Source organism: Telopea speciosissima, chromosome 8 (genome assembly GCF_018873765.1).
Source record: "Telopea speciosissima isolate NSW1024214 ecotype Mountain lineage chromosome 8, Tspe_v1, whole genome shotgun sequence".
Lineage (NCBI taxonomy): Eukaryota > Viridiplantae > Streptophyta > Magnoliopsida > Proteales > Proteaceae > Telopea > Telopea speciosissima.
In genome coordinates, this window is record NC_057923.1 from 15,034,059 (window position 1) to 15,104,636 (window position 70,578).

At 39.2% G+C, this 70,578-nt stretch overlaps 6 protein-coding genes and 1 non-coding gene across 7 annotated transcripts; 5 read left to right on the forward strand and 2 right to left on the reverse strand.

Moving 5' to 3' along the window:
- The first annotated feature begins 330 nt into the window (after window positions 1–330).
- On the forward strand, window positions 331–15,882 carry LOC122671285 (protein ABCI7, chloroplastic). Its single transcript, XM_043868413.1, has 3 exons — window positions 331–1,338; window positions 12,894–13,153; window positions 15,473–15,882. The coding sequence occupies exons 1-3, from the start codon at window positions 442–444 to the stop codon at window positions 15,792–15,794; spliced, it is 1,479 nt and encodes a 492-aa protein (XP_043724348.1). The 5' UTR covers window positions 331–441; the 3' UTR covers window positions 15,795–15,882.
- Window positions 15,883–21,749: 5,867 nt separating this feature from the next.
- On the forward strand, window positions 21,750–28,371 carry LOC122670364 (protein trichome birefringence-like 12). The gene is made up of 5 exons (XM_043867209.1): window positions 21,750–22,392; window positions 22,576–22,716; window positions 24,545–24,794; window positions 27,037–27,362; window positions 27,807–28,371. The coding sequence occupies exons 1-4, from the start codon at window positions 21,827–21,829 to the stop codon at window positions 27,316–27,318; spliced, it is 1,239 nt and encodes a 412-aa protein (XP_043723144.1). The 5' UTR covers window positions 21,750–21,826; the 3' UTR covers window positions 27,319–27,362; window positions 27,807–28,371.
- Window positions 28,372–31,116: 2,745 nt separating this feature from the next.
- Window positions 31,117–31,647, forward strand: LOC122672666 (pentatricopeptide repeat-containing protein At5g15340, mitochondrial-like). Its single transcript, XM_043870137.1, has one exon. The coding sequence runs from the start codon at window positions 31,135–31,137 to the stop codon at window positions 31,636–31,638; it is 504 nt and encodes a 167-aa protein (XP_043726072.1). The 5' UTR covers window positions 31,117–31,134; the 3' UTR covers window positions 31,639–31,647.
- Window positions 31,648–34,863: 3,216 nt separating this feature from the next.
- On the forward strand, window positions 34,864–43,825 carry LOC122671319. The gene is made up of 5 exons (XM_043868467.1): window positions 34,864–35,300; window positions 40,105–40,204; window positions 40,273–40,408; window positions 43,260–43,355; window positions 43,471–43,825. Exons 1-5 carry the CDS (start codon window positions 34,919–34,921, stop codon window positions 43,600–43,602), a joined length of 846 nt encoding a protein of 281 aa, XP_043724402.1. The 5' UTR covers window positions 34,864–34,918; the 3' UTR covers window positions 43,603–43,825.
- A 2,189-nt stretch (window positions 43,826–46,014) lies between these two features.
- TRNAA-UGC lies at window positions 46,015–46,087 on the forward strand. The gene has a single exon. It is a non-coding gene; the product is annotated as a tRNA-Ala (tRNA).
- A 1,321-nt stretch (window positions 46,088–47,408) lies between these two features.
- On the reverse strand, window positions 47,409–48,984 carry LOC122672066. The gene is made up of 5 exons (XM_043869571.1): window positions 48,655–48,984; window positions 48,466–48,552; window positions 47,925–48,074; window positions 47,620–47,817; window positions 47,409–47,518 (listed from the first exon to the last, which is right to left on the reverse strand). The coding sequence occupies exons 1-5, from the start codon at window positions 48,982–48,984 to the stop codon at window positions 47,414–47,416; spliced, it is 870 nt and encodes a 289-aa protein (XP_043725506.1). The 3' UTR covers window positions 47,409–47,413.
- Window positions 48,985–52,535: 3,551 nt separating this feature from the next.
- On the reverse strand, window positions 52,536–61,272 carry LOC122671318 (protein NEN1-like). The gene is made up of 6 exons (XM_043868466.1): window positions 60,954–61,272; window positions 60,702–60,859; window positions 60,161–60,207; window positions 54,834–54,897; window positions 53,005–53,708; window positions 52,536–52,867 (listed from the first exon to the last, which is right to left on the reverse strand). The coding sequence occupies exons 1-6, from the start codon at window positions 61,231–61,233 to the stop codon at window positions 52,633–52,635; spliced, it is 1,488 nt and encodes a 495-aa protein (XP_043724401.1). The 5' UTR covers window positions 61,234–61,272; the 3' UTR covers window positions 52,536–52,632.
- Window positions 61,273–70,578: the final 9,306 nt, after the last annotated feature.

The following is a 70,578-nucleotide window of genomic DNA, read 5'->3' on the forward strand; positions in this document are numbered from 1 at the left end:
GTTAAGAACCTGAGAGGAATAAGAACGATTGCTGCTTCTACTCTTTCTAACCCCTCCTGCCCAACCCGGATAGCAGCAAAATTTCGTTCGATTACCCTCTCCCCCGTCCCTCCAGGACCTCCCCTCCTCCCTTCTGTTTTTTTTTTTAAATTTATAACGGTTTCACTCTCTTACCGTTAATCTTAACTGTGAATCTGTGTACAGAACTTTCATACTGGAGCGAATTTCATCCGTAAAGCTGACCAACCATATTTCTTGATTTAATATATATATATTTTTTTGGTGGAACTTATTGATTTAATATTACTGAACGTTGAGTTGAGAGTTGAGACTCGGAGACGGAGACTGCGATGTGAATTCCTTAGCCGAAGTCCTCAATTTTGCTTTGCTTCTTCAGAGGCAAGCAAAGCAAGATAGGCAAAGGAATTGTTAAAGAGAATCATGGCGACTTCAATCTTCCCTCGTCCCTATTGTCTGAAGCTAACGTCACCGTCTCCCTGCAAAGCCAAAACTCGTGGTGGCTTTCAACCTCGACGGCCCTTTTCAATCCCTTGTGCCGCGACCTCGGACCCCTTTGTCCTTCAAATTGCAGAAACCCTGGAAGATTCTATCTCAAACCTCTCTTCTTCTTCTTCTTCTTCTTCCTCACTACCTCCAGCCCTCCAGAAGCTCCGAGATAGCTCTGCTGAGTCCGTCCTCTCCATTTCTTGGCCTTCTCGCAAAGACGAACCTTTTCGCTTCATTGATACTTCTTTAATCAGATATTCCCAAATTCATCCTGTTTCTGTCCCTCCCCTTTCCGATGACCTAATTGGCATCTCCTCAGATTCCCAATTCCCCAATCTTGTCATCGTCGATGGTCATATTATCCCCTCCGCCTCCGAACTCTATGGATTGCCGGACGGCGTTTATGTCGGCAGCATTTTAAACATCTCCTCGGAGACTATCATGAAGAGGGTGCTCGAGTTTGTCTCTGGTTTCCACGAAGGAGACCTCTTTTGGTCTCTGAATGGGATTGGAGCTCCGGATGTTACTGTTGTGTTTGTTCCTGCAGGGTGTCGGGTTGAGAATCCCCTACATTTGAGGTTTTATTCTCGTGAAGGAGGGGACACTGGGTCGAACCAGCTACCTTTGTCGAATCCCAGGGTACTGGTGTTGGTGGAGAAGGGAGGGGAAATTGGGATAATTGAGGAGTATTCGGGTGTGGATGGAGATAAGCAGTATTGGGCTAATTCTGTTACCGAGTTGGTCGTTGGAGAAGGGGCAAAAGTTCATCATTCTTACATTCAGGAACAGTCTGCGATTGCTGCCCATATCAAATGGACCATCGTTCGACAGGTGAGCTTCAATTTAAACTTTCTTTTTAACTTTTTTTTTTTGACGGGGAGAAAGAACCATGCTGGGTATTATTAGTTTGTTATAATTGGTGAAATAGAACCACAATCATCCCATTAGTCATCAGGAAGGCATTTTGGCAATCAGCATTCCATAATATGCTTAGAATACACTAAATGGTAATGTAGGTTTTACTTTGTTTATATAACAATTATACCCATAAGGTTGATCCATTTCCATGTGTGGTAGTTTCTTTGTAGTTTTTAGAATGGAGGCATTTCGTTTTAGTACAAAGTAGCATGAAAAAGTGATAGGTTTAGCTCGAAGATGCAACATTTCTGCCTCCAAGTTGAAAGCAATGATTCTGGTAACTCAAGGTGTCCGTAGTCCGTGCTGTGAATGCATCCTTATTATAGGAAGTAGGTCCTTGTCTAACTTGGGCATTTTTTAGCTTTTTTATTAAATCTCAGTTTGGATCCTGATTCCTGAGGGTTCAAACTGACAATAATTTTTCTATTTTTAGTGTTAATTAGTTAACGTAGAAAAGCATCATGGGAACTTCAGATATTTTCTCCATATCCAATTCAAATTTTCACAAAATAGTGAAATACATAGAAATTTCTAGTCCCATGACATATGAGACTCACCTATCAATGATGGAATCCAAACTGCCAATTAAAACTATATCTAATACTGATCTGTTCTGCATATGACCCCATACTCATCGGAATTCAAACCCCAATTATTCCAAAAGACATTTGTGTTTTTTCATTCAACTCAGCATTCATCTGTAAAAGGGAAATATGAGTTGTTAGACAATATAAGAGTGGAGATTCATGATTGATGTTTTTGCTGGCGAAGTTGGTAAACTGTGAATTACCTCCTGCATTAAAATTCTTGTGGAACCTGTGAAGTAAATCTTTTGATTCTATGTTGTTATTCTTCTGGTCCCCCTGCTCCCCCCCCCCCCCCCCCCAACCCCAAAAAAAAAAAACAAAAAACTCATATGGGTTATGCAATTGAAAACTTTTAGGAAGCTTGATTGATCTAATAAGAAGGTAGAATGAAAGTTATTGTGGCACATCACTCTTCTGTATTGGACGAGTTCACTAATGGAATAGTGATACAGTAACGCTTGTGTCAGCTAGCTTGAACCTGTTGCGAAGCCCAACCCAAGATGAACCGGTCCAAATTAGAATTTTGGTAGAGTAGAATATTTAGGGTTTTGTTGAATTGTGAAATTATATGCCACAGGGACTTACTTGTAATTCTTATATGCCACAGAGCATACTTGTAATTTTCTTTTTTTACTTTGTTATAAATAGAAGGCTTGGCTGGTCACTTAACCATCCAAGCTTTCAGTCCTACTCTTTCTTTTAACATGGTATCAGAGCTAACAGTTCTGACCTAAGTTTCCAGCACTAGATTTTCCCCCCCCCCTTCCTTCACTTTCTCCCAAGCTTTCTCTATTTTGACCTAAAACAGCCTACACCACCTACCGCCACCTTCTCCACATTCCCTACAGCCCTTCTTCCCTCTCTCGGTTCTTCGTCATCTAGAAGGGCAGCACTAATGAGGTGATCTATTATGGATCTAGTTGCTGCCCTCCTTCTTACCTTTTTTCAAGAATGATTTGGTGATTCAAAGAACGACAGTTGCTGCCCAGCTTTTGCACTTGATTCTTCCTCTTCTTTGGAGATCGATTTCGTCCCTTATATTGCAGAATCGTGTCTCCCCTTATTGAAGATCAAGTACTGCAGTTATTGGAGACCATCTGTCACAGTTTGAAGATCAGAATCCTTCTTTTCTTGCCCTTCCTGCGATTTCACACTTAAGGTTTTCTTCCGAATCCTGCAGGATTTGTCTCAGTCATCTCTCTTCAGACTCGGCTGATTTTTGGAGGTACTATGACTACCCCAAAGCAGAACTTGCCGATTCTAGATATGATGAAGAAACAAGCTAACAAAGTAGGGTGAACACCCAAATTCGATGGGTAGTATAGTCTCAACCTAAATAGACTCAAAAAAGCCTTTCAAACACTGGTAAGCACAGTCCAGCAATCAAACAAGGCAAATATCTGAGAGAAAATCAACTTGACCAAATCCTTCAAAGCGTGGCTTCATTATACAACCACTAGGAAGCTGAAACAAACATAAGGTACCAGCCTTAAGCAAACCAAAGTATCATAGAACCATTTCTCAGGCAAAACAGAGAAAAAAGGAGCTGGGGGTAACTTGAAGACAAGGGCAAAACTGAGTTGTGTAGCACCAACTTGTAGAAGCATGGAGCAAGACCATAGGAGGGTTGAAGAACATCCTAGGGCGATCCAAAAGAGCCTAACTTCAGCTGCAACACTGGTCGAATGAAGGAGAGAGGGAAAAATTATCAGAATAGGCTGACAGTAACATGGCCATGGCTGGATTGGCTTGAGATGGGCTTCGAATGCCTATTTCTTCAAAAGAGGTGCTCTTTTGGTGTCTCCATTTTCTCCATTCATGCTCCTTGCAAGATTACTTCAATCACTTCACCTTAAGAATCCCTTCCTTGGAGCCCCTTTGTAACCTAGGGTTCCAAAGAGAGAGAGATGAAGGAACAAGAAGATAACTCGATTCTCAAACCAACAAAGTTCGCTTTGATACCAATTTGGTAGTTAACAAATGTAAAGAACAAGTAGAAAGATGGAGGAGAAGAAGAGAAGATGGTGGAATATTGTGTGTTAAGGTATTGTCTCGACCACACCTATTTTACTTCACTAATAATATAAGAGGAATTACATACACCTCCATAAGGAGGTAAAAGATAAAAAAGGAAAATTACAATATAAGGTAACTAGACAATAAACTAATTCCTAAAGTACCCTTATTACATGAACTTTAATACTTAGATGGTCTTTTCACAAGAGGGCAGGCCTTGGTGCAACGATAAGGTTTTTCCATTGTGACCAAGTGGTCACGAGTTCGAGTTTGAAAACAGCCTCTTTGCAAAAGCAAGGGGTAAGGCTGCATACATTATGACCCCCCCAGTGGCGGGAGCCTCGTGCACTGGGTACGCCCTTTTTAGATGGTCTTTTCACATTTGAAACATTATTATCATTCGAGAGCTTGTCGAGGACTCGAGGGATGATTTCAACTCATCCACTTTCTTGCTCTAGGTCTCATTTGCCTCACTTAGAGAATCCTCTCGGAGTTCAAAACAATTTTTTCTTTTACCCTGAATATTATTTGGGACCCGGGGTAGCCCTTAAAATTTTATTAATGATGAAAAGAAAATGAAAGTACAATGGGGAGGGGACATAACCCGCCTTACCCCAGCCCAAGGAGCATAACACTCTCAAATTAACTGAAACAAAAGTCAAAACCCGCCCTACAAGGAAAGAAAGAATTACAATCTGACCAGGAGTTCAAAACATCAAATCTCTGTTCAATTCCATATCTAAAGCACATTTTTTGAAACTCCAAGTTCAGTTTATCATAAATATTTGACAATTCCTCATAAGAGGGATTGTCATCCACCTTTTGCTCATCCTTACTAGGATCATCCATAATACCAATGAAGAAAGATTGGACACCTCATTTGGAGATTCCTCTATGGAATCACTACTCTTATATTCATCCCACATGATTGCGGGCATTGCCTTTTTCCTCTTGAAATTTTCCCTTGGTTGTTTCTTGGAGGGGCACTCATTGGCCATGTGACCTTGCCCATGACAATTGTAACATGTTATGCTATTAATCTTGGGAGGTCTACTTTTATTGGTCATGGAGGTCCATTTCTAATTTCCTCCCATTGAAATTCCGGAATTTCCTAGAAAGGTAAGGAACTTCTTTATCATCAAACTTATAATCTTCATCTTGAGATGGTGAGGCTTGGAGGGCAATGCTCTTTTTCTTTTGGGGCTCATCCTCCCTAGGATCATCTCATGGGTAATCAGTGATCCAATGAGCTCCTCAATGGCGAGCTTCTTTAAGTCTTTTGCCTCCATAATAGCATTACCTTGGGTATCCAACTCTTAGGTAAAACCTAAGAATTTTTTGTTTACAAGTTCCACTGATGTGTTAAACAAAACAGAATTAATGGGACTGCTTGAATGATCGAATTGATCAACCAAGCCTTATATTTATAATGTGAAGGATTACATCCTAATGATAATAATACCCCTAGCTTAGCTGATTTAACTAGGCAGTACTTAAACATAAACATAACACTGTAAAAAGACCAGAATACCCCCACAGTATTCTGGTGTACATTATTCAATGGTATAGACTTTTCCAAGTGCATCTAAACTGTTAATGATATCCATGAATCTTGCATACATGGCCGAAATCAAGTAATCAACTCATCCTTCATGGCCTCATCTTAAAAGACTCAAAATGACCAACTAAGAGGTCGATTTTAGAATCCTTTACCTGGTTGGTACCTTCATGGGTGACCTCTAATGTTCCCCATATGTCATGCGCCATCTTGCAATTTGAAATGCAGTGTTACTCCTCAGCCATAAGCACACAACACAAGTCATTCATTCCCTTAGGGTTGAGGGTGACACTTTTCTTATCCGTCTCGGTCCATGATGACTTGGTCTTCAAAACCTTCTCGCTTTGTTCGTTTGTGGTTGATGGAAATTCGAAACCATCTTCCACAGTTCCACTACATTCCAAATGTTGTACTCCAGTTTTTGAACGAATATCATCATCTGGTTCTTCCAATAGTTGTAGTTGCCCCCTGTTAAAGACCGGTGGATGTGAGGTTGAGTTTCTGATGTAGTTCAAAAGAACAAGAAGGACAGCAGCAAACCAGGGCAAGAAATTGGACCAAGAATGGACTAATATGTGTAATTTTAATTGTCCAATGGGTTGTACAGGCCATGGGCTTTAAATTTTTGGGTTTACTTTTGTAATGAGCATATTCTATAGGCTCAAATATTAGGGATTTAAGTCCCATACGGGATTAAATAGCTAGTTTCTATTTTTTGTTTCATAGTCATTACGAATATTAGGTTTATATATTTTGAGTTTCTATTTCCTTGTAAGCTTTATTTAGTTGCTAGTTTTAAGATCTCAGCCAAGGAGAGTTTCTATTTTTGTAACAAGGCAATTTATAAAATCTTTCCTAGTGTCCTATGATTTTGACAGCCATTGGATGAGTGTGCTGTCCATGTGTGTGGAATGTGAGAGACAGTCCCAGGTGAGATGCCTTTGAGAAGATAGATGGGAGGCCTTCTTCAAGTTGGTGGGAGACCAACATATCCTTCTTCTACTCTTCTCTTTTTTATTTTTTCCTTTCATTACTTTTTTTTTTTATCTTACCTTGTTTCTATCGAAGTACATCTGACCCTTCTGTTCTGTTATTTGAATCACAAACTTCCATTCCATTGACCTGTGCATGGTGCTACTTGAGGTACTTAGTTTCTATTTTCCAGCCTTTCGCCAAATTGTAAACTTCAATTTCCTAGTTTTCTAATCTATTTTGCAGGTTTCCTGTTAGGTGTTCCAGTGCCAATGTGCCATCATAGATTAGGTGATCGATCACTGTTAGTATTCTGTTTTCCCTGACTTTCTAATTCTGGATTGGATACCTTCTATTTCTGTGACACCTATACTTCCACATCCAGCCATTGGATGTTGATCAAACTTTGAGGCATTGTCGCTTATGTTAATAGGTACCTTCGACCTAAATTTTGTTCCAATCAGGTGGCCCTGCTTTGAGTTTCAGAACATGCTTTATTTCTGTTTTATGTTTCTCCCTGCGACCCTGGTTATTCTTGGTTTTCCTTATCACTCGCAATCGGTGATTAGAATTCTATTAGTTTCCCTCAGCAAGACCGGTGCTTGTGGTTTCCATTCCTTCAAACCGTTGGGTTCACTTGAGAAGGAACTCGTTCTAATACCACTTGTTGGATTGTGGCAACCCTAGGGGGTTGAATTGAGTTAAAATAAAAACTTGCAAAATAAAAGCTCAACCTACCCAATGCACAATGTGACCCAAAAAGGAGAGGTGGCATAAAAGTGTGTAAATAAAGTTGTAAGGAAACAAAAAGAGACAATGGGGCACAAGGATTTTTATAGTTGTTTGACAACTTGCCTACATGCACTCCCAAGTGATACTACACTTGGCTTTTCACTAAACTCAATCTCACATACAATGCTTTTCTCAGGCTCAACACTAACCCAAGTGTTTTGAAGACAACACTCCAGCCTAGTGGTTTTACCAGGCTCACTACTTACGACCCAACAACACTCTCAAGCATATGAAGAAAAAAAAAACAAAGGCTCAAAAGCTAAGATACAACACTTAAAAGCTCAACTATAAAAACCTCTAAATAGGTGAGTATACAAATGAATAGCACGATGATGATTCTCACAAGACGAGCACTAAAGACACTTTTAGATGTTAAATTGATGGCACTGAATGTCTGGACTAGTGGCCCCTACTTGTTCTTTAAATATTGCTCCAATGGGGTTCAAAATTACTAGCCAAAACAGAGTCAAACGGGCAATTAACTGTCCAACCAGTTGATCGCTTTGGCCAGTTGGTCGACCACTTGCACGTGATGAATGTTTATATTTTAAAATAATAGCCACCATTGGACCACTGTTAGCAACCTGTCGGTCACTGGTGCACAGGCCAATGATCGATCGGTGGATGTCCACTGATCGTTTGCACAGGCTGGCTGTGCAAGCACCCTCTCGGGAGTCGGGACCCACCCACCAGATGGAACCGGTTGGCTAGTTGCATCAGCCTGTTGGTCCTAAGGCTTTGGGGAAGCATTGACCGGCAGCCCCCAAGGAGCTGTGCAGGGATTTTTTACTTTAATAATTTTGCCTTGCCAAAACTTCAGTTCAAGTCAAAACCACCTAAACAATTTTAAGGTCATTTCCCAAGACATGTAACCAAATAATGCCTGTCAATGTATGCCAATAGGGTCTAGTTTAGGTCATTTGGGTTTGGTGTCCAGTGTGAGAATCTCCTTACAATGAGTCCTTGGGATTCATAAGATATACAATTTACAAAAGAGAAACTCCTAAAGTCTAGAGATGTCATCCAAGGAAGTTCATGATGATTAATCCATTAAAGCTCTTGACCCACTGTATGTATGATCATCTCCATCTGGGTTGGACTTATGCAAGGCTCTTGATTGCTCTTGGAGTTTGTCACTGGCAGCTGTAGATGGAAGGTCAAGGATTTGACCATCCATGAAACCGCTGCTTACACACACCATCCTGCAAACTTACAAACCTACCAACTGAGGTTAGATACACCAAGATAAGTAAACATTTTCCCTTGGGACACACAGTTATCACCAAACCAATAAACAATGCCACAACATTTGTGTGGCCATCTTGAACCCGTTTGGAAGCCCAACTCAATCCACAACATTTGTGTGGCCAGCTTAAACCCGTTTGGAAGCCCAACTCAATCCACAACATTTGTGTGGCCAGCTTAAACCCGTTTGGAAGCCCAACTCAAGAAGAACTAGGTCCAAATTATATTTTTGGTTTAGTAGGATATTTAGGGAGTTCTTTTATTTGGGTGAATATATCGTAATCTTTTATTTTGGTAGATTACATACGAGATAGCTTCCATATTTCAGTTTCCTTGTATAAGTTTATTTTAGTTTCCTAGGTTAATAGTTTTTATATATATTAGCATGTTACCTACGATGGATTTTAGAAATGAATATGAAGTATCGAGTTTTGTGTGATTGTAGCTTGCATGGCCTTTGTGGCAGTCGATTGGCTGTAGAGTGTTCTTCTTCCCTCCGCTCCCTCTCTCCCTCTCTCCCATCTCCTTTGCTCTCAGGTATGAATTGCTTCAATGCTTCTCCTCTCTCTCTGATTCTTTTTCCCCCCCTTTGTCTATTTCCCTATCCCAGTTAGGACTCCTTATTTTTCCCTTTCTTTCTTCTGAGTTCTGAGGGTGGGCCTCAGCTCAATGGTAAGATTGCTCCATTGCAACTTAGCGGTCGTGGGATCAAGTTGGGAAAAAGCCTCCCGCGAAGTGGGGGTAAGGTTGCGTACATTATGACCTTCCACAGACCCCACAGTGGCGGGAGCCTCGTGCACTTGTTATGACCCTTTTTTTCCGGAGTTCTCTCGTTCCTCCTCGCTTACCAAGCTTACCATGGCCATGATTGGTTTCTGAACCGGCAGGTTCCATGCTTGAGTTTGTTGGAACTCCATTAAAACAACCCAGGAGGATTTGATATTCCAGGGGGTTGGGTCACATCTTTACCGGCAGTTTCCAGAGTTGGTTGAATTTGTTGGAAAACCCCTCCTATTGTGAGGTCAAGTGCTGCAAAGTGCAAATGACATCGCCTCTACCTTTTACGCCAGGGGCAATTTTCAGGATGTTGTTCTGTTAATTGAATCATTGTTTGGCTTTGTTCATACCTGGTATTCAGAGGACCCTTAGTAGAGTATCAAGCCCCAAAAATTCCATCTTGATTGGGTCTCTTTTGTGGGAGATTCCTCCTTCATAGTGAAACCTCCTGCCGCTGGCTTTGGTGTCGTGAGGTTGTAGACAACCTCTCCTCTCCCCCTCTCTTCTATTTATTTGATCCCTTATTCCTTAATTCACAATAGTACCCCTCCCTTTTGTTTTTATCCCATCTAACCCCTTAATTTGTGTTCATTCCAAGTTTGTATCCGTTCAATAAATATAAAACCTTTGTGGATCATTTTCCTGTTTAATTATTAAATACTCTTTAACATTTCTGTTTAATTAAATTGCCATTACCTCCTTAGAATTGGGTTATATTGCTTTGAGTGGGCTGGGCCCATAGCGATACCAATGCGGGGTTTTACGGCCCGGGATTCCATCAAATAATTTGTTTTTAATTGGGATCCATTCTTATTGAGGATTCTGATTTGTTGTATTTTGATTTTGTGTCTTGATCCACCCAATTGGCCACAATTGTATAATGTGTACCTTCTTGTGTATCCGGAACCTATTGTGTTACTGAAGAAGACATGAAGATTTTGGTTAAAGGCAAAATCTCAGTTTACGTAGTCACATATCATACTCCACATAATTGACTTTTACAACAGAGAGGGAAAAAAACCTTAGATTCTCAAACATCAGGATGTAGTTACAAATCTGATCTATTTAATCATTCTCTTTCATACATTATGTGTGTATTAAGATTGGGGTGCCAGCAGTGAAGGTAATGGAGAAAAAAAAGCCTAAAATGGAAAACGATCTGAAACAAAAAGCTGCTAATTGGTTGTTGCATTATATTTATTTATATAAAGAGTAACTTACTCCCCCCTCCCCTTGATTGTACTCTAATGACAAACCCCTCCCCTGGGTTTTGAGTAATGACTATCCCCTCCCCTGCATTCCCAAGATTCTATCAACCGTACCCATTCCGTTAAAAAGGGCTGTTAAGTGATGACATCATCTATTCGTTTAAATCCCAAACTGCCTTATATTTGTAATATTCCAATAATACCCCCTAACCATATCAAAACCCTAAAAATTTAGCCACCACTTCCGTAGCCACGGTCACCACCATGGCTGTATCCACCACCGCTGTCCTCACGAGGTCCAAAATGAGACTGACACCATTGATGGTGATGATGAGAAAGCTATGGGGATGCACAAAGGAAAGACACTAGAAGATCCACATTACACAGTTCAATATAGATGCAAGGAACGGATCAGGTTCGAAACCCTCCACTGCCTTCATCTTCCATATCTTGTATATGGTTAAAACAGGGAGAGATAGAGAGAGAGAGAGAGAGAGAGAGAGAGAGAGAGAGAGAGAGAGAGAGAGATGTGAAGAAGAGAGAAAATTCCAATTGAATGTAATAGTGGAAATCGAAGCTTAAAATGGAACCCTAGAGTGACGGTAATGGCGATGGTCAAGAGGCAAACAGGACAATCAAGTTACAATTTTAGAAGTAGAAGCTGCTTTTGCTGAGACAGCCAGAGAGTGAGATAGGGTTTCAAAAATTCTGTCTTTTTTGAGGTTTTGTTTGACGAAGAGGGAACAGATAGAACCTTTGTCTATATCTTCTTCAGATTAGGTGCAACTTCAGCATTAGAAACAAAATTGTCTTCCTATGTTGAGGGGTAAGCGATAACACATCGTCGATTTCAGAGGAGATCTGTAACCTTTACTCAACATGGGATTCATCCAAAACCATACCGCTCTAGACAGCGAAGAAGCTGAAGCGTAGAGGCTAACATTCGGGTCGCTCAATGAAGAAGGCTCTCCCAATATTTCATCTGGTTCCAACTCAGAAATTCGTTTCTCCTGTCGTCGTAATCCCTGTTGATCCTCTAATGGCGACGAGGAGCAGAAAAACAGATACAGGGATATTAACAATAATCAAACTTCTGAATATTTCCTGTGTGTCTCCGTTATTCAATGAATAGAATATATATATATATAGGTTACAAGGTTCAATCCTATTAATGTTGGGATGAGAATAAAGAAAGCTCCACTTACATGAAGGAGTGGAAAGAAACATAAAATAACAGATCCATTTACATAAGAAAGTGGAAAGAAAGAATAAAAACAGATCCACTTACATAAAGAATAGAAAGGAATATATGTGAGACGGGTGCTCTTTGTGTACCATGCATTGAGAACGGTAATAAACAATGAAGAACACATCGTCCGTTCTTAACTCTGGTTCCTGTTTCCATTGAACAGAGCTCAGGCGAATGATAGCTGAAACAGAGAACAAGCAAACAATGGCGAAATTCGTGACCCAGTAAACTCGAAGCATCATTGGATGAGAAGCGGCCTGGAATCTCTTCTTGTGAAGGATTAAAATCGCAATAACTCGATGCGTTGCAGTTTGTACTAGCGGTATTGAATTCAATTCTATACGATTTGGAGTTGCAGGAGGAGGAGGATGAAGAAGAAGTGGGTCAGAGGGCAATATAGTCTTTTTCAACACTTAACAGCCCTTTTTAACGGAATGGGTACGGTTGATAGAATCTTGGGAATGCAGGGGAGGGGAGAGTCATTATTCAAAACCTAGGGGAGGGGTTTGTCATTAGAGCATAATCGAGGGGAGGGGGGAGTAATTTACTCTTATATAAATGTATCATTTGTTTAGTTCCACATGAGTTCATACCAAAATGATGAACTGTGATATGGTGCAAGACTAATTACTCACTGCAATGAAAATAATGTACTAGTAACTGCTGTTATTATGTTGAATTGTATCGATGCTATGTTTATAGTGTAATCTATTTTCTCCTTGATATTTATTAATAACACAAGGATACGATTTTGTTTGGTACGCCTAACACATGTCCAGTCCAGATAGTTGTGTAAACCATGGGAGCTATTGAGCTTGGTTGATGTTAGGTGTGGTTGATTTGATCTGAATGAATGATCTAGCATTTTTTTGGGGGTGGGGGGGGGGGGGAAGTAGTTAAATATATAATCAAGGTTGGTCCCTGGAGGATGCTTATTGTGGAAAATTAGCTGCTATGCCAGTTGTTAACCCTTTGTCATGACTCTGAATCAAAGTTGCAGAGCTACTCTGCAATTAGTGATTTCACAAGTTCTAGCTAATTATGGTATCCACGATCTTTTGTAGGAAACAAATAGTACCTATGAGCTTGTAGAGATAAGCACCGGTGCAAAATTGAGCAGACATAACCTCCATGTTCAGCAAGGGGGGCCAGACACTGTAACAGAGTTGTCAACACTCCACTTATCTGTAACTGATCAAACACAAGATCTGCATAGCAGATTAGTCTTGGATCATCCTAGAGGCTACTCACGACAACTTCACAAGTGTATCGTGGCTCATTCATCTGGGCAAGCTGTGTTCGATGGGACCATAAAGGTCAACAGGTACTTTCATTCTTTTGTTCTGTTTGTTTTTCCATGCCAGAAGTAATCAGCATTGTCTCTTTAGGACAAACTAAATTTCATACTCCATGACTAACAAAGTGATGATTATTGTTCTGGTCCAAATATACGGCCTAATGCTAAGTTTCAATGGTCATTATGTGTGTCAATTGGTCACTTGATTGCTCAATTTACCCTACCTCATGTCATAATATTTTTTATTTTTGGATAAATACTCGAAATGGTAAGGTTTTTGTCCAGTTTCTTCTTGTCAATTGATACGAGGTCAGGATACATTTATAGCTAATCACGATTTTTGAGTACCTGGCATATTTATCAGGGCAAAGTATATCTGGTGGGTGCAACTACATAACCTTATCTGATCGGTCCGAAAATCTGCCACTTGGCATGTCAGATGGGGCCCAAATTTTGTGGACAGGTAGCCCCCGATGACCTCTCTCACATGCCAAGTTTCATCCCAATTAGAGTTTGTCAAGTGAAAAAATTTAGCTTTGAAACTCCAGGACCTATGGGGGATTGCACAGTAGCAGTCAGATTATCGTAGGCATGCATAGACATACAAGGGTATGCATGATGCCAATACATGGGGGAGTATATCTGTATATGGTTGAATATGAACCTTAAATTTGACAACTGGCCTATCCAGGTCTTCCATTATCCAACGGTTGGAAGTGGCACATCATTCTGCCTAGTGGCAAAATTCGGTAGACCATCAAGAGAAGCTTATCTTGACAGGGCTTTGAATTAGCTTTTTCCCTATTTATAAATATTTGAACTTTATCATCTACAACAAAGTACTTAAAATTGAAATTCTACTTTTTCGTCTGTACTTGATGTTTTATCTATAAGAGATACTAGCTTTCCAGACCTATTAGGATACCAACTACCATGTATCTGACATTTCAGTTATGTAACCAATTTTGTTTTTTAATATGAATGTACTTATTCTATCCCAATTTATACAATAAAATGAATTCCAGCTATGTTGACAGATGACAGACAGAATAACGGGAAGTAGCTCTAGGAAGATAATCGTACTGTTTGCAGCCTCCCATTCACTCCACTTTCAGATGGTTCTTTTTGTAGTAAACTGAATGCCACCTAGGACACAACAGTACCTGATCTCTTGGCAATGCCAACTAAATGAGAAAAATAGAAGAGGAATATAAAAAAAGGTTGGGGGGGGGGGGGGAGGGGGAGCACCCATTAGCAGCAGTTAAAATTGGTAATGTGAATGTTGTGTCCATCACCTGTTTGTTATAAAAGCTACATTAATATGAGTGAAGCTTCTAATTCATTTTTTACAGTAGGGAGATAAATACAAATGTCTAATGCTGGACAGTCAAGACCTTGACTTGTATATAAGTATTCATTGCTTCCATAAAAAGTTCTTAATTAGTTCTTTCTAACAGGATGCCTTCGTGAAGTATTTGTTCTTGTTAAGTGTCAGTGTCAATCCGCACCGTGTATCACTGGCTACCTTTTATGGAGGAAACAGGGTGCAAAATACTGGTTTTCTCTGACAGTTGGAGTGGATTATCAGTCCATTTTGGATCCATCTACCGCCAGAGCTGAACACCATACCAACCATCCAAACTGCTTTTCCCCTATAGCCTGTTGACAAGTAAATTAGATCTTCTAGTTCAAACAGATCTAACTGCTTGAACTGCTATTGATTGTAAGATTCAAATATCTAGTTGATTTAAACTTTAGGACTCCAACCCATGACTTTAAAAAGCAATACAAGGAAGATCTTACCACAGCACCAACACAAGCCCCTGTCCTATAAATCAATTCCTGTAGCCAATGTCCTTGGTATCTTCATTGTGTATGACTAAAAGCATCTGGACTGTCGAGCAGCTCTTTGTCTGGACCAGCAGTTGGTCCATCAGATCATCAACCACTGGGGCTCAATAGTTCAGTTTTAAGATGACTGACAAAAGTAGTACTTTTTGGATTTCATAACCATCCTGTTTTTGGGTTTTGAACATCCATCTATGTCATGGACAATGATTGATGAACATTTTCAGTTTACTAGATGTTAAAATTGCGTCCTAACAATATTAAATGAAAGATTGGACATTGCACCATCTTTGGCATATGTAATCGTCATGAGAGTCTCAAAAAGAATATGCTTCATCTTATATCGATTTGATGAGGAATGGATGGCAATAATAATGACTAATGGCTAAAGCTTTTCCTATGGTTGTTCCTAATTCCTATGTTACTGGTTTGTGGCCTATTTCTGTATTAATTTGTGATTTGGCAGTTGTGCAATTTCCTTATTTTCCCATTCTTCAGATATGCACAAGAAACAGACGCTGGACAACTAACAAGGAGTCTTCTTCTAGAGCCTCGTGCAACTGTGAATTTAAAACCTAACCTTCAGATCATTGCTGATGATGTCAAGTGCTCCCATGGTGCTGCAATAAGTGACCTCGAAAAAGGCCAGCTGTTCTACTTCCTTGCTCGCGGTATTGATTTACAGACAGCAAGAAAGGCTCTTGTCTTCTCCTTCGGAGCTGAGGTGATAGAGCATTTGCCTTACAGCTCCCTTAAAAAGAAAGTGGGGAGCCATGTCCAATGGTTGCTGGAACCTGCACGTGAAGGAGTCCCACAGTGAGATTGTTGTCAAAGTTTCAAATCATAGTGAGCCATTTTGTTACAATTTTTTTGTCATAACAAAATATACCTCACGAAAATCAAGGTTTTACCTCAGTTGATTTCTGGTGTACATATACTATTTTTGCCCCCTCCCCTATGGACTAGCATGAAAGACTACTAAGCTCCAGTGATATCTGTACCTCCTGCTCCGGTGATATCCCTGTAGAGATTTCTCTGGCATGCCGAACAGTGGCAGCTTTGCTACGTCCCTATGACCTTCACCGACAACCCATCTCTCTCCTGCAGCACTCTCCCCCAACACAGTTCTCTGTCGCCCACAACATCCCCACCCCGCCACAGCAACCCCTTTCCTTCCTATCTTCGTCCTTTGTTGTCTCTGATACTAATCCCTATGCTCCTGCAACCCAATCCTGTCCCAACTCCCCGATGTCCCTCCTTGGCTCCCGAAAATCCCCAAGCTCCCCACCTGCTTACAACCCTTGGCAGAAATCCCCCACTCCCTCCATGGCCTCCTCAAACCCACCCTCTAGACCTACAACCCTCCCTCGTCCCATTTACAACCCCAAGCCATTGTTCAATCTGCAATCCTAATCCGTTGTCCCAGCTCATCCTTGATCTCCTCTCTAATCCTGTTTGATTCTTCCTCCATGCCTGATCTCCTTTGCCTCCCCCCCCCCCCCCCTCCAATCCTTTACCTGATCTTTCCCTCCCTACCTGATCTCTGCCTCTCCCAACCCCTTCTTTTCTCTATGCTCCCCCTCCACACAGTGTCTCTCTCTCTATCGCCCTCACCCTAACCATCTACTACCTGCCCCTCCCTTTGCAATTTGGATCTTCTATTGTCGAACTGCCCAGCAGGACCGTGCTGCCTAGACACGGTGTTGTGAACAATGTCCATCTTACTCCTGCCCAAATGCCTTGCCCGAGTGGGGGTAAGGCGGGCATTATGCGCAGCCCCGTGTCTGGGCAGCACGGTCCTGCTGGGCAGCTCGGCAATAGAGGATCTGGATCCGCCCCTCCCTTTGTCATCTTTGATACTAATCCCTAGGCTCCTGCAAGCCAACCTTGTCTCAACTCTCCGATGTCCCTCCTTGGCTCCCGTAAATTTCCAAGCTCTCCACCCGCTTACAACCATTAGCAGAAATCCTCCACTCCCTCCATGGCCTCCTCAAACACATCTTCTGGATTTGTAACCCCGCATCGTCCCATTTGCAGCCCCAAGCCATTGTTCCATCTGCAACCCTAATCCATTATCCCAGCCCGTCCTTTATCTCCTCTCTAATATTGTCTGATTCTTCCTCGGTACCTAATTTCCTCTGCCTCCCCCCCCCAATCCTTTGCCTGATCTTTCCTTCCGTACCGGATCTCTGCTCCTGCCCATCTCTCTCTCTCTCTGCACCGCGTGTGCATCGCCCTCACCCTAACCATCTGCAACTTGCGCTCCCCCTTCCCACTTACTCCCCACCCCTCTATATCTCCATCACACCCCTACCTACTGCTCAACCCTCCTCACACGCCTCTGTACCCCCCTATTTGTCCAAAAGCCAAGTCTGAAAGCTGCAAAGGTACAGGTCGCATACATAGCACACTTCCCCCAATCACACTCCTTTGTATTGCCCTTTCACCCCCCCCCCCAACTCCAACTCCCACTCCCACTCCCATCCCCACCCTGTATGGTACACCCCCTCATTAAGAAGAGAGTATGGAAAGAGTGGGTAACAGACATCACTATTTAGGAAGTGCATATCAAGTTTGACTGCCAAACAAACAAACTGTCATATGGCATTTTTATACTACTTGTTACGGTGTGGTAGGAGGAGCTGGGGAGCAGAGACGTGCACAAATGATAGTATTCTTGTGCTTTACTGGGATGAGAAAAGTCTGAAGCATAGTTAGCAAAAACGTATTTTAAATGTTTGTTTTAAATGTGTTTTGTTGTTTGTTTTCCAAACAAAAGGGAAAAAAAAATTCCCGTTTTAAAAATGTTTCCCCTTTTTGAGTGTTTTTTTTCTAAGACCTTAGACTCGTTGAACAATGGTTTACTTAACTGGCCATATCTCTCTATCAAACTCCGATCGACCAGATTCTTTCGCTAACGTAAAGTTACTCAAAGGACTACATTCTCATGCAATCAAGCTATCACCTTAACTCATGTTCAATGCACGGACCTCAAAAACTGAGCAACAAACTGATGCATTTGCTGAAAAGGGTTTCTAAAGCGATGACTCTCAATCCCAACTCCAACTGAACATGCATCATTCTAGGAGAGTGTTGATTGTGTTGACAATAATGAACAATTGACAACAATGAACAACATCATAGCCAAGCCACGTCATTCAATAGGACTTTGGATTTTTTTTTTAATGGTATATGAATTGGGAATTATATTTTGGATAATATTGGACGATATGTCTTGGAATTTATATGCATTAATGTTAGATGTTATAGTTGTTTTAGAACATTAGATACATGTATTCTAGTAATAATTCTTCAATTCATATGAGTATGCTGTCTTTTTTTTGGTTGAAATCTTCACATTTAAAACTATCATTTCCTTCTTTTTTTTGTGGCCGTTTTCTATTTTATTTTACAACTTTACTATACCGCTCGAAATTTGACACTGTTTAAAGTCCTTACCACCTATACTATCCGTTTTCAGTTCCCCTTTTTTGCTAACTATGGTGAGGAATGTATGATGGTTACTGTTGTGCTTACAATGACGAGTAAGGTTTGGAACATGTGAGCAGTGATCTACATGACAAGTCAAGCCACATTGGAGGCACGTCTCCTTTTCCGTGAATGTCATGTGGCATGCTATAGAAATGCACATATCCTGTGCTTACGAACCTTTTCCAAATAATTAAAAAGGGAGAGGAGAATCTTCTTTGATGCCACGTGGAAGCTGAGCTGGCATCGGACCTTGTAAACATTTTGTTCATCTTACCTGCTAATGATACATCAGCCTAACCCACCTCAGGTTATCGGGGGGGCTGGAAGTTGTAAGATCCGTCTTGTTATATTCTCTCCAGTTAGATGTCCGTGTAGTTGCTTTTCTCCAGTTTCGGCCTCTATTTACTAGGGATGTCAATTTCAGGCTCAACTGAGCCCGACCGGGAAAACCTGAGACTGGATTGGCCGTTTAGTAAACATGTTGGGCTTGCACCCGATCCGAATAATAGTCGGTCATTCCCGGTGCAAGTGTCCAACCCGACGGTTGCTCGACCCACATCGACATGTTTACAACCCGTTTATAGTCCATTTTGCTCAGCCCGATACGTTTAAAGCCCGTTTAGAGATAAATGTGTGATTAGACCGTTTAAGGCCCAACCGAAGGCCCATTTAGCCCGATTAAAGACCGGTACCCTACCGACCATCTATAAACGAGACCATGCCTAGCATATGAGGCCCTATTACTTAAACGAGTCGGTCACAGTGCGAGGTCCTAAAGTAGGGAGGCCCGATTAGGCTTGACCAGAACCAACCTTGCCCAACCGATTGACACCCCTATTTACTATTCCTTACTATTCCCTACTATTCCAAGTGACTTACGCTTGATCCTTAAGGACTCTTGCCCAACCCCACTTCACAACGCAACACATATACTTCCACAATCCAATGACTCCTACCAGTCTACTCCATCTTCTCCCCAAAATAACTCACTTTGCTCCAACCTGAGATGACCCAAACCCGACACCTGGGATCGCGAAAGCAAAGACCCCTTCGTCTCTTGTTTTTTAAATCCCTAACCATCACCTCCATTTTCCTTTTGCTACTCTCCAATCTCAGTGCCAAAATGGATTCGGCCCTCACAATCGTACATTTTCCTCTACTACTCCACATGATAAGGCTCTCAAATGCTATGGATCCTACCTAGAAAACATATATTCTAAAAGCCCAAAGAGAAGAGGGTTGCACATCTACCAGATCCAAATGCTCCCTCATGTTTTCGGCGTCTTCACCTGCTAAGGTCATCGGAAAAGAGCATCACCAGCAAATTCAGCTCTGGTAGAAAACTGTCCAGTGCAAGAATTTCCAACAGAAGTGAACCAGTGGATCAAAACAAACTGCTACCCAAAATCCTTTGCAAGGATAAAATTTGATTTATGTTCTTTTTTTTTTCTCTGGGGATTGAGAAATTTCACGTCAGCTTGCGAGAGAATTGGGACGAGATTACTTTTCTTCTACTTTAATCTCACCCAAAAATTAAACAAGTAGTTTTTCGTAACTAATGAACCAAAACTTCATCGACGACAAAGTAGAACGAATGATATATTAATTTTCTTGATCTGTTAATGCAAATCTTTTCTTCAATCACAAATAGAAGAAATTAGATGGAAACAAAATAGTTCTATAGGATAACGTGTGAGGTGCCGAATCCGTTTTGGTGCTAAGATTGGAGAGTAGCAGAGGAAAATGGAGGTGATGGTTGAGGATTTCAAAAACAAGAGACAAAGGGGTTTTTGTTTTCTCGATCCTAGGTGTTGGTTTGGGTTAGCGCTTGGAAACCACCCCAAATACAGGGGTTGACCTGGGCCCCCCTGTGAAATGACCACCCCACCCCTGTTTTTGCTATCGTTTAGCGGGGCTGGACACTCTAGCTCCCGCCATGGCTGGAGGAAATCCATTTCCGAGCAAAGTGGGCTATTTTGGGGAGAAGATGAATCTGAGTTGTAGGAGCCGTTGGATGGTGAAAGTCCACGTGTCTCACATCGCCCAACTCTTGCCCAACGCTATCTGGGGATCATAACGATCCAACGACTCACCCTCTCCGCCTTCACCCTCTCCCCCCGGCTCACCCCCACACTCACTGCAAACCCTTGCGCACCCTCTCCCCTGGCTCACCCTCTACTCACGCTCAATGTAAACCCTTGTTCACCCTCTCTGTTGTGCTCACTCTCTCTGGCGGGAGTTGCAGTGTTTATTTTGAGCTTACCCCCACCGCAGCCCCCCTGCTCATCCTCACCGCCTTCATCACCCCCTGTTCACCCTCACTGTCCTCAATGCACCCCTTGCCTACCTTTGTTCATCCTTATGCATCCGCTTGGTTCTGTTTTTCCTTTTTTTTTTTTTTTTTTTGTGGCTGTGCAATTTTTGCAGGTTCCGGCGTTAGTAGCGCCTTGGATTTGGCCGGAATCGAAGCCCTTCCCCCTTTCAATTGGGCGGTACCTATCGTCGTCGATGGTGAAGCTACTCGGAATGTGTGCCCTGGAATCGATGCAACGACCATCAAGAACTTCATTGGGCCGCGTGTATAATGTGACTTTCCCTGTCTCCCAGGGTCGTGTCTGGCATGCGGCATAAAAAATGATGTTTTCTTTTTGTCTATTGCTGATGTATTCCTTTTCTATGGTATGTTCATGCATGCGTTTTATTATATAATCTGTGTGTACAACGAGTTTTCTTGGGATGTGGTTGTTACCCAATCCCTCCCCCGACTGATCCCGCCTATGAAATGCACTTCAAGACCATGTCTTTTCTTGGTTTTTGAACCTTGTCAGTTTTGAAACCTTGTGTATCATATGTTAACTATCTGCGTTATGTTTTTTTTTTACTTTCTTTTGACATTGGATACGCATGAATGAATAGTTCTGTTTTCAACCCAAATTTTTTTTTTTTGATACACTTTGCGACAACCCGGAAAAAAGAAGAACCCAGTAGCAGCTGCTCCACTTTTTCGATGAGTGGCCACCGAAGAACAGGAATTACCGCACTACCCAGCTCCCGTTTTCAATTCCCATGCAATCTCCTGACCTCCCAGTGTTTATGATTTCGAAGTGCTTCTCGATTCCAGTTCTCTGATTTGGGTTTTCTTGGTTTCGGGTTGTAGCAAAGTGGGTCAAGTTGGGGAGAATAAAGCGAGGATTGTGTAGAGCCGTTGGATCGTTACGGTCCACGTGTCGCATCTTAAATAGAGCTGGACAGAGTTGGAAGAACTGAATTGAATCCCCTTGGTAATGTTCTGCACTGCGACGCCAAAACCGGTGCCCCACCCAATGGAACTCTGCTGATCTCCCTTTCCCATTCGAAACGATGGCTTCAAAACCCACCATTTTTTCAGGGCTCGTCCTTGTAACGTGTTTACTTCTGTTCCTATATTCCACCATTCTTCCTTTCTACTCGACCTCCCCACCACTACCAGAGCTTTCAAATCCATCTCTCAGAAAATCTCGAAAGAGCCCGTCAGAGAAAACTAACCTTTTTTCAACTTGCAATTTGTACAAGGGGCATTGGGTTCAAGATCTCAACTATAAACCCTTGTACGACGAAAACTGCTCATTTCATCGGAATGCTTGGAATTGCTTGAGAAACAAGAGAGAGAACATGGAGAAGATTAATTCATGGAGATGGGTGCCTGATAATTGCACTTTTCCACGGATTGATCCTTTTGCATTTCTGGGTTTGATGAGAAATAAGAAAATTGGGTTTGTCGGGGATTCTTTGAACGAAAATTTCTTGGTGTCATTTCTTTGTATTCTTCGTGTGGCGGACGAAAGTGCGAAGAAGTGGAAGAGGAAGGGTGCTTGGAGAGGAGCGTACTTTCCCAAGTTCAATGTTACGGTTGCATACCATCGGGCCGTTTTGCTTGCCAAATACGAGTAAGGAAATTAGCATTTATTCACGTCTTGATTCTTGTGTCTGAACTTTGTGCTTGTGATACGTTGCTGTCGGTCTAAAATTTGTTGATAGCAATTTTCTCTTACTGCGAAAACGCGAAAACTTGATCTCTTAATGGATTTTGATTTTCCAAAGCCTCACTCTTCTCAACTGATTATGTAAAGGTGGCAGCCTAGAAAACAGTTAAATTTGCCAGATCAAGATGGATTGAAGGGGATATATCGAGTTGATATTGATATTCCTGCAGACGATTGGATTGAGGCCTCCAAGTTCTATGATGTCCTAATTTTTAATACTGGACACTGGTAAGTAATGCTCTTTGTTTTTTTTTTTTGTTTTTTGAAATATTTATTTTGTATAATTTAGTGTAATGTGCTGGGCTGTGAAGAAGTGCCACATCAATAAACTTGGTGTGGCAGATATGAGGATGTTGAGATGGATGAGTGGGAAAACTTGGACGGATAATAGAAGGAATGATCATATTAGAGCTGGGTTTGGAGTAGCCCCAATCCGTGATAAACTTAGAAAGAATCATTTGAGATCGTATGGCCATGTCCAACGGAGGCCTTCTGGGGCTCTAGTCCGGAGGAGCGACATGATCTTGATTGAGGGAACCAAAAGAACTAGAGGCATGCCTAAGATAACCTTAGGAGAAGTGGTGAAGAAAGACATACTTAGCTTAGGCCTTGCCCCGAGTGTGACCTCAAATAGAGCTGATTGGAGATCAAAGATCTATCCGGTCGACCCCATTTAGTTGGTCTTTGTTCAGTGTTGCTGTTCTTTGTATTTACCCCTCTTCGAGACCTAGCGTAGAATGTTGGGCAGTTAAGAAGCGGTACGTAGTTAAGAAGGGTCGATGCCTTAGAGATTTGTATTGATGTTGTTTCCTCCCCTCTTTTTTTTTTTAACTTCTTTTCTCTTATAGGATCCATGTAACCGACCCCATTAAGTTGAGATAAGGCTTGGATGTTGTATATTTAAGAGTCTGAAGGTATCCATTTATTCATTATTAGCTAGTAAACAGGAAGTGGGCCATTTTTGTGACCTTACTAGTTTCTAACAAGAGACTAAGGAGTTAAGCTCGACTACCATGAATTTCAACTTGCATCTGGTTATCAGGAAACCCATTATTCTGGTTTTTCATCCTTGTATTATACCCTCAATATGCAAAATATTTATAGATTGGTATTGAACCCAGGATCATCCTGGACCACTCTGGTCCAGATTGGTTTGGTTTGGCCAATCCAAGTGGGCAGAAAGCTAATATTGCCAGTGGATCAACCAATCCTCTTCCTCTTTGTATTACAGATTGTAGTGAGAATGGCAGATCGCTGAAAACAGCCCAAATGCCCCCCCTCCCAACTTAAAAAAAAAAAAACACATACAATGGAGAGGGACCAAGGAGGAAGTGCCCTTGGACAGTCAACTGAGCCGTGCATGTTGTGCATTACATCTTTCAGTATATGAACTCATGAGATAATGATTTTAAATCACTCAGTTTGATGTGGTGACTAGATAGTATGGGACAATGTTGGTGCACTGAAGTGGGCTGGTGGTTTGTATTATGTCTTCCAGTTATTGCAGGGTCAACTTAGATTTGGTTTGATAATTAATATAGCAGATACAGCTAATATAGGGAATTTTTTCTTGTAGCAATTCGGTTTAGATGCCTCTGGGAATCTTTCATTGGGCAACCCACATTTTTTCCTGTTTAATTCATCACCATCTTCTCATGTGCAAATGTGCAATGTTCCAGTCTAGTAATCACACTTGCAACAATGGTGAAGAAATGGACACATTGCCAATCTAGAGGGGTGTGGTATGGTGGAGTTCATGTATTAGGGGAATCAGGCAACCTTTTATCTTATAATCCATTCCATCTCTCATAAAGTCTGCAAATACCTCATGAAGTTTATTTTGTTTAATAAATACCTCACGATTTTATGGCTGCATGGTTGTTCTCAGCCCTTCCCATTCCAGATCAGACTTGCATCCTTTCTGTTTGAATGTTTATTTGTCCTGTCTGTTTAAAGATATTAACTCAGTTTTCATTAAAAAAAAAAGATATTTACCCTTAACATATTATGATATGTAGACAAACTTGGAAAGCTTTCTAATGTTGAAATGTATCAGGTGGGGATTTGATAAATTTCCAAAAGAGACTCCTCTTGTCTTCTACAGGACAGGGCAACCGATAAGTCCTCCACTTGGGATGTTAGATGGACTTCAGGCTGTCCTTCAAAGTATGGTCTCTTATATTCAAAGGGAAGTTCCTGATGGGACCCTTAAATTCTGGCGTTTGCAGTCTCCAAGGCATTTTTACGGTGGCGACTGGAACCAAAATGGTAGTTGCTTGTTCAATGAGCCTCTTGAAGCAGACCAGGTATGAACTAATCATCAGCTTTTTATTCTCTTTATTATGGAGACATTTCTGTTGTTATGGAAAAACTTCTTATTTGAGTCAGGTAAGCTTCCTATGCATGTCTTCCAAAGCTGTACAAGCGGCAACTAGGTTGTCTGGTCAGCCCTTTTCTTAGCCCACAATTGGATTTTTCCACTTGCCAAATCTCATGTTATTTGGGATGGTTTTGCCCATCTAATATATGAAAATATTTTCTTACTGTAAAAGAGAAGCACTATAGATTCTATAAGTGTACTCATCAACAAATGTGGATTCTCTATCTGTAATTTTGTGTTCATTTTGGACTAATAATGATTTTTAGACCTCCCCTTTAATCGGCTGCAGCCTAAATCGTAAAATATGCTACTTGGGACATTTCCCATTATCCTCAAGAATCTCCTGTTTCTCCCTTTTCCTCACACTATCTAAGGTTTCTCCCACCATGATCTAATAGAATATTCTGGATGCTCATTATGTGGAGTACTAAATTTCTGGTTATGTTTAACTGGAAAGTTGGCCTAATATCTGGCTGGTCTAGATCACGGAAGCAATCAAAATTACAGCTCCATGTGTTCCTGGTTTCAGCACTTGGAATGAAAAGCTATTTTGCAGTTCTGAATGCTGCCTATGGTGCAAATTCTGGTTGTGACCTAGCCAAGTTGTATCCTGACATGAATGGTGATGCAGAGTCATCACTAAACTGGGCCTGTTTGTCTAGGAATAAGTCTAGGGTTGGATTGTATTCTTGTTGGGCCTTTGGGCCATGGGGTTTTCAATGTAATAGGCCATTTTTATAGGCCTAAAGTATGGGTAATAAGGTTGCATACAGGATTAGCTTATTTGTTTCTTTACTTAGTTTACTTTTAAGTTATTTTGGGTTAGCTCAATTGAACCAGTTCTATGTGGTTCAATTTAAGTTGCTGATTTAATTCTTTAGTTAGCTATTAAATTCAGTGGAGTCCGCATCAAACTTAAGTCCTAGGATCTTAGGACTTAAAGTTTGACTATGTCATTGAGTTTCTTTCCTCTATTATTTCAGTTTCATAGTCAGTTTAGGTTACCTTATTACTTCAGATTAGATTATGCCATTCCTTCTCAGTGTTTGAGTCTATTTTTGAGTCTTTTATTCGTGTACAAGCATTGTGCACGAATTTAGAAAGAATTTGCAGCTTTTGCTTGCCTCTTCATGTTCGAAGATTTCGTGTTTGATCAAGATCCCTTGTGTTTGATCAAGGAACCCCTTGTGTGCGATCAAGGTTTGTTGGTGTTTAATCCAATTGAACCAAATCATGGTGTGAAGCCCAGGTGTTATATATGCTTTTGTTCTTATTATTCCATCATCTTCTTCATCCGTTAACGAGTAAGTATTCTTTTATTTTCCTGCAACTAGGACCCTACTTTCTAGAAGATCATACGTAGCACATTTTTGAGATTAAGCAAACCAGCCATTGGATTTCGCTGAAATTTGGGTTGAATCTTAAGAACCCTAACTTAAGAACTCGATTTAAATCTCACTTAATTCTGACCAGCCAATTGGCTGCTGGAGTGAAATCTCTATTTTGCCATTTACCTTGTTAAACCCTGTTTTACACCTGAATTCTGATTCTGATTTCATGAACCTATTTAGCTACTGATTATAGTTCAATTTCATATCTGAAATCAGCAACCTATCTTCATCTTCAAACCCTAATTCCATTGGCCTTTTATTGTTTTACCCCTAGTCCTATTGCTAGAAGGCAGGTCTTAGCACAACAGTAAGGTTGCTCCATAGTGACCAAGTGGTCGCAAGTTCAAGTCTGGAAACAGCCTCTGCGCGAAAGTAGGGGTAAGGCTGTGTACATTATGACCCTCCCCAGACCCCACAGTGGCGGGAGCCTCGTGCACTTGGTACGGCCTTTTTACCCCTAACCCTATTGCTACTAGGACTTAGCCTATTTGCTGATCTGGCCATCCAATTAGGTTCATATTTTCAGCAAATCTTCCCTATGCTATTTGTTAACTTGATCTCAGTTTCAGCTTTGTTTGACCATCTGATTTTGTTTAATTTGATTTCTCTTAAATCTGGATTTTATTATTTGTGAAAAGATTTTGTTTGGCTACTGTTTTGATCATTAAAATTCAGTACTACATTAAACTGCCTGATCAACAACTACACAGTAAATGGGTTTGGAAGATGGCAGAGGAACCAGATCCTGTGCAGAACTCTGTACTAATTTCTTAACAGGTTGACATGTGGTTTGATCCCAGGTACAGAGGAGTGAATAGAGAAGCAAGACAAATAAATCATCTGATTGAAGAAGCATTACAGGGCACAGACATCCATTTGCTTGATCTAAGCCATTTGAGTGAATTCAGAGCAGATGCCCATCCAGCAATTTGGTTGGGAAAGAAGGACGCAGTCTCTATCTGGGGTCAGGACTGCATGCACTGGTGCCTACCTGGAGTCCCCGACACATGGGTTGATATCTTATCAGCGATGATCAGCTATGGATTGGAAACTATGTGATGAAAGGTCAAACAAAATTATTGTCAGCCCAAGTTAAAACCATTGTAAGCACTTCTAGAAACTAAGCCTCATAATGTTCTTCTCTGAAGAACATTCTTTTGATTTTAGAAACTAAGAACAATTATTTTTTAAGTGAAAATTATTAAATGGGCTTTTGTTTTACTTTATTTTCAAGTAAAACTTGGGGAAGGAAGGATTGGATATTTGGTTATTTAACATAAGCAACCTTGGACCATTTTACACTTTTGATTTACTGATGTTAATAATTTCACCAATTAAACCAACACCAATGAAAATGATCATAGTACATATTCTTTTCCCCTCCCTCTTGTTATGGCTTCTTTTGACTTTACGTGTCTAAGAAAAACCATTTAATCACAGCACATGAAAGTACTGCCAGTTTCCTTTTGGTTGTTTCTGGTCCTTTTGAAGAGCTAATACCATTACTAAGGCCAAGCTTTTCCTGTCTCATTGTTTTGCTATTTCAGGTTTTGCCAAAAGTGGATTCAATTTTCCATTTTGTGAGGATGTAGCTACTGAAGGCCGAATGTAGACTAAATTTCTTTCAAGCTTAAGATCTGGCACGGATGTGAGTGGCTGGCTTTGCAAGATGAGAGAGAGGCGCACACAAAAGGCAAGTCATCTTTGTGGATCTGAACACAAGTAGAAGGATGTTACATGGGAGTCCATATTTGTTCTTGTGGTTTCTTGGAGAAGGATGCACAGATCATTCGTTTGGGAAGATGAAAAGTCCAAAGCCACTTGGAAGCAAAGTTTCAGTCCTATATCTTCCACTTGAGTAGGTTCTCATTTAGGAAAAGCAAAGCCAGATTACTGAAATAAGTCTCCTTTTGATTTTGAAGAAATGCAGGTTATGATTTCTAGGTTTATATCATCATTTTTCTTCTTCTTTCATTTAAGATACGTTACTTCTTTTTTTTTCTCTTGTACGGGCATTTTAACTGTGCAACAGGTTACACACTACAAGTGAGCTAAATTCATTTAGTTTCAATTGATTTTTTGGGTGATAGCATGAAACACATTTGGAAATCAGTTTGGGGAAGGCTTTAGGTTTCATACATAGTAAAATCTTTACTATTGCAGATGATTGCTTGTATTTTCCACCTAAAATAGGAAAATAGTAATTGAAATAATGATAATGTCATTTCCATCTCTTGCAATGTGTTTACCACCGTATTCTCATCCATTTGGGTGTCTTTCCAAATCATTCTGGAGGTTTATCGATTGTTTGATTTGAATGAGAACTTATGCAGATTGGAATTCTCAAATGGAATTTTCTCTGCAGAGTTGACAGAAAAAAGATCCTCTCCGGTGCCCGCACCTGCCAGTGTGGTGCAGTGTGGGCGCCGGACCTGGAGCTTGACACCTAGCTGATGTTAAATCCAACAGAGCCGAGCTTGAGAAGAAAGAAAGAAAAAAAAACCTGAGTCAATCGATTTTGGCATCGTTGGATGTAGCATCATCTAGCTGTCGAGCTTCGGTGCCCACACTGCACCGTACTGGCAGATGCAGGCATCAGAGGATTTAATCCGAATTGACACCATTCTGCCCTTCCCCGACCCCCTGTAGCCCTCTTCAAAATTTCTTTGATTGCAGTGTTAGTCCAGTGACGTGTTTTTGTTGACAGTTACTCAATTGGTTGTCTTGGTGGATCCTTCTCATTATGTTTCATAATTTCCTTTTTGAACTGATTTCACTACAAGCTTCATTCATCATTCCCCAAAGAATGTAATAGTCCTCCTGAAGCTCATTTTGAGTGGAAAGTAGACTGTAACTTGTTGCGAAGGAAACCTAACTTGTATTCTACAACTGATGTGGTTCTTTAATTTAACTCAAGGGAGAAAGTGGATGAGTACAGTGTGTTGCCCCTGCAAATTTTGCCCCTCACTGTATCTAGGTTCAGGGTAGTGCACCACATGCGCCTAGGTAGCATTCTCTTTCCTTTAATTCAATTATGTAATATTCTGTGATATATAATATATTCCCCTTGGCTGTCTAAGGGGATCCTAAGGGGATCAAATTGATGTTCAACCTTACCTTTCTAATGTAGAACCACTTTTTTATTTTTGGTAGGCACTGTAGAACCACTTTTACAAGCTGGTTTTTAAGACCTCAGGCATTGACTGTATTAAGATTAACAAGCTCACCTCCGTCTGAACGCTGATACAATTTCAAGTTTCCTACCCTGCAGAAGACGCAGAGAGAGAGACCCATGGACCGGTTGGGGTCCATGTCTAAGTCTAACATACCCAGACTCCAGAATGGCCATCCAAAGGGACCCACTTAAAACTTAAAAGAGATTGCGTCAGCCAAACTGCCAATTACTCCTTGTAGGAGCTCGAGTAGCCATAACGGACACAGCAGATCAGGGTGATGCTTAACGGTATGCAAAAACTAAATGCGTAACTCTCAAGTGTCTCGTTGATCGGTTTCAGTGGCAGATGATGATATTGATGACAAGAACACAATGAGATGAGTCATGAGATGGCCGGCCGATCGTGTCTGCACTTCTCCCTCTCACCACTACCACTAACGTTATCACTACTGCTCCCATCTGAGAGCATGCGCTAGAGGCGCCTTCCTCGAGGAGGGCCAGTAGTTTCACGCTACTATCCTCAAGAAGAAAAATAATCATCTTCAATTCCTTAAAAGTGTGCAGTGCGACATCTCAATCTAGCACTGCGGCATTGCACACTTTTAGGAATTGGAGAGATTTAAAATCCCCTCAAGAATGGCCTTGCCCCTCCTCAACATGTTGGCCGCGTGCGGCTTCACCTCTTCTGCTGGCCAATTGTTCGATCAGATTCCCTGCACACAACGACACTCCGTCCACTGGAATACCTTGATGAGATGCTACGGTCGCCTCGGTCTTCCACGCCATGCCCTCCTTCTCTTCCGTGCGACGTGAGTCGAAGACGTCCGCCCGATGAGGTGACTCTGCTCTGCCTCTTCAGTGCCTGTTCTCGTCTCGGAAATGTTGTGGTTGGAGATCAAGGGCATCTCTGTATGATAAAAAAACAGGGCTGCGTTTCACATTCACTGTCAATAACGCAGCCATGGACATGTACATCATGTGCTGTCTGATGTGCGACGCAAGACATGTTTTTGAGGAGATGACTGAGTGGACCGTTGTTTCTTGGACTTAATTCTGTCCGGTGCATTAAAATGGGAGGGATTAGATAAGGGGAGTCGGATATTTGATGAAATGCCGGAATGGAATGAGTTTGCAGGCTACTTGGAGAGAGGATTCCTCAAGGAAGCCTTTATTTTAATTGGAACAATGTTCTCTTCTTCGTACTCGATGCTCAACCATGTCACTCTCTGCTCTTTCTTGTCCGCCTGCTCGCTTTTGGGGGATCTAACTGTCGGGGGATGGGTTCATGCGTAGTCGTGAAGACAATGGGGAATGATCTGCATCATGGTTGGAACGGGTTTGATTGATATGAATGCTAAATGTGGTAGGATAAATACCGCGAGCCAAATGTTTGATAGAATGGCTTACAGAAACGTTGTAACTTGGAATGCCATGCTAAGCGGTCATGCCATGCATGGAAGAGGCAAGGCTGTGTTAAGCCTCTTTCCTCGAATGGTCTCAGAGGCTCAGCCAGAAGATATCACCTTCGTGTCCATCTTAAGTGCGTGCAATCACTCGATCTTGGTGGATTAAAGTTGTCGCTACTTCCATGACCTTGGACCCGTCTACGGCGTAGAGCCTAAGGTGGAGTATTATGCTTGTATTGTGGATCTATTTGGTCGGCAGGTCGGTTAGAGGATGCTTTGGCCCTAGTGAGAGAGATGCCCATTCCGCTTAATGAAGTCGTTCTTGGATCTCTCCTAGCATCCTGTATTCTTCATGGCAAGCTCCAACTGGGAAAGCACCTTCTACAAGAGCTGATTCAGATTGATCCCTGCAATACTGATTATCATGTGTTGCAGTCGAACATGTATACATTAGCTGGAAGGCATGACAATGCTGATTTCCTTTGCCAGGTCCTCCAGAAATGGGGAATCAAAAAGGTGCCTGGCATAAGTTCTATCCATGTGAATGCCCAAGTTCATCAGTTTACTTTAAGGGACAAATCGCATCCTCAAACACAAGAGATCTATTCCATGTTAGATGTGATGATTCAACAATTGAGATTTGCAGGTTATGTTCCTAACACTGCTTCCCAGGCATTCTCTGTTTCGGAAAACCAGATCAACGATGCAGATGAGCAAGAGGAGAAGGAACATGTACTCTTCTCTCATAGTGAGAAGCTAGCCATCTCATTTGGACTTATAAGTACGAAACCGAAATGACCGTCCACATCTTTAAGAACTTGAGAATATGCCAGGATTGCCATACTGCAATTAAACTTATTTCTAGTAACTGGGAAATCATCATCAGAGATTGTTTTTGTTTCCACTCATTCAAACGAGGTTCATGTTCTTGTTCTGACAACTGGTGATCATTCTCGATTTAATCAGTCAGCACAGAAGTTACCTTAGTACTGAAATACTTGGCACATAATTTTAGAATGACACCCAAAGATTTGGGTGCAAGTGAATTATATCTACAAGGACAAATTTATCCTTTTTACGGTTTTTTATAGTGTATTTAGGTGATATTGGGATTATTTATGGGGAGGAGCAGTGGTGATGAAGTAAGGCTACTTATCATGCTTAAGAAAATCTTAATGCAGAAGCTAACTCCTCAGAATGCTTGATAATTAGGTTTTACCACTAATACTTCTTGTTGCATGTGATGCAGTAGCAAGCTTCTCTATGGTATTGACAATTTCCGAGAGAGTGATTCTTAGGAAGAGGTAGGGATGTCTCTAGCTATCGCTCATGAAGGCTTCTTTGGGTGTTGTTGACATGTTGGACATTGTAAATGTATCTTCGATCACAAGGCTGCAGTATTCTAGCAGACATTTTCTTGTTGGAAACTTTCTTGACAATGAGCTTGGACAAGGTTGGGTATTCCAAGTAAGTGGAAGTGGTTGGTGCAAGTGATGCAATAACAACTTTCACTATTTGTCTCTATACACCAGTTCTTTGTTGTCCCTTAGACATGTATCAAAGAATTCTAACCAGTTCATTGTTCATGCATCTATGTTACCCCTTTGTAGTGAATGGTGTCATATGTTGAGTTTTGTAACTTTTATCTAGATCGGATGATGGTTGGTTCAATGGTTTAGTTTGGGTTGTCCATTTGAATAAGATGTGAAGAGTGTTCAAGTGAAACAGTGGAGTCTTCAACATGGTTGGGTCTTCCAAGTAAATTGAAGTGATTAGTGATGGAAGACATTAAACAAGGTAGAGTCTGCTAAGAAACAGTTTGGAAGAAGTGTGTAGTGGGTTTTCTCTAAGGAGAGAGGAAATAACAAGGTAGAGTGTAGAGTGTAGAGAAAAGAAAAGAAAGAAGTGAGGAGCTAAGGGTATAGAGACACTGAGTGAGAAAGAGAGAAAGAGGAGGTGAGTGAGTAACCAAGTGAGAGAAGGAAGAGAAAAAGGGTGTACAAGGGACTTGCGTTTGAGAGACAAATTGCATGGTTGTACTACTATTTTCTTCTCTTGTTTTTAGTAGAAAATCAAATCACTTCATAGATGTAGGCGGTATTATTGAACCACATGAATCTCTTGTCTCTTGTATGATTTTTTTTTTGGTTATTTATTTATTTATTTTTGTTCCTGTTGATCATGCACATATTGAATTTGTAAGGTGTTCACATTGGAAGAGAGAGTTATTTATCAACACCATCACCATATTTGTCTATTTATCTATTTAAACACGTCTATAATCAACAGATGAAAACACTTGCCTCATCGTAGTTAGGACTTAGGAGTTGGGACAAAGTGAATATACACTGAAGCAAAATTAAATAAAATTTCATTGATAAAGACAAAGTAAGATTATACATAAAAAGGAAAACTTTCTCAATGGGGCATTTGGTAGGAAATTGGAATAGCTACTTTTTCTCCTTTTTCAGGAAGAGTTGCTTAATGTACATGTTCGGTTTTTTTTATTACTTTTTTTTATTTTTTATGTAATTCTTTTTTCTCTCCTCCTTAAGCATTGTAGCCCGTCTATTAGTAAATCATCTCAAAGGTTGCCATTGGTGTTGCATGGGAGATTTCTCCTACACCGGCAACATGGGGTGTAAGAACCTACTCTTTGGAAGGAAACACTGAACTATTAATAAGAAAGCATATAGGATTAAGTTTTTCTATACCATAGATGATGTGACCCTATAATTAGACTCTTGTGTTAACTTCAAATTTTTACAGTTTCGGATTGGGTATAGGTCATCTTCAAAATTGATACGATACTGATACAAATTGTCACAAATTGGCCCATATTAGACAAGTTTGCCCTTGATTTTCCTGAGAAATCGGATTTTTTTGACTGTTTTATCCTTAGTCCATACCATTTTATTGATATGGTATCAACACGGTATCAGAATCAGTGGTTATGATATTGATACGGATCACCCATATCGGGCAATCCAATACCATGTTGGGGGTAAGATGTCTTGTATTTTGTTATTTGAATTAGTGGATTGATTCTAAAGGGCCGGCTTATGACATGTGTCAAAGGTGCATGTCATATGGGTATTTTGATAAAATTCCTAGATAGAGTTTCATTATATAATTGTTATTGACTCCGTTTGGTTGCAAGGGGAATTAAAGGGAATGGAAATTTTCATACTTAAAAAGAGAATTTTTATAATCATTACCCCATGTGACACCATGTGACAATATCAATAAATCCAAATCATTTCATATTTGATTATTAAATTCCACTTTACTTTGCATTCAATTTCCTTTGATTTAAAATGTAAAGTAATATATGTAAAATGTACATTTACTATATATGGTAAGATATTTAAGTAATTTATACAATCACATGGGATAATAATTACAAAAATTTCTTTTCTAGATTTGAAAATTTTCCCTTCCCTTTACCTTAATTCCTCTTACAATCAAACGGAGCCAATAAGAGTTCTTTCTCTATAATCTAAATGTAGACAATCTCGACAAACCACGAAAGGATTAAAACCAAGCTTTTCACCTCCTAGATTCCACCAAAGACAGTTAAACATGCAGAAGATTTTCCCCCCTTTTTATTCAACCATAAAAAATGCAAATCACAATTGTTTTTTTCCTGGAGACTTTTCGGCGCCGAGAGCTCTGAGTGTTGCAGTGAGTTGGAACAATTGGAATCGTCCGTTTCGACCGATCCAAGGCCCCGAACGAGAAGACAAGTGACACATGAAGAGAGGAAGAGAGGAAGAGAGGAAGAGAGAGCGAGAGAGACAAGAGGGAGAGAGAAAAAAAATCAAGATTCAAGAGAGAAGGAACACGTCCACAAGCCATCATCCTTCCTAACTTCCGCCTAACCCCTACCTCCTACTTCCGTTTCATAGTTTCCCAACAGCGGCCTCTGAGACGTTTTTCCTTCTTTGGCTCTGCTTCTCTGCTCTCCCTTTTTGATTATCTGATTGATAATCAATCGAAGAAGAACAAGTCTCGCAGCATATACCTTCACGTCTTGACGCACTCAGTGAGAGAGAGAGGTTAAAGTTGAAGGGGTCATATGGAGTCGTTGTCGTCAGTGGCACCTTCGATCGTGCTCCCTCCGAATAATTCCCTCCGACGGCACAGCCGAAGGCGAATTGTTGTCTCCTCTTCTTCTCCCCAAAATAGTAGCCGTCTTCCATCTCTCTGTTCATTCTTGAGCCTTCCGTTGGCTCCGTATCCCTCCAGAAGGAGGATTAGGGAAACCACCTGCGGGTCGCACGGCAGCGGTGGGGAAGCAGCAGAGGCTGGAGATGGTGAGGACGACGAATTAGGTAGGGCTCTTCACCTGGACGGTTCAATCCCCGGGACTTCCGACGAGTTCGTGAAGCAGGTCTCTTCCCGCGCTTATGACATGCGTCGACAGCTTCAGCAGACTTTCGATAGTAGTAGCTACGACGGTATAGTACTTTCTATCTTCTTCTTCAATATCTTGATGTCCTTACTCTAAATTTTTCTTTTCGTTGGTGATTGTGGGTGTGGTGTTAGAGTTTATGAACTTTTGCTTAATATTGATCCACCATTTCACGCCCTGTTTTGCTATTGCAAATTTGTGTATTCGGATTGTTCATTTTTCTTTCAAAATTTGTGCTTCTTGAATGAATCAAAATTTGCCATAATCTAGTATCATGAAGGATTAGTCTAGAATGTCTGTGCCTTAGGAGAACTTGGAGGCTTGCGAATACTTCCTGCCATACGTGAATGTGCCAATAGATGACAACCCTCATTGAAATTTTGGCCGGAAGGACCTATAGTCATTAGTGGAAGGTATATCCTGAACTAATAATTCAGGAGGTTGGAAATCTTCTTGGATTCTCACCCCCCCCCCCCTCACCCCCACCAAAAATAAAAAATAAAAAAAATTCAAATTAGACATTTAGATTTTAGAAGCTCTTGGGCAATTGATTTGTTATACTACGGCATACTTGGGACAGCTTATTTGGATTCTGGCTTTCCAGAAGCAGAAGCCCAATAGCCATCCCAAACAAGCACTTCAAGTTAACAAAGATGATTCTTCAGAAATGCAGAGGGTTATTGTGCCTAGCTTTTTTAAATCAGTTAATCACACCCATGGTATGTGACTGTCAATGTAACAAGCTACAGCCTAATAATCAGCAACCCACATGAAATTTTGGTCCAAGGCAAATGGTACAACAGGTTGTCAACCACATAATGAAAGAAAATAGAAGCCAGAGAAACAAATGAATTTTAGAACCTATTTGTGAAGACTGTAGTTAGTTGATGGTCAATGGGGGTTGAAACAGAGATGTTGACAATTGGCTTATGATTTTCTCATATGTAATTTTTTAGTTCCAAAATTAAAGACCAGATTTTTAACTTTTCTATTTTGTCCTTGCCTGCACAATTTGAGTAAGGTTGCCCTTCAAACTCTTGGTTTGTGTAAAATATCTTTCTTTACCACCACTTCTTTTATTTACCCCCGGCTGTTCCCAAGTAGAAGTTCCAATACAGGAGTCCTTTGTGTGTGTGTGTGTGTGTGTGTGTGTGTTTAAACATGTGCACTTATATGCCCAAGGTTTAAAGTATTGGTATCAGGTATTGTATCAGAAGGGTGATTTTAAGAGACGTATCATATCGTACGCTACAGATACGCATGGAAATGGTCAAGATACACATGGAAATACAATTTTGGAGCAAAAATCAATATAAATAAGCAAAATATATAACATGTATAATGTATAAACACTAAAATGGAGAGCAACGTATAACGAGACTAAAGACTTTCATCGATTTCAGTACAAATCTTTGCAAATGACCAAGTTTGATGCATTAACATACTTAGTTTTATCTAAATCTATCGATTCATAGCAAAAAATAGGATTAAAAACCATGATTTAAAACACAAAGATCAAGTTTGTAGAAACCTACCTTTTTCTGTGAAATCTCCTTCAATCTCTGATCCCAAAAACAAAATCATAGTTTGACAGTCACATGGGCCTTTAATGGCTGTATCAACGTGTATCGGTTGGTATCGACCATATTGATATGTATCGAGCTGTATCAGTATGTATTGAGTTGTATTCGAGCCGTATTGGCCGATACATACCGATATGTATCGATACTCTCACAGAACCTTTAATGTATGTGTTGTCAGTATCGGTATGTATTGGTCTGTATCTGATGTAGATTACAAGTCCATATTTACCCGCAGGAACATGCCCCAAAACCAGCCCAGCAAGGTTGTGGTATTCAACTGCTGTGAGAGGCCGCTTGGTCTGAAGATGTGGCAAGTTTTTGTTGGTTCGATGGAGCATCACCTCAGGCAGCCCCAGCCCAGAAAGAAGCACGAAGAAGAAAAGAGGCCAAGACAGAAATTTAAAAAAAATAAAAAAGGAAGTTACTGTTCACATGAACAGTACCCAAGTTACTGTTCATGTGAATAGTGATTTGGGGGCTGATATGGACAGCTGGTATGAAGATTAGCTTCTGGATGTTGGTGGAATATTCTATTACAAGCTGCTATTAATTTAGTTTCTATTTTTGTAATTGTTTCTTAGTTATTAAGTCTAGGTATCCAGTAGTTTCTAATTTTGTTTCTTTCTTTTTAGTAGTTACTATATTTACTAGTTTCTAATTGTTCCTTGCATGTTGGCTAAACTATAAAGCCTAGTTTATATTTTCATTAGGTTTCTATTTTTAGAAGTTATTATTTCTTAAGTTTCTAATTTTGTAAGCTGGCCTATTCCATTAAATAGGCAGCCCTTCTTGTAATAGAAACATATTTGGAGAAAAGAATTTTCAGGCCTTGTTGCCATCGGTTATGGGAGAAATTCCATGTTTCAACAGCTGGGATGGCTGTGGGTGAGAGACCCAGGCTGAGAGAGCCATTCCCCTACCCCCCTACTCTTCTATCTTCTTCTCCTTTCTTCTTATCCTTTATGTTCTCCATTCATATGTAATAGAAAACAACTAGAAAAAAAGAGAGTTTTAGTTATTTAATTTGTTCCTTATTGTGTTGATCCTGGCTGCAATCGATCTCCTGCTGATTTCCCTGATTCGAGGTCGACTTCTACATTAATATCGTATCGTAATGGTTTGTATCGACCGATACAATACAAGACCAATCGAGACATAGTATTTTCTGAAAAAAAGAGGATACGTACTGGTATATATCGTATCGATCCTTATCGTATCGTATATGCCGATACTTTAAACCATGTATATGCCCTTGCATGTAAAATAGAGTTGGCCAATGGCTTCCATAGTCTCACCATCAGTTGTTGTCACAATTATAAAGAAGGGGGTTGAGTTGGCTTCAGTGACAAAGATTTCGTCTGAGTGAGGAAGAACACTAGAAAAAGTTGTTTGCATAAGCCAATTTGCAGCTTTCATGTGTCGGAGAATCATTGTTCTGCAATGGGAATGCCTCACAACGACCTCAGGCTAGCACTATTATGACGTGCAATTAACTCTGTGTGGGTCTTTTCCCTTGTGATTTCCTTTATTTAATGTAGAATAGCTCTTCATCTTAATTTAAAGAATGGGGGGTGGGGGAAACCCTGCATAGGTCTTGCAGGAAGGGCTATGTGTTTATCAATTAGAAAATTGTAAAATGGAAAGTTTAATGCACGTGTAGGAAATTTTTGTTGAGGTTGAGTTTGGACAAGACATTGTCAAATGGTATTAAAGAAATTTCAAAGCATACTAGTAAGTTTTACAGAAATTGTGGCCAAATAGCAAGATTCCAGCATAAGCCTGAGCTGCGGTTGGCAGCCATTGAAATATGTCGCCAAGTGAGCAACTATAGACTACAGAGGTCAGGAAATCACACTGACCTCAAACCTAGAGATTTGTGATATAAGATTATCCCCAGTTGACATATAAGGCCCTGAAGAAGAAGGAACCTTGTTGGCTATCCCATCTGCTGCCTGCTAGATAGTTTGCCAAGCTATGCATCTAGTGGAAGATGTTCAAGGAGGATGTGAATTCTCAGGCGTCCATTGGGTAAGCTAGTTTCCAAGGGTTGTCTGTTCCCAGCATTAAAATAGTGGTTTGAAAAGTGACTCAATTTTTATGTTTGACTTCATCACTGTGACCCCTTGATGCAGTTAAATCACCTAAATGACCTTATTTTATTGGAAATATGCTTTGGTTGGTTATGTCTGTGTTGAGCGTTTGATCCCATGTGTTTTCATTGTACTGGGCCACTTTAATGGGCCTATAATATAAGTAGAGGCTAGGCATACAGGATTAGTTAAGTGTCTTTATTTCTTTATTTTAATTGTTGTTAAGTGTTTTGGTTAGGCTAGATTAGGATTCTGTAAGTCCAGTCCTGTTTTGAGTCAGTTTCCTAGTTAGTTTATGTTACCTAATTAGTTAAGGATTGGTTTAGGCCTTTTCTTTTTAGTGTTTAAGTCTGTTTTTGTATCTTATATATAAGTTTGTAAGGGGGACTAGCATTGTACGAATTTTGATTAATAAAAACCCTTTTTCTTTGCTGCCTATTATGGTATGCTCTTCCCTTGTGTGTGATCATGGCTTGGCTGGTGTTTGATCCAACCAAACACCTTGCGTCCGGAAGCCCAGGCACTCTTACCCTTACCCATGCTCTTGTTCTTCTTTCTTCTTCTTCTCCTTCATTGTTCAAGTAAGTATACCTTTGTTTTCTGCAAATTTCATATTTTGTCCGCTGATTTCCGTAGAAGTGTTTTTTTGTCTTGTTAATATCGACATTGGCTGTTAAGGAGATCTGAGCAGAAGATCATCCTCATCTTTTGGGGCATTCAATATTTCCTAAAAGAGGTCTTTGACCAAGACCTGGTGCAGATCAGATCTGCTGATCTGGAGAACTTGACCCAGGTTCTGTTCTGATCATCTGATCTGGTTCAATTGAATTTCTCCACAATCTGGTCGTTTACTTTTCTGTTTTTTATTATGCTTTTGCATTGTATTAACCTTAAATTAGTATTACATTACCCCTTAATCATTTGTTTGGATTATTTGAGCATGGTTTATTTCCCATGGTAACTTTGTGCATTTACTTCAGCATGCTAGTGACATCTTACTATCTTCCCATTGTAAACCAGCTTATTCTGAACTTTTTTAGTGGGTTGTGATCTGTGGTGATTGTTGTATTGTGTGTGTTTGCTTTCATTTTAAATTTCCTCATCTTATGTTGATTTTAAATATCTCAGTGATTTGGTGATGAATATCGTTTAAAAAACCTTCTTCTTTCTTCTTCAGTGTTGGAGGCGAACCCATGGAGAGAAGCTTCAAAGCCTGTCTATGTGCTGACCCACAAGGAAAACCAGTTATGCACCATGAAAACAAGGAGAAATCGCAGGTTGTGGTTTACCTTTCACCTAAATAAATCTCAATTTATACACAGCTAATGCTTTCTATTTTCAACAGTGAAGTTGAAAGGGAGCTTGGGCTTTTGTTTTCTAAAGGTAAAAAATGGAGATCTGAAATTGGAAACAAGGGTAAGCAGTCAAGAACTGGCAATAAGTTCCAGATGCTTGTAGAGGATGTCAGGGAAGGAGTACTTGTAAGTGTCTGTATCTGTTATGCCTTGTTTTTCTGAATGTTATATTGCTAATAGACTCAGTAGGGTTACTTGTATCATGACATAAAGATAGAATGAGCTATGCTTTATCTTGTCTTGAGTACATGCTGCACAGTCAAGATTAGGCGTCCAATTTAGTAAATATCTGCCTAAAATATCTACAGCTGATTATCCATCCACTCATTCCATCTGTTCCCAAGAACTCTTCCTTTTTAGTGCTCCCCCCCATTGAATTGTTTATAGTATTTTTCTAAATATCCTTTTTTCGTTGGGTGAATGGAAAATATATGAAGGGAAAAGAGTGAAGTACAACATCAAAGCCAAAAAGGCAAGCCTGGGGGACCCCAAACAAAAGACCACAGCAGTTAACCAAAGGATGATGCATCAAAAAACCAGGGGGAAAACAACTAACCAAAGGATGTTACATCAAAAGCAGTGGGGAAGAAACAATAAAAAGGGTGATACATCAAAATATCTAGAGAGTCCCAACATGCGGCCAGATGTTTATTTCTAAAATAACTTGGCTTGTAGAACAAATGGGGAGAAGTGTATTTCTGATCTCAAAAGTAATGGCTTCCTAGGTCTGTTATATATTTTTTTGTTTGGGTGAATGAATATATAACCATACCCCAGGAGGGGGCAGGGAGAAAAGAAAAAAGGAGGGGGGGGGGAATATACAAGAGAGAAAGGAGGGGGAGAGGGAAGGCGACCAGCCCAGCCTACGCAGAGGAGGAGGTCCTCAAAAGAGACAAATCAAGCCCCCAGGAAACAACAATATGCCTGTTCCTTGCGCGATGAGGAGGTCCATCTTCTTTTAATTCTTTCCCACCAAACATAATGAATCACAACATTAAAGGCAAAGTTTCTAATAGAGTCACAAATCGGCTTACCACTGAAATTTTTTAAGATCCATTTCCGTTCTCTCTAAAAGAAAAGGATAGTTCTTTGATGAGGCCAATACTTACTAAGGGCCCTTTCCAAATAGATATAGAAAAAGGACAAGTAAAAAAGAGGTTGTCCACATTTTCTAGAGAGTTCCAAAATAGACAACAATTAGAAATAGATAAGTTACTCTTATGGAGAAACCCTTGGGTAAGGAGAGAAGTTCAGAGCACGCCAAACAGTAAAACTATGTCTAGGAATAGTTGAATTGAATCAGACAAGCATATGTCAAGGTGCCGCCTAGGTGTCCAGATGGTTTTGCAAGGTGCCTTCCACTGGTTTTTAGTGGTACAAGGTTCTGGTATTGACCTTTATTTATGCCAAATATCATTTAATTAAATGAAATCAAACCCTTTATTTATGCCAAATAGCATTTTATTAAATGAAATCAAAATTTTAATTTCATTTACTTAAGATATTATTCATAAATAAACAAATACCCTCCCATTTGAATCCAATAAAAATATTTAAAAAATCAAATTCCAAAAGGATAAAAAGCCAACCCCCCCAGTTCAAGAACAAAAACTAGATTTTCGACAGTAGGTGAAATTTTCAACTTTCAAATACTGGGGTTTTTCTCAAATCTAAAAATTCTATAAATCTTACTATGGTAAAACATTGCTAAAAACAAAAAATGCAGTAAAATATTCATTTATTTTGATATATAAAAAACATATTTTTATTCAGAGTGATTTTGATAGCATTCGCACAGACCAAATAAGGTTTGACCAGAACATAACTTCTTCAAAATAAATCAGATTTAAGTACTTTTGGATTTGTTGGAAAGCTAGTTTTGTGCTCTAACTAATACAAAACTAAAATCATCTGACTAGTCAAACTTCTTAGAGAACAGGAACATCTCGCTAAATCGAGAGCAATTTAATTACTTATAGATAAGATAATATTTTTGATGACTTGATGTGACTTAATATTATTTTTGATGACTTGATGTGGCTTAATGTTGATTTTTTATGACTTGAGGAGGCTTAATGTTGATTTTTGATTATATAAGGTATAAATTGTAGCATACTAAATATTCTAGCACACTAAATAATTTTAGAAAGGGGGAAAATAAAAAAAAACACTTGAGGGCGCCTTGGTCGCCTAGGCAACTCCTTGGCGGCCGCCTTGCCGCCTTGACAACTATGTGCCAAGGAACTTTTGGAGATTTTGATCCAATCAAATTCCAGGCAGAGCTAGAGGTAAATTTCTTAGAATAATTTGGAAGTCATAGACCTAAATCGCCACTGCCCCTAGGTCCTTCGATCCTGACTCATGTTGCTGTATCCTTGGAACTAATTGTTATGCAGCTCCTTTATGGTAATCTTTTCTGGATTCCAGTGATAGCTCTTTCGCGAGGCATAAAGCTTCTGCTTCCATTTCTAGTCCTCTTGTTTCTAAACTACTAGTTTCTGCTGAAAAGATTTAATCATGATTATATTTAGTAGTTTACTTGAAAGTGTGCTATTTTTTGGTTTTTCTTTGTGTTTATGTCTGAATTTTTTAGTTTATAATTGCTAATTTAGTCTTGATATTTTCGTTGATATAATAAATACATGTTCTAAACTGTACGGATGCTTCCTAGAATCTCAAAGAATGTTATAATATGCTTCTGTTACTTCCTCAGAAAAACTTAAATCGTGAGACTGTGCCTTGAAGTGTGTGACCCTGTGTTCCAGTCACTACAATTTGTGAACTCCCTATATACTGTATATGATTAATTAATAAGGTAAACCTGAGTTAGTATGTTTAAAGTTGGTTCAAATTAATTGGTATAAAGTAATTTAATTTTGCTCTATTTCCTTTTTTTCGTTATGTTTTTGTGTGTGGGGGGGGGGGGGGCGGGGGTTGTGGCATGATGGCTGGTTTGAATACTGTGGCATGAATCCAGGTATTTGAAGATGAGAATGACGCAGCTAGATACTGCGACCTACTTGAGGGAGGAGGTCAAGGTTGTGAGGGTGTTGCAGAGATTGAGGCATCATCGGTAAGACATGGAATGTTTCTGGTTCTGCTACATTTATTGATGCTTGATGATAGAGCTCTTTTACTTTTGCATTTATTGATGCTTGATGATAGAGCTCTTTTACTTGTTGCTGCAGGTCTTTGATATTTGCCGGAAGATGAGAGGTCTTGCAGTTCTATTCCGGCGTGGAAGAACACACCCTTTACCCGAAAGCCTTGAGCTTAACCTCAAAGCCCGTAAGCGTTCTCTGGAAGATCAAGAAGACTAGATATGACTTTCCGATGCATGAGTGAAGGGCAATATATATTCACCATTTTCAAAGCTTAAGGTCATATATGCCTAGTAGCTGTACTGAAAATCATGTACTAACCGTTCATATCACGTTGATCGGTGTTATGTGATGGAGAAATTTGGAAGGGGCGTGCATACTTTGATAACTTGCATTGTAAAATGACTCTAGTTATTTGAATGAAGTTGCCCTACATTTAGCCTCTCTTTTTTCGCACCCTTTAGCATGTTTTTTTAGGCTGCATCTGATCACTCTCCTATGGTGGTACTCTCTGGTATGATGCATCTATGTATGGGTGGGAAAATGAATCTGAAGGAAATGTTGGTGAAAATGAGGTCTCTTAAAACAGTTTTGTGTTGCAGGCATCTTCCATTCTTCCCCATAAAAGGTGGTGGAAGCACTTATGAACAAAGTTCTCACATGTTGGAACCCTTGTAGTCCCTCAAAACAATTGTGTAACAGAATTCCAATGCCCCCCATGTCTTGAGACTAAAAGGTCCTCCGCTTAAGTTTCCCTTTATGCATGTCAAAATGTTGTTCAATGTGAGTGCCTCAGGTAACCTCATTTTGCCTATACTCTTTTATATATGGGTAAAATTACATTGCTTGGTCGTATGGTTCCTGCATCTAGATACAGAGGGCGTCTGTCTGGTTTACTGCCCTGCCAATTCAGAAATTAAAAAACTCATCCATGTTGATACTCCTGCTTGTCCTCTTGTTGGCTCTTGTGCGGGTGCAGAGGCTGCACGATCAAGCAGCGATCCCTTGAACCCTACAACAACTTTTATTATATAAGATTCTTAGTTAAGAGTGGGAAACATACAATTAAAAGGGAAAAAGAAAGTTAATTGGTTGCGTGGTTCTTGCACCTAGACATATGGCCGTATGAAATTACCGCTCAGTCCTCAGTGAGGTTAAAATTTCATTCAGTTAAATGCTTCTGCACGCGCTCTTATTGCCCTTTGTGCTAGTGTAGGCACTACATGATTAAACAACTATCTCTTGCCCAAATTAAAATTAGAACAATCTAAACAAAGAGAAGTACAACAGGTAATGAATTTCACCTTGAGGCTCAAATTGATAAGATTAAAAGATGCAACATGGAAAATCACATACGGTATCGTGATGGCATCTATTCTTTTTCTTCCATAAATGCCCCTCTAAATACTCTTAATAACAGCATGAAGGGGTATTTGTGGAAGTAAAAGGAAATGTGTCGTTACGAAACCATACGTGAAGCACTTTACCCGGGGAGCTGAGCTGGACTCAAAAACCTTTTGGACCCCAAAAGTTTTGAAGGCTTCGGGATTCTGAAATCTAAAATAGATTGAGGTTTATTTCTTAGTTGCCATATTTATTGATTAAGAAAATGTTTTAAGTTTTTCTTTTGGAAACTTCTGAAAAATGGTTTATGCACCAAGGCCAACTCGCACAAACGCATCTCTATTGAGGTCACTTGCCCTTTCTGTGGGATTGAAAGATGAACATATTGGTATTTACTCCTCTCTTACTCTGTAATTAAAAGAATTTGGGCAGTTGGTCTTTTAAGATTAAGGACTAAACACCTCTGTGGTTCTAATATCTTGGAGTCTTTGTTAAATATTTCGAATCAACCCAATATTACAAAGGCTGAATTCTGTTTCTTTTGTATGGTTTGCTCGAAATCATAGCATTCGGACTAGGAAACCCTAAATCCTCATTACATATTTAACTAATGTGAATCATTGGACAAGGGACCTTAATCTTCTTTGTTTCAATCTTAAAATCGAATGCCATCTTCATGATGATTCTTTGCTGTCCTGGACTGAGTACCAAGGGCTTTTACCTAGTGCATCATGCGCTATTGTTTGTTATGGGAGTTACTCCTCTAATTCGGGAGTAGCTGGTTGGGCAACAGTAATTTTATGGATAACAAATGTGTTTGTGCTTCCATTGACATGTGGGTAGTTCAGAGTTATAGCTCTACAAGTTTGTAGAGCTAAGCTTAAACCCAGAAAATTCATAGTAACCATTATAGATGAAGTTATTAAGCTATGGGGAGATTTTTAATCCAGTTGCCTTTTTTTTTTTTTTAGGAAGGGGGGGAGGGGGTAGAACACAATAAATATTTGGGCAATACTTCCTGCAAGGTCCATATAATAAACCGAGCATTAGATGAAAAGGTCCCCTTTGGTTTGCTGAAGTTGAATCAACCAGTTCTCGTACTTTCATTTTTTCCTTTGGAAGAAATGAATTGCATTGAAACTTTAGTAATTTATACATTATGATATGCGAAAAAATCTTAACAAATTTTGATTATGAGAAACTTTGAAAGTTAATGGAGCTTCGAGTTGAAAGCCCTCTTAACATTGTTTTGTTTGTTATATATTTAGTTTAGTTGTTAAATCAAATGGGGATGTAGCTCAAATGGTAGAGCGCTCGCTTTGCATGCGAGAGGTACAGGGTTCGATCCCCTGCATCTCCAATTTTGAGCCGATTTCCTAAAATTTTATTCATCATCGGATGATGTTGGGGCCATCTCAATCTTTCGTTGCTGCACTTCGCCCACCCTGCCACTGCAATCTTCTCTCTCTCTTCCAATAGCTGCCCATGCTCACCAGGAGGTTTCCTAGTGCCCTCTCTATCCGTGAAAAAAATCTTCTTCTTCGCTGGAGGTTGCAGATCTGGTACAATCTTCCACCAATTTTCTTTTAATGTTCATGTCACAAATCATTCGATCTATTTCGTTTTCCATGTCCTAATTCTTATATTTGCAGAGACAGTGAGGGGGGAGGGGAAGGGGAGGGTGGCTAGGGGGAAGTGATGGCAAATCAAACAATAGAGATGCAAACTACCACATCCTAAGGCTAATCTCCTTTCTTATGTTGGCGCAAGGTTTTAAATCTATGTTTTGGTTGCAATTCCTGCTTATTTAATGTTCTGTTTTTCCTTTTCCTCTAAAATATGTTGTAGTCTTGAATCTATTAGGTTGAGATTTTGGAATGGGAAGGGTGACTCTAAGAAACTTCATTTAACTGCTAAGAGTACGATTTTCTCACCTAAAAGTTTTGGTGGTTTGGGTCTGAGAGACTCTGCAACCCAAAATAAGGCTATTTTGCTTATGTTGAGTTGGCGCTTAATTAACAAAAATGGGACACTGTGGACCAAGAGATTTTGTGTGCTGAATAGTTTTTCTAACAGATCTATCTTTGGTAAGAAAAACTATTTCGAAGAGAGGTTCCTGGACGTGGAACAACATTTTCTAGTATCCTTCCCATTCTTCAATGTATGTTGTCTCGGAAAATAGGTAATTAATGGGAAACATTTTTTTGGTTTGATCCTTGAGTCCCTTTGTTACCGATGTGGATTGTTCCCTCAGTTTGAGCTAGACACAATTCTAAGGCCAAGGTATGTGGTTTTTGTTTCTATAAACACAAGGAATGTGAATCTACTCTCTTTGTAGGTACCTCCATCTTTGGTTTGGTTTGTGAAATTTTAAAGGTTCCTTTAACAACTTCGAGGGACCAGTGGTGGTGTCATTTGTCCAACAATACCTTGTTCACTACCAAATTGGTGGCCAAATATTTTTTTTTTTCCTTTTTAAAAAATATTTTTCAGTGAACTAAATAATTTTCTGCTTTAATTTCCCTTCAAGAGTTAATCTTCACAATCATCTTTAAGGCTCCCATTTCTCTTCTTTTCATTTCTTACCCTCTTTACTTTGTGCAACTGTGGTTAGCTAAAGCTAGCAGAGCCTGCAACTCTCTTGGGTAGTCTAAAAAATAAATAAAAACAGAAAAACAGACAAGGCTCAACTCTTTACATTCTTGGGCTTCTCCCTTTTGAACTCACTGTAGTCCGAGAGCAATCTTCCATTCACTCTATGCTTCATGTTTTCCACCAGTCTCTTCAGCACCTGTAAACATAAATTAATGTGAATGAACCTCCTGTTTTTATTTTAATTTTTAATTTTAAAAAAAAAATAAAATTGAAACCTTAACCATCAAAGATACTAACAGATTCGCCAATGCCTTTGAGAGAATCTTCTGGAACCAAGGCAAGCACAGTGGGTAACACAAAGCTTATCTCCATCTCTAATTGACCTTTGAGTCTGGTTCGCATTCCCTGTCTATCAGGATAAAGGGCACCTCTTACTTCTAGTTTAAACTGGGATGGCTCCAGAACATTATCTAGGCCTTGGAGCTTCCATCTTGTCTGCAAAACCAGAGTTGAAGCAGAGAACAATGGCCGCATGTAAAATGTCCATCATTCACGAATCACCATTATCAGTTGTGCCCACCAGTTTCTCTGGAAAGACTTACCACATCAAGTTCAAGGACCCTTGTGACATGGGAGGGAGTTCCAGTTGGGTAGTCTTCTCCTGATGATTTACATCTCAACCTCATATCGATTACAGGCCAAACAGTCAAGAACAAGAAATTTATGGGCAACATCTGTATTCTCCATTCCTCCTGCATACACACCCATTATCCAATCATATGTGTCTGTGTTTGTGTTTGTGTGTGTGTGAGAGAGAGAGAGAGAGGGAAAAAGAGAGGCATTGCAACGCTTGAAATCCAAAAATGAAACTACTAAAAGATCATCAAGAATGAATATGTTCAGATTAAACTACAAATTTAAAGTCTAAATTGTAGTTGTATGCCTCAAAGAACCCTCAAAAGGTTCCCTCTTTCAGTGTTCTACTGTAAAATCTTGGTATTACTTTCCACTCCTTTTAAGTTTCTAGAGAGCCTGGGTATCCATTTCAGGTACATCAAAGCTTCTAAAGGAACCTTTCTATGGTAATTAACAAAGAATCGAAAAATGGGAAAAGAAGAGGGAAGTATCAAAATCAAAACTCACCGCATTCAATCTCTGGCTTCTACGCTTGTCTGGGAATATTGCTTGGAAGACTCTAGGCCGATCAGTCAGGTATTGATCAAAGGAAGCCTGCGTAAAAGACCAATTTTACTTCCAAGAGAGCAGAGCGAGAAGATGAAAGAGAGATAGAGAAAGAAGAGAGGTGAAGTTTATAATGTAGAGGAGTAATACCCCTTGTGATTCGTAGAGAGGAATATCAGTAGTGATTCTTGAAGAGAAGGTTGAAGGATTGGTCCCATTCTTAACAGAAGACTCAAATCGTGGGCTACTCAAAGCCGCATGAGCTCGCCACTCCAATCTTATTTGCCCTTTGCTGCATCTACCTGTGCTCATCACACCCACGCAAGATCCTTTAACAAAGACAGCAGCACTTCTACGCAGATCAGAAACACTTCCCGGCGAATCGATACATCTATACGACGAGTAAGACTTAATCGTTTGAGTACCTGGAAGGAGAAAATCCTGAGTGCATTGCAGGAATACACCTGCAACCTCTCTCATTTCCTCTTACCCTTTATTTCTTACTTTCCCTTCCTTTCTCCTATGCATTGCCTGATTGCTTCCGAGAGCAACCCGGAGAGATAGAAGCAGATAGAGATTGAAATAGAGATAGATATGGATAAGGGCCAAACTCCACATAAGTATCGGTTTTGCCTGCTATTGGTTTTTATTCGATTCTGGCAATCCAGCCGATGTGTCGGCCCCTTTTCGGTGGTCCTATATGTTTCTTGCCTATGTCCAGGGTGTCATTGGGCCGAATCCGTTGGACCGATCCAAACCGATCGGTTCAATTTGATGTGGTTCAAATTGAACCAAATCGAATCCTTATCTTTTTTTTGGGGAGTAGGAAATCGAACCCTTAACAAAAGTATGTTTGGCTGTAAGATAAAGGTTAGTATATTGAAAAGAAAAATATAAAATATATAAAAAAAGAGAGGGTTAAAAATATAAAATTTAGGGAAGGTGCTCTTTATGGGGGAACGTAAGGGCCACACGTGTGCAACAACCAATGAGAGCACCCGTGCTAGCATCTCGGGGGTGAAATTTTCACCTTTCATGGGTGTGGGGGCGGTCATTTCGCTCCCCACTGTGTCTGGACGTGACCTGCTCCTCTGGAGAACATTTTTCGTAAATTATACTATCTCTCGCACACACTTGTTATTATAGAATTAAGAAATTTTAAATTCCTAGAGAAAGACAATATTAGTGGGAGTAAACCAAATTTGAAATATAGAGTATATAGAACTAAGCTTTCCGAAGATGACTCTCACATTTGATGGTGAAGGATTAAGTATAATTCCTATATCTATAAAGCTTGATCTAGTACCTGTAGTTTATAAAGAAATACCTCATCAACAGTTACCACAGGAAGATCGAGTAATCACTGAACTAGTTGCTCAATAAGAGGCTGTTGATTATGAATAATTAGAGGTCCTCTAGAATTAAAGGGTAACAATATTTTCAAACTATTATGTGTACCTCAAACACTATACTTTTGATATTGAAAGAGAATATGATTTAATATCATTATCACAGGCCATGGATAATATACTTTACTTTGGGACTTTTTACCATGAAGGATGAGATGGAGTTAATGGCAAAGAATCAAGTATGGGAATTTGTAGAGTTGTCAAAGGGAGAGTCAACTGTTAGTTGCAAATGGATTGCAAAACCGAACGATATCCCAAAGCTGCAATATATAACAATATAAAGCCCATTAAGTGGCGAAAGGGTATAACAGAAAGAAGATATTGATTATAAGGAACATTTTCTCTAGTATATAGAATAGATTTTATGTGAATTGTCATGGCATTAGTAGCTCATTTTGATTTTGAATTACATTAGATGGATGTCAAGACTAGATTCTTAACGATGACCTTCTAGAGGAGATATGTATGGATCAGCCTGAGGGATTTTTATCAGACAAAGACATCATTTGGTCTACAAGCTTAAGAGATCCATATATGGATTGAAGCAAACTTTTCGTCAATAGTACTTAAAGTTTGATCACACGATTACCTGTTTCAAATTCATACAAAATCATGCAGATCAATGTATCTACATTAAGACTAAGGGAAGCCCTTTCATTATCTTAGCTCTATATGTGGATGATATCCTCTTATAACAAGCAGTGATCCTAGACTATTACATGAAACTAATGTATTGTGTTTACCCAAAAAACAAAAAAAAAAAAAAACCAAAGAGTTATTGACACAAAATTTCAATATGAAAGATATTGGTGAGGAATTTTTATTTCTTAGGCATAGATGTTCACCGAGAAATGTTAAATAAGACCTTAGGTTGTCTCACAAAAGAAATATCGATAAATGTGATAAACTTAGGCTTCGAATGTTTCAGAATGAGTGATTCTAGGCCGAGTATAGAACCAATTATTAAATGTGATAAACTCAACTTAGAACAATATCCGATGAATGAACTAGAACAATAAGAGTTGCAAAGTATCTCATATGCGTCTACAGTAGACTGTCTTATGTATGCTTAAGTCTGTAAAAGACCTTATATTGCCTTCACAATGGGAGTATTGAAAAGATTCAAAAAGAATCTAAGAATGCCACATTAGACAGTGGCAAAAAAGGTTATGAGATGTATCAAGGGCACAAAGGATCACATATTGACATACAAGTGTGTTGATGATATATATATGTGGAGATGAACAACTGCTAAAATTCGGACTACAATAGATGTGGAGATACGAGGAAATCTACCTCAGGTTATACATTTCTGCTTGTTGGAGGAATGGTATCCTAAAGGATTGTGAAGCAAATGAAGACTGCCTCCTCTACCATGGAAGCAGAAGTAGTGGCACATTATGAAGTTGTCTCTCAGGCATTATAGTTAAGGCAATTTATAGCAGATCTCAAGGTTGTGTCCTCTATCGAAAATCTGATTTGGATTTTGCCAGATAATATGACAATTAGATTCTGAAACAATACTTGCTTAGTGACTCATTGTAAACACGTTGTAGTAAAGTATTTTGTTGTAAAAGAGGATGTTAAGGATTATAAGATTTCGATCAAACACATTGACACAAAAAGGACGTGAATGTTGACCCCTTCACCAAAGGGCTAGTGCCTAGTGTATTTACAAAACATGTGAATCGTATGGAATTAAGCAAATCTTTAAGTGCTTAATGTCAAGATTTTAAACATGAATACATTTTGATCCTGAATAAAGTTTTCTACCATTCCTTATTGTTGCCTGCATGTAGGATGATATGATAAATGCCCACAAAGGTTTTTTTAATCATATACATAATTGATTTTGGAAGTTGATTCTATCAAACTTTAACTCACCACAAAAAATTTCGACATAAGAAGGATAGCTCATCGTGTTATATCGAAGGAAGTGTTCTTTGTATAGACATGCACCACCATGATTCATGGGTTAGGATTTTTCATTTTGAAAGTACAGTACTCCATAAATGGTTAAGTTCAATATTATCATATATCAAGTGTAAAACTTATATTTTACCCAAAAAAAAAAAGTGTAAGACTTATATTGTTCATTGATATGTGGCAATACATGCCAAGTGGTAGAATATTAACGATGTGGCCCAAATTGACTTAGTAGGCGTTTAGAGTCCTTATATGGCTCTTTGATTGGGGAATCACGCAAGAGAAGAACAAGAGATTTATTCGTGCAAAAAGAAGATAAAGACCGGATCTCTAAATTTACATGGAGTAGGCAAATTGGTGGTACCATCCAAGCCTTGCCTGAGCGTTTTTGTGCAAAATCCAGAATTGCCTGTTGCAATAAATGACTACTCACAGTTCAGAACATGTGACCAAGTTGGACACTCCATCTGTGTCCTCCATTAATCTTCTCCATAAAGTAATATCAATGTAGAAATAGAGAAACAGTTTACACTAAACAGATAATTGATGGAAAGAGAATCCTTTGAGATTTTCATGTTAATTGTTAAACGTCACCACAATGCTAAAGAAATGGTACACAACGACATCCATACACAACTACAGAATATCCCTGGCGGCATGCATCAATTTTTATTTGAAATTATGATCTTTCTTATAAATGAAATTTTGCAGTCAATATGATCCAATTATTGTAATAAATTGTTAATGGCCTTGCGGAAATCGAATGAGTTTCTTTTCTGGACACTCACTCCAATTACCTGGAATGAATGATCAACTTTTTTGCCACTAATCGAAAGCCAGCATTCTGCTGATAATCATACATGTCCAAGGAGAAGTAAGCATCCACCAAAGTCCCCGGAAGAAATAAGGAATCAAGTTCAGCTGGATCAACTGTACTGAACACAACCCTTTGGGCATTGCCTGAAGCTTCTTTCTGGTATATCTCCGTACCATAGATGGCAATGTCCCCATTTGTTACAGTCGGTATGCTGTGGCAACAATAAAACACAAATTTAGTTTTCAAGAGAGAACTTCAACAACACCATACTTTATTTTTAAGGCGCACTAGAAAACTTGATTTTAAGAAAAAAGCAACAAACTAGAATTCATGGATATTAATGCATACTTCAGTCGGACAGTTGGAGAATTTAATATGCCATTCTTCCTATTCACTATAGGCCTCCACTCTGAGCTGCTACCAGAGTCCACAGTCAATTTTTGTGAAACATGGTCGCACCCATCTAGAACCTGACATAGGCTCGATGGTACGTCAACCACTACACTCAATCTCGGCCTACCAGCTTGGTCAAGAAACTTTGAGCTTACTCCGAAACGCAACCTCAAACCTGTACAATATAGCTGCAAGAGGACATCTTTGTGCAATAGTTGTATCCTCTGGCCTCGATAAAATGGGACATAGGATGCCCTTATAGAAGGAACCGAGACTTCATCTGGTGCTAAGAAGCCAGCATAGCCACTGCAACCCTCAGATGCCATTGGAGTGGAAAAAATCCTAGAAGATTCTGTCGCTGGCCTCGTTTCCATATTGCCATCCAGTTGCAAATTCTCCACTTTCATTTGATCAATGAGTTGGCTCATGTTGAAATGGTCTGATTGAGAAATGTTGAATTCAAAGGATTTGCGTATCTCTGCCTCAATGTTTCCAGTCATGGGCAATAATCTTTGCTCCCTGAACTTGATGTCAGGTGAGGGGGTAGACATGTTTTGTTTTGTTTCCTCAGGTGAAGCCTTTCCCTTACCACGACTCCTCGTAGTAGCATTTGGAGAGACCCAACTGTTGGCTGTAAATATATCTGGGAGGCTCGACTCCTGCAGAAAATTTAGAGCTCCATTATATGTGAACCAGCAATAGCCTTTGAGCTCTCAAGTAATGAGGTAGTCCATATTGTCGGGCTAATTAAACTAAGCACAGTCTATTAACAAGCGCAACAGAAAAGAGTGGATTGAAGGTATGCCCCAAGCCAAAAACTCAAAATTTTAAATGGCGTTAAGATCTAGTCAATAAAATTTGTCCCAAAACAGCAGACTCCTTTTTCTTAGACTATCCAAAAAGAAATTGCAAAAGATTGGATGGTTAGGATTGTGCAGTTAGATTAAATTCTTGGCATAGCAATTCTCCTCAGCAGGACCTGACATATGTTGCAGGTATGCAGTTTATGATTGCGGTAATGGAGCCTGTGTTCCTATCATCAGAAACTACATCCATTGTTGGTCAGTGATTATTCAATTTGAAATGTTGTGCAAGTCAGTTTTCAAAATTCAACACATTTTGGTCAAGGACCACACTGTCACTCTCCAGTAATTTATAGGACTGACCAAAGACCGAAATTTTCACATAGAAATCAAAAGGAAAACAGAATAAGCGTGTACTACTAAAAGTCATCCCCCCCCCCCCCCCCACACCCCCCGGGGTGGAGCAAAGGAAAAGAAATAAAAGTTGAAGAAAGTAATAGTAATGGTAAAAGTAGCACATTGTACTTGACAGTCAAGATTTGGTAGACCATAAAAATCTTCAAATGAGAGGCTAAACTACATCTTGACAGTAACCATATACTTAGTAGGAAAGCATAGTTGGCAATTACAGTGCCAAAGAAATTCAGAGAGGCGCATAGGCATATGAACTGTACAGAGAACCATATGAAAGAAGTGATATTTCATTTAAGAAAGGGAAGAAAGAAATGCTTGTTGAAACCTTCATGGATATTAAACAATAAATGTACCATAATAAGGTGCGAGCACACAACGTGGGCAAAAGAATCGCAGAATGCACTATAAGACAACTTAAATTACTAGAGGAGAACCGATAATGCCTTAACTAAAAATGGATATGTGTGGTTCATCTGACCTTAGTAGTTTAGTTAGCAAATGCAAGTAACATAATGGGTTATCATTACTAGAAATGTAGTTGTCACAGCTTCAGAGTTGCAAGGTTACCAAGAACAAAACTGTTGCACAATACTTGAGAACTTCGAGATTCATCCGAACATCATCCAAGCTCCTGAAATATTATTCCAGTAATAATTAGCTCCAACAAAGACAATTTTTGGTTACATATTTATAAGGCAATCAGAAATTTGCTTCCTAAAAGCCCACAAAAAGTACAACAATTTAACCATATTAAACAGACTGCTTGAATTTAAGTACAAACTTCATGTTTAGGGTCTTGATCACTTAATTATCATAACATTAAAACCGTAGAGTATTAAGGATGTTAGCAGCCACACACCAATGGAAATTTTTTTTGAAAATTAAGGCTCTATGTGATAGTATGCAAGAGTTTCCCCCTTCCCCCCAAAAAAAATGTTAACAATAATTGGATATACTGAAATTATTTTATTACTATAGGGATTTAGGCGATGATCAAGTTTGCAACATAGAGGTTTCCATTTAAGTAGGAGCATATAAATACTGATCATCAACTATTCCTTTTAATACTAATTTCTATAAAGTTTATAATGTATGTCCAACTGTTGCCTACAGCTCATCTCTCCCCCCCCCCTCCAAAGGAGAGCTAGCACCAACATAGAATCAAAGGGAGCCTCACTCTCAGTTCTGAACAGCTATTTAATGAACTACTATCTACAACTGACTTATTAATTCTTTCTTACACAAAAACACATTCTTGGAGAGATTCATATCAGTGAATAATGACAATTGGTCAAATTACTTTTAGTACTTATTTCTATAAAGTTGATAATGTATTGTTCAGCTGTTACCAACAGCTAAGGGAGCCTCAACCTCAGTTCTGAACAGTTATTTAATGAACTACTATCTACAAGTGACTTATTAACTCTTTCTTAGACAAAATACACATTCTTGGAGAGATTCATATCAGTAAATAATGGCAATTGGTCAATTACTTGGTAAAAAGACTGAAAGATTAAGTCTTAAACAATATTATCCCTTGCTTCAACTATGACACCAGCATATGCAGAAAAGAATCTTCCCCCCGAAAATTTAAAAACAAGATGATGATTAACTTTTCTAAGGATCCTGAGGAAACCAGTAGTGCATACGAAGAATGCAGGGTCTTTAAGAGAAAAACACAATCAACGTGCAAACAACCCCCCCCCCCTTCCAAAAAAATCCAAAAAATAATTGAACTTGTGCAGACCAATCCAAATATAGTTGATGATATTTGTTGACTTGAACCAAGAATGGGAGAATGGCTTGAATGATCTATAAGATCAGTCAAGCTCTCTATTTATAGTAGTAAAAGAGATAACAAGGGAAAACACTATTCATGACACTGTTCACATGAACTGTGTCACATCCCTAATTACATTTCTACCCTTGCTCATTAATACATAAATAAAGAATAAAGAATAAATAAAACACCCAGAAGACCAAAATACCCCCACAGTATTCTGGATTACATATTCCAACACTCCCCCTCAAGCTGGATTATACAAATAAGAGACGAAAGAAAAACCAGCTTGAACTAAAAAGAAAAAAATAACTCCATAATAATGCTAACACTCCCCCTCAAGTTGGTGCATACAAGGTACTAATGCTCAACTTAAACAAAATGGAAAGAAACTAAGTTGCAGCAAAATCCAGCTTGACAGAGATGAATGCAGCTCCCAAATAAACCTTCAAGAACTTTAAATATAGATCTTCAAAAAACTGGGCAGACTTGATCAGCAAAAAAAGGCAGCTTTCACCAATCTTCTATAGCTATCCAGTGATGAATCTCTGACTGATAATCTTGAAGACCAGCAACTAGGGCAGCAAGCAGCGGAAACAAATGAATCAGGTAGCGGAAAAGATCAACCCAACTGTAGAACCTCATATAGGCAGGCACTAACCAAACATCTTCAATACTCTTCATTTCCCCCTTACGGCAAATTCAACCCAATAAAAAAGGATTCCCAATAGCAATGGTGGAAACAATGATCTTTTATGTTTTGCACCAAGTATTCCTACAAGTTCTGCTTCTACAATGTCTGTAAGTGTACTGTACATAATCTCTCCCTCACGTGTAGTAGTACACGTGGACATAACAGAGATAATGTAAGAGATAAGGCAAAAATATAATATTCCAGAATTTTCCAAAAGGTGCTAAGGAAATGGAAAAGGAAGAAATGGCAATTTAAAGAATACCATTATCGTCCAAAGTCGTTATGAGTATATGCCAAAGGTATGTTAGGGGAGATGGTGAAGTGAAAAGAAAAGTTGTGGGATAATGAATTATGGAGAAAAATAATGCAACATAAAAATTGTCCACCATCTTCAAACAACCAAACAAACTCCTTGGATGGAAACTCCTGCAGGGGACAAACACCGAACTCCAATATTCACATCTGATAAGTATACAGATCTGATTTGAAGTAAGGAAAAACTCCAATCTTCAAGGGTTGATCAATCTTCAAACAAGGAAGAACAAGTGTGCAAAACTCCAATTTATAAACTCCCTCATGCTAAATAGAACTGACGAAGATATCTGAACAGACTTGATGTAATAAATTTCAACAAAAAACTTGGATCAGATCTGAATTAGTAAACACTGCTAGGAACAAGCTCCAAAGTAAGCCGGATATGAAACAGTAGAAGAGCTTCACACAACTAAATAGGTTTATAGTCCTAACCAATAACCATGGAACAATGCTGTTGTAATCCCAAATAAGCTGATCTCCAAGGTAGTAAATTCGAGTCTTCAACAATGAAAGAAATTCGAACTCCAATAGTAGGATATTCAGACTCAATAATAAGGCAGCAGTAGTCCTCATAAAAGCAGCAGTAACATGTCAACCAGTCATGCTTACAGAAGCCAATCAATAGAGCAAGGTATGTAGTAAAGCTTGATAGAACCAGCAAGTATAAATTAATTAACCCAACAGATCCATAGGTAGTTGAAGCAGCCAGCCACATAGGAACAAGTAAAAGAATAATGATGAAATCGAGCCATAAGTGTGAACCTGAATTTTTTTTCAAAATAAATCCATGAATGATGCTGAAACTTGGGTCGAGTACTCCTCTGATGGTTACAAAACTCTCCTCAAAAAATCAGCAAGAGAGGACTGCTTTAACCCTTAGATCGATTATAGTCAGGGTTTTGTAAAAAACCTGAAAATTGAGATCGATTGTAGGGAAAGGGGGCTTCATAAAAGAGATGATGACTTGTCAAAGATTGTTGATGGTGTGTAATATATGCTGTCCAGAGCTGCTTGAATGGATCTCCAATACGAATAACTAACATCTTTTTGTGATTGAGACTTGATCTTCAAGAGGGAGACACACCAAAAAAATGCAGAAAAATAGGGTAGCAGCTATCACACGAAATAGAACTTCTTCAAGCCATGAATAGTTGAAGTAGGTTGCGTCTCTTGATGGTAGAAACACCTCCAAAAAACTCCAGCAGCAGCAAATAACCCTAACCCAAAAAATCGATTTGTGTCATGATTTTGTAATACCCTGATAATAAGGATCGATTGGGGTTAGGGGTCTTCAAACACTTGGAAAGAGGCCAATATTGAGGTCGAGTGATCCTTGTAGATGAAGTAATCAGCCCTCCAAAAATCAGCAAAAGCTGAAACCTGTAACCCTAATTTCGATTGGAGATAGGGTTTTAGCAGGTAACCAAATTAGCAGGTTAAGAAAGATTTGCTGTAGAAACAAATCCAGCCATCAGAAAGAGTCCAAACTTAGGTCAAGTATGGCATGAAGTAGTAGGGAATCACCCCCAAAAAATTAGCTGCATCTGAAAAGGGAAACCCTAAAATCGATTGGTGTCAAAACCCTAACAAGTTGAGATCGATTAGGGTAGGGGCTGGAAAGGTTAATGAAAGATGGAGAAATAGAAAAAAAGAAAGGAGGTCAATGGAATAGGGTAGGAAGGTGCTGGAAAAGAGAGCAAAGGGAGCTCCAATGGTGGAAGGTCAGCCTTCAATAGTGATAGGAAGTTGATCTCCAAAAAATTCTAGAAAGCTCCAATTCGCAAAGATGGTTCCAGCAGAATTTTAAAGGAAAAAAGAGATAGAATGAAGGAGGGCAGCAACTAAATCATTGGTTAAGGTTTTTACCTCATTAGTGCTGCCCCCTTACAAGGATGAGAAGAAGAAAACCAGAAGGAGGAGAAGCCGAGAAAGAGAGAAGAAGGAAGAAGCCGATTGGAGAGAAGGAGTAGGGTATTTTCCTCTTTTTCTAACCTAGATCAGACTAGCTCTGATGCCATGTTGACTTGAACCGAGAATGGGAGAATGGCTTGAATGATCTATAAGATCAGTCAAGCTCTCTATTTATAGTAGTAAAAGAGATAACAAGGGAAAAACACTATTCACGATACTATTCATGTGAACAGTGTCACATCCCTAATTACATTTCTACCCTTGCTCATAAATACATAAATAAAGAATAAATAAAACACCCAGAAGACCAAAATACCCCCACGGTATTCTGGATTACATATTCCAACAATATTCTTTTATATAAAAATGTAATTCTCCATATCAAATTAAATTAAATTAAATTATTCAAACATAAGCTTAATAATGATATGGGTGTTTCTAACAACTAAAGTAACTCCAAATTCAAGCGATTTTAGTCAAGTAGTGAACCTAATGAAACCAAACATTCAAACTTAGAAGTAGGTCAAACAAAGAGCTCAGACCATTACAAGGTCTATTTAATGACTGGTATGTGGTGAGTCCTCCTTTTCAAGTTTGGCCAGTGAATCCAAAAACCTTGATTAGAGAATATTGATTCATCAAGTTTGAAAGTTCAACTATCAAAGTTACAAGATCAATCTGGTATATTTTATGAATCTGGCATATCCAATATGTGAGTTTCATTTGTTCTGTACGTCAATTTTATTCAAAATCCAGCTAGGAACAGAGGGATCAAGTATAGGTATTAGGTAGCTTACTGAAAATTTGAATCTCTTGATCACAATTCCAAGAATTAATTTATTGTTGAATTGATTCATAGATCATTGGTAGGCATGACGAATCTGGAAACTACTTTATAGTTTTACAAAGCAAAGAATTTTAAAAGTAATTGAAAGAGATATACAAATTGCTGCCTAACTAGAAATAATGGAAAAACTAATGCTGAGTAGAAAATAATTGAAGAAATATGTTCAGGAAAAAAGAAAGAAGAGTCATAGGCTAAGTTGTCCTAATATCCCAAAGTAGACCTTGTTGGTCAGCATCAACTTGGGCATAGGACTTTGACACGTGGTGCAAGTGAAATATCTAATTAGTTGGCTCATGAAATCTTACATCATTAAGAAAAAATAACAACAAAGTAAGCAACCAGAGTACCTATGAGTCTGCTGGCCCAGTCCAAAATAGGTTGCCAGAGAGGCCATCTGCAAAGAAGAAGACCAATATATCAAAAATACAGAAACAAAAATCATGTAAAACTGAACCAATAGATGGTGGTTGTTTTTAATGACAAAAAACTCACACCAAACTAAACCCTCATATTAATAAGATTATTACCCCCAATAAACAACCAAAACTAATCCGGGAAAACACTACTGTAACTTAGAAGATTTTAGTAATTCCAATTCTTTTCTAGTAAAATCGATAAGGAACTCAAATCCTCTTTGAGGACACAGGAAAGATAACAAGCACGCAATTAATCAAATCTTTATTGCACTGGCAGGACACTGAAGCGTAAAGAAAACAATGGTAACAAAAGTCACCAGCTTTAAGGTCCGAAAGATGAACAACAGTTTTCAAGGTTTGAGAAACGGAAGCCAGAGAGAGATAAAGAACATTAATAGCAAAATAGACTCAACATGAATCATCAAAAAGAGAGAGGGAGGGAAACAAAGAAATAAAAGAGATATTTCAGCACCTTCATGTCTCCAGCTCTCCTTCCAAATTTCTGCGTCAACAATGTCAATGAATCTATAGTTCCCTTGGACTCCGGAGCCGGGCGACTTATCTCCGCAAATGCCTCTCGAATTCGAGCGCAGTCGAATTTAACGATATTATGACCCGCCCAAATACGACCTTTTAAACCAAAAAACAAACAAAATCAAAGACTGAGAAACCCTAACTGCTAACAAAACGAACCAAGCAATAGAGAGAAAAAGAGAAGGGGAACCATGGAGGAGATCGAAGATCTTATCAGCAACTTCTCCGAAAGTAGGTGCAGAGGCGACGGCGTCACGGGTGATGCCATTACAGCGGGTGGACGCAGTTGACACGGAGGAGAGGTGGGCGGGCTTTACTAGAGTTGAATAGCTCTCCAGCTCAACCAGCTTTCGAGGGCACACCAGAATCGCTCCGAACTCTAAAATGGCGAATGCTTGACCCTTTCGGAAAGGAATTGTAGTTTCCACATCGAAGAAGACGATCTCTGAGCGCTCTTCACTTGAGCCCATCTATGGTTTCTTTAACTATACTAACTACTCTGCAACTGAAGGAAACAGACTCAAAAATGGAGGTAATCCATATCTGAAAAATGATATTTCGAGAAGGGACCCCGCCAATACTCGTAACAATTTATACCTCTCTCCTCAACACCATGAAGATCGATGCCACGTGGAAAATTTAGTAGTACAGATGGGGCCTGGATAAGCGAAAGTGGGGCCTGTATCCTTTCCGGTAGCTAAGGTAAGATGACCGGTGTACACCAGGAATAATCCTTTACTTCTTATGGGTGTTCACGCAAGGAACATGTGAACCCTCACTAGCAAAGCTATCAACAGCTGATAATTCCTTAGCAATACAGGAGAACAACATTTTTTTCTTTTTTTTCTTTTGTTTTTTTGTTGGGTGGGGGGTGGGGGGAGGGGGTTGTTTGAACAATAACAAGATCACCCATAACCTTATCCCAACTAAATGGGGGTCGGTTACTTGGATCCGATAGAAGCTATGACAGTAAGAGAAATAAGAGAAGTAAAAAAGAAGTAAAAGGAAGTAGAAGAGAAAATAAATAAAGGTACAAGTCAAAGCATTAGTCAAAACAGCATTCCAGGAACATTCCCCTACAAGGGATTGACTACACGGGTCCTTGTCCTCCAAACAACTCTATTTGTGGTCATACTAGGATCAAGCCCTACCACATAAATATCCTTTCTTACCACTTCTCCAATAGTCATCTTAGGCCTGCCCCTACCTTGTTTATCAAATGAAAGTCGTGATGGAGGAGAAAAACATTGAACTAGGGCTGCAAGTTTGGCCCATGTGCACGTAGGATGTGATATAATGGCCACTTTAACCAATGATCATATGTATGGGCTTATGGGTTATAATTGGTACTGATTGTTGCACTAGTGCTTTAATAGTTTGTTTGTAGAGACCATTAACTAAGAATTGTAAAATAATTACCATAAGTGTGTGTCCATCAAATCCGATTTGATCCAGTTCAACCAGGTTCACCTTTGTATTGAACATTTATACATTCTTGTTTAATATTGTCACATGCGTTATAAATTGTTTGAGCATTATGTGTCCGTAAGTTATACTTAAAATGGTAGTCGCGACTAGGGTTTGGGCTGGGCACCCTTATCATATGGTCGTTGCATTGGGTATGCCTAGACATGTGATGTCAGGGTACGAATGCGAGTGCTCACATGTTTGATATGTGCATTGGCGAAGAATCTACTTTGTCGATTCCCTCATGTATTACTGCCAGATGTAGGAAGGGATAGACATGTGTCACCGACACCCTGTATCTGAGGGAACCTTGTCACTGCAAAGTGTGATCGCATTCTTTAGTTCATCAATGACTGAGACTCAAGCGAGTCAAAGCCGGTATTTTGAGAATACGTGAACACTTTGTGAGTGAAGGAGTTATCCAACACGGTCACCACTGTCCGATTGGGGAACACCAAGATAGAGACTGTCTGTGCATGGTCGGATCAGAATCTGGATCCAGTGCCGTTTTGGAAATGGTTTTGCAAAAATCTATTTTACATAAAATGATACATTATTTATAATTATTTGAACAAAGTATTTTATTGAGTTTTGCGGGACCCGATCAGATGCACAGACGCTCGTATATGGACTTGTACTATGGATTGGGGTTTGGCAGTACATGTGTGCGTGCCCTAGATTCCATAATGATGGTGTTGATTAGTGGGGGGGGTTGTATATGATAATAGTTATCATATAGGGAGTTATTTGAAATTTGTTAATTTAATTGGCTCTTTATTTAATTAATGGAATTGGTGCTAATTATAATTATCCATTAATAATTAAATAAAATAGCTAATTAATACTTTCCCTATTAGATTCTGCTTCTTCCCCTTTTAGAAGTACTTTGAGTTTAAATAGAACTATCAAACTGAGAGAGAGAGAGAGAGACAGACTCTCACTGGGATTAAAATAATCCATCCAGGGTTTAATTAAAACCCTAGATCTATAAAAGGATCAGAAAACGCAAGAGGGGGCAGTGCTCCACGTTTTTGCCTGCCCCCCCCCCCCCCTTCTGCATTTTGGTCTCTCTCTCCCTCTTTGAGATCTCTTCTTCTTCTTCTAGTTTCTCTCATCTGTGTTTGAGAGTTAGGGTTTGTGAAACCCTAGATCTATGCTAAAGAATTTGAGAGCATCTGGGATTGGCTTGAAGAACCTTGGTAGCACCATTGGAGGCTCAGATCTGTTTGCTTGGAGCGCTCACTGGAGGAAGAACCACTGTCTATTGGAGGAGCAACACTTGAGGCTCACCAGGTTAGCAGTTCTTTATTAATTCCTTCAGTTTATTGTTATTAATTTTTTATATTTATGGGATACGAAAGAAACTAGAATCGATTTATTTCAGCTACGCATTCGAGTATGGGATGGATCCCTCTTGCCATGTGATGGATTAGAGATGTTGTTTCTCTGTCCCTAATGTGCTCTATAATTGCGTGGGACACATGAGGGAAGGAGAAACCCTAACAGGGTTGCACCAGGGTTCCCATGGGTAACCATGGGAAACCCTAAAAATTAAAATCGGGCGCCCATGGAACACCATGGGCTAACCCAGGGTGTGCAACACCCTAATTGGTTTATAATTGGTTTCCCTAGGGAACCATGGTTTTATCCCTGGACCGCTGTTTGACCAACACATATGTATGGGCTTATGGGGTATAATTGGGACTGATTGTTGCACTAGCGCTTTAGTAGTTTGTTTGTAGAGACCATTAACTAAGAATTGTAAAATGATTACCACAAGGGGTCAGCTCAGTTGGCAAAAGACCAACTCTTCAAATAAGATGTCATGAGTTCAAGCCACCTTGGGGCCTATCCCCATCCTCTATCCCCCTCCCCCTATTGAAACTCTCCAATTCCCAAAAAAAAAAAACAAAAGAATTGTAAAATGATTGAATAGAGTTTATGTATGTTTTTAAAGTGATTTGGAAATGGATTTAATTCATATCATTTTCGTGAATGGACTGAATTTGGAAAACATTTTTATCATACTATGTCTATATTTGCGTGTAGCATGCTAATGTCTATCTCTCTATCACTAAGCTTATAACTCACTCCACAATTATTTTATCTCATAGATCTAGAACATGTGTAGTATTGTTGTGCTGAATGTGTTTTTGGTGATAGAGGCCGTGAGTACCCTCCTGCTTAGTGATTTTGTGGGTAGAGACCTGTTGCGTCAAGAAAACGTCAAATGGGATCCTCCGATGGAATAGCCTGCAATGAGGAATAGAGTAAGCAGGGGAGACTCGGTCTTCTTCGGTGGGAGACTCTGTCTTCTTCGGTGCCTAAGTCATGTCTAAAATACCAAAAATCAAGATGGATCGCAAAGATCTATACCTGGATATTTATAGTGTGAGCTCATGGTATAAGGCAGTAGTGGAGAGTCCCCAAGTGGCAGGTTTCCCTTCCTCAACCGGAGATCTCGCTCATAGATTCCTTCTAGGAAGGTATTCCTGTAGGATTCAAGTTTCCATACTAGTTCAAGGTGAGAGAAATGGTTTCGTTGCTAGATTGCAATACTAACTAACTATGATATATCAGGATGGGGATAGGTCGTTTCCCATGTGTTGGATAATATCCTTATGTACTGAATCTCTTGTTCTGGGTCGTCAGTGCATGTGTGAACTTGACACCCAATGGGCTCTATCCATTGGACCGCTCATGGCTACCATTTGGGTGGCTGTATTTAGGTATATCAAGACCCTTTTTTATGTAAATGTATTTATGTGGACTTTATGAACTATAAACTCAAACATTATGTAATATTTTAGTAGTGCCATCAGAACTGGACATCTAGTGTATTTTGGATTCCATCGTTGGATCAATATTTAATTAACCTTATCGCTCTTTTGAGATGAAAAAATTCTGTTGCGTTTTTCTAGAGAAAGCCATATTGTTATTGAGAGATTTCTGGGATTTATGGAATCTATCCATTGTGAGGTTACATGAAAGATATATCGCCATCACAGCCTACTGGAATTGGGGTTGTGACAGTTGGGATTTTTTTTTTTTTTAAATGAGATTTATTCTGAAGTTTGTGAAGTCAAACTTTCCTAAGGATGCATGCTGCCCAAGGCTCTGGATTCATATATTGGCAAAAAGTCCTTGTTCACATGTAAAAAAATCTTCAACTACAAAAAAATAGGGGTGTATCCAATGCACAAGGCTCCCACCATTACAGGGTCTGGGGAAGATCATAATGTACGTAGCCTTACCTCCGCTTCATAGAGAGGTTGTTTCTAAAGACTTGAACCCATGACCTCTTGATCACAATGGAGCAATTGCATCAATGTAAAAAACCTCAACTCCAAAGTGGACAAAATTAAAAGACATTAACTAGGGAGAGAAAGTAAAGAAATAAAGAACATTTGGTGGCATCCTCTTTTCAAGATCTGATATTTCGATGTTTTACCAATAAGGGGTTTTCCAAATCTGATTGGAGAACTTATTTGATTGTGGTTTTATTATTATGTTTTTCATACGATTAGAAAGGAGTTCACTTTTATTCAATTCAAAAAAACCAAACCCCCAATACTTACTGTTCATGTTTTTTGAGCCTGTTTGGTAACACTTTTGTTTCATGTTTTAGGTGTTTTTCTGTGCCAGTGAATCTACCGTTTGGATGCACCGATCTATTTTTATGTGCTAGTGAAACAAACCGAGTTAAAAAAGCAAGTAAAACACAAAATTACGAAACAAGGTTTACCTTGTTTCTTCAGTTTTGAAACACTTCAATTGAAACAAACTAGAGAATCTATGCCCGATAATTCTTGGACATGGACACCAGCGAAGGACTCCTTCAACGAGACAGAAGCCATCTTCCCTCTGCCACATCTTCTTCTCTTGTGCCTCGAAAAGAGACTTGTGGCATTCCCTATCTCCATTGTCTTCTCTCTCTTGTGCCTCGAAAAGAGACTTGTGGCATTCCCTATCTCCATTGTCTTCTCCACCGAGCTGCTGGTTCCTTGCGACAGCATCTTCCCCAACGAAACCCTAGATCTGTTGGATAGGTAAGTTGCTTCTTCTCTTCTTCCTCTGCTCTGCTTCTTCTTCTTCTTCTGTTAAATTTATATAAGCCTTGTATTCTGTTTTTTGCAGAAACCCTGAAAATCCAAGTACTGATTGTGTGGCTTTTCCCAACGATTCAAGTTCGAGTCACAAATTCTGCACCGATCCAGCTTCACTGGTAAAACCCCTCTCTGCGACCTCATATTTGTCAAACAACCCCTTCTCTGATAGAAGTGTATACTGTCATGGCTTTTGTCTTCTTAGACCACCGATCCAAGCTCCATGGCCTTTGTCTTCTTAGACCAAAACCATTTTTGGTTTGGATGTGGGCACACAAGACTTGGTTAAATGTAGTGGTTTGTGGTAAATTAGGTTTTCAGTAGGATTTCCACGGGGAATTGTTAGCAATGTGCCACAACCATGTTCTATTTTGACTTGGCGCTATCATTCCCCAAAAAAAAGAGCTTGGCACTATCTTTTCTAAAGTAGCAGTTTAGTCGTTATTTTGTATATTCAATCAAACACTGAGGTATAGTCAGGTTATTAGTAGGAATTTGCAGGGATTTGTTTCTTCTTTCTTATGTGAAAGTAGCATATGTGGCGTATTTAAAACTTAAGTTTCAAATCTTTAGGTCAATGTTAGAGATTATTAGTCAAAAAGAAAACAGGAAGGTAGATGTTTTGTCTGGGTGTGAGGTTTATTTCCAAAAATTGCAATTGTGCAATTTACCACCACCATTATCAATTTTGAATTCCCTAAAAAAGAACTTGGCAATCTTTTCTAAAGTAGCAATGTGGTCTTTATTCTGTATGTTGAATCAAACCTTGAAAGTATTAGTGGGGTTATTAGGAGGAACTTATAGGATTTGTTTCTTGTTTCTTATGAATAAGTAGCTTATTTTTCTTGGTTTTGCTGTGGATGAATGTTGTGTAGTTCATTTAAGATGATAGATGACAATTGCTGTGGATGCTTGTCTTAGCTTCTTAGTCTTCTCCTCAAGCTTTAAGTCTGGCATCTCCTCCATTAGCTTCCTCTCTTGCTCTAATAACTCCACTGCTTGCCTTAGATGTGCTTCACTCTCTTCTCCTTCCTCTCTTAGTTCCTAAGTAGAAACAAATCTCTTAGTTCCCAAGTGACCAATAAAAGAGAGAGAGAGAGAGAGAGAGAGAGAGGTACCTACCTGGATGTTCTTTATTAGGGTTTGGAGGCTCATCAACTTCCGATGAGGCCACCTATTGATACCCAATTCCCTACATCTCTTCTTGAAGAGGGTCAAGCCAACATTAAGCTCCTTTGCAGCTTATGTGATTGGCATATAGAAATAACTGGAAATGGCTTCCCTGGTTAACTCACTAGAGCCATTGGTCTTCTGTTCTCTGTCTGATCTCTTCCTCTTATCTTTCCTCAAATCCTCACCACCTCCAATGAGAAAATCCTCTGCAAACACATAAATAAAACAGTGATGGATGGATAGATAGATGGATTAAGAAGCCATGGAAGTCAAAGAAATTAGAAAACTTAAAGTAGATGATTACCTCCATTAGTGGGTAAGGTTTTCATTAAAGGGTAAGTGGGAAGATTCTCAATTAAAGGTATGGGATCAAACAGACTCTCATGGATAGGAAATTCCCAGTCCCATTCCCAGTTCAGTGGAGGGTAGTATCCACTTCAACAAACATGAAAGGAACCAAATACTTGAAAGATTAGGTTAATTGAAAAGAAGAGAGAGAATATAATAATCTGATCAAGAAACTACACCTGAAGTGAAGTGGGGAGAGCTGGTTAGGGAAGAGAAATGGGTCTTCTTCTTCATAAGCTATACCTCTCATGATTTGAGAACCGAGTATACATATTCAACAATAAAGTTGGAACAGAACATATGAAGCACATTGGATGGAGAGACCTGAAAAATTTTATTTGTCAATAGATATAATTCTTAAATGAATGTAACAGAAAGAACCAGTTGGGTGTTCCATTAGCTATATTGACATATCATTCTTAAATAAATGTATAATTCTTAAGCAATCAGATTTGTCCTAGAAGCTATATAAATGTATTACTCCTAAACAAAACCATCTGTCCTTGAATCACGTTAAACAAGAAACTACAAAACCAGATTAACTAAGAAGACAATGAATTCAATGACTAGACCTTGCAATTAAGATGAACCAAAAGCATTTTCTAGTTGACAAAAAATTATACTTGCACAGATCAGTCCTCATTAAAATACTACGAAATAGATTCAATACAAGATGCCAAGGCAACGAATTAATCGAGCACTGCTACGGTGAAAAAACACTTTTAAGTATTTGGACTGATGTTGCAAAGCAGCACAAGTGATCCATCTGCTACGGTGAAAAAACACTTTTAAGAAAAGAAGAGACATCTTAGGTTTGTCTTTCCTAAAAGAGAGATATAAAATTGACCATGACACCTCTCCCCCAATTTGTTGTGCTTACTCTTTCATGTTATTTATCATCCCTATCTGGCCTTCTCAATTGGGTATTTACACTCTTAATGCCGAACACCTACTCCCTCTACCGGTGACTTGTTTTCTAATGATTATTATTCAAATTCCTTTCATTGAAGAGACAATTGATTTTGTTCTTTCTCTTCAAAATTGGGTTACTCATAAATTTCAAACTCTATTTGAAGTAAGTTGAATGCAATGAATAACAAGAATCGAGTTACTTGTAAATTTCAAACTCTACTTGTTGGGTCTTTAGCTCAAATTGGTAGAGCACTTGGAACATGAGTATGTCTCAAGCATGTTTTAAGGGGATGGTGGTTCGAATCCACCAAGATCCTTTTTGGATTGTCATACATGACAATGGTAAATAAAGTAAGTTTAATCAAGTAATGGCATTTCTGTAATAATTCATTAATTTGGTAAAAGGTGTTTTAGAACAAATTTTACTAAACAGATTTGTGTTGTTTTTTTTGTTCTAAAAGCGTTTCTAGAACAAGTTTACCAAACACCATTTTAGAGTCTCGAAACATGTTTCTAGCACAGAAACATAAAAAAATGATAAAGGTCAAAAACATCTGTTTTGAAACAGAAGCGTTATCAAACAGGCCTAGAGTCCATTTGATAACGCTTCTGTTTTAGAACGAATGTTTTTTATTCATTTTTTTCTGTTTCTGTGCTAAAAACACATTTCTAGGCTCTAAAATGGTGTTTGATAAACTTGTTCCAAAAACCTTTTTAAAACAGAAAAACAATACAAATCCGTTTGATAAAATCTGTTATGAAACACCTTTACCAAAAGAATGGATTATTACAAAAATGCTAGTATTTGATTAAACTTACTTAAAATTAAGATGAAAACATCCACCATGATCATGTATGACCATCCAAAATTAATGACAATATCTGAAATACGGTTTGCACACTAAAATTTAAATGTAATGCCAAAAAAATAAAAAATCAAGAGTCTTCGTAGGGGAAGTATGAGTAGGTGTACAAACATCTACTTCATTTCTCACTAACAATGTCAATAATAGGATCGTTGTTGCAGGATCCCAAACACCCTCGTGCATATGAGTCTCCAAGCAATTCACAACATAGCACATTGTTGTCCATATCTACAGAAATACCACTACCATCATAATTAACTCAAATAATTTTGTAAATGTCATTGCCATCCAAGACACCATAATAAAAAATTAAAAAATACCATTGAAATTCTTCTTTCCTAAAATAATTATGAAAATGTCATTACATCTAACATGACTAAGCATCTACTTGTAGTCAACTGTAGCTGAGACATACTTATATTCTAGTTGAATAAAAAGAATCTTGGTGGATTTGAACCACAATCCTTTGGAATATGTTTGAGACATGCTCATGTTCCAAGTGCTCTACCAATTTGAGCTAAAAACCCATCACGTAGAGTTTGGAATTTATAACTAACCATGAGACGGTGAAGCCCAAGAGGTCTAGCAGATTCAGGTTGAACAGGTTCAAGAGTTAGTTATTGGGTGGATGAAAGTAAGAGGAAAATAATCACTACGTAATCCATCAAAAGCAAAGGAAAGTTGAAATTGGGGGATTAGAGAAGGATAAGAGCCTTGGCATTTAGTGTACAAACAGATGATATTAATCACCAGAGTCATTAAAATGCAGCAAATAACCAGTTATAGGTCCATGAGTACACTGTTCTGGGCTAGGAGGGAATCTTATAGGGCACTCATATGATTACATAAGAGGATACTACTGGAAAATAGACTGTATCAGCTCATTAATTATTTCATTTGTATCTGTTCAGAAGTGGGTCCTCCAATAAAGATCTTGAGTTTT

Bases quoted from the DNA above. Each gene is read 5' to 3' on its own strand.
- LOC122670364 (XM_043867209.1), top strand. From the start codon at position 21,827: ATGGCTTCAAAACCCACCATTTTTTCAGGGCTCGTCCTTGTAACGTGT. The intron at 22,393-22,575 runs GTAAGGAAATTA...GATTATGTAAAG, and splicing joins GTTTTGCTTGCCAAATACGA to GTGGCAGCCTAGAAAACAGT. The intron at 22,717-24,544 runs GTAAGTAATGCT...GAAATGTATCAG, and splicing joins ATTTTTAATACTGGACACTG to GTGGGGATTTGATAAATTTC.
- LOC122671319 (XM_043868467.1), top strand. From the start codon at position 34,919: ATGGAGTCGTTGTCGTCAGTGGCACCTTCGATCGTGCTCCCTCCGAAT. The intron at 40,205-40,272 runs GTTGTGGTTTAC...TATTTTCAACAG, and splicing joins AAAACAAGGAGAAATCGCAG to TGAAGTTGAAAGGGAGCTTG. The intron at 43,356-43,470 runs GTAAGACATGGA...TTGTTGCTGCAG, and splicing joins CAGAGATTGAGGCATCATCG to GTCTTTGATATTTGCCGGAA.
- LOC122671318 (XM_043868466.1), bottom strand. From the start codon at position 61,233: ATGGGCTCAAGTGAAGAGCGCTCAGAGATCGTCTTCTTCGATGTGGAA. The intron at 53,709-54,833 runs GTAACCTTGCAA...AATTTTCTGCAG, and splicing joins GTGCAACAGTTTTGTTCTTG to GAGTCGAGCCTCCCAGATAT. The intron at 52,868-53,004 runs GTATGCATTAAT...TTGTTGCCACAG, and splicing joins TCTCCAACTGTCCGACTGAA to CATACCGACTGTAACAAATG.
- LOC122672066 (XM_043869571.1), bottom strand. From the start codon at position 48,984: ATGAGAGAGGTTGCAGGTGTATTCCTGCAATGCACTCAGGATTTTCTC. The intron at 48,553-48,654 runs GTATTACTCCTC...TCTTTTACGCAG, and splicing joins CTCTCTACGAATCACAAGGG to GCTTCCTTTGATCAATACCT. The intron at 47,519-47,619 runs GTTAGTATCTTT...TTATGTTTACAG, and splicing joins TCAAAGGCATTGGCGAATCT to GTGCTGAAGAGACTGGTGGA.
- LOC122671285 (XM_043868413.1), top strand. From the start codon at position 442: ATGGCGACTTCAATCTTCCCTCGTCCCTATTGTCTGAAGCTAACGTCA. The intron at 1,339-12,893 runs GTGAGCTTCAAT...GATCTTTTGTAG, and splicing joins AATGGACCATCGTTCGACAG to GAAACAAATAGTACCTATGA. The intron at 13,154-15,472 runs GTACTTTCATTC...CCCATTCTTCAG, and splicing joins GGGACCATAAAGGTCAACAG to ATATGCACAAGAAACAGACG.
- LOC122672666 (XM_043870137.1), top strand. From the start codon at position 31,135: ATGCCCATTCCGCTTAATGAAGTCGTTCTTGGATCTCTCCTAGCATCC.